We start from the raw sequence: 69,925 nt of genomic DNA on the forward strand, positions 1-69,925 counted from the left end.
AGTCCACACGCGGGAATAAATTTGTCGTAGCCTCTCACCGTGACACCAAGTGGAGTTCCTCAAAACGAATAGAAGTCTGTAGTTGTTCCCAGACTACCAAAACTCTAACAGATACACTAAAGAGGGCAATCATTCGAAACCTCGTCGTACGAGCCACGATCTCACACCCTCCACTGGACTTCCTAAACCACCAGGCTACAACCTAGAGTGGCCACGTGTTACCCCAATACAAGATACACTTGTAACTAAGCCCCCAACTAAAGCATCGACTCATGAACATCACCTAAAGTTGTGTAGAAATCCTTCCTCGCGCACCAATTCTGCACCAAAACTGCTTGGCGCGCCTCTCGCGTCGCTAGGCGGAACCTGGTTCCAGACCGCCTGGCGGGCATCTCACAAACAGAAGCCTCACTGCTCCGTCACCGCTTGACGGACTCCACCCCGCCGCTAGGCGCCTCGCGTAGGCAGTGGCCACTGCCACTATTTTAATACTCTGTCATCAGGCAGCTCGCCCCGTGCTGCCAGGCACCATAACAGTAGCACAATGCTACTAGTTTTTTGCACATTGAACAGGTTCCAAAGCACCCAAGTACTCAACATGTAAATCAGAACACAGTTACAATCATCCAAATCATAATTGCACAACTGATTCTCAATACACACATTCAATCATACCACAATAGTTATCAGAATTGCACATATGCGACAAAGCAACACAAACAGTGAATCATACATTCCTGCCGCCTCCACACACCAATCTCAATCATGCATGCATATTTATAAAAACTAATTTGTACTTTCACCCACTGCACTTAGCAAATTTTCCAATTTAATAGCATACATCTCCTTAACCATAATGGTACATTCTACTTCACATTCATCCTTTTACCAAAGCAATCCACCCATAATCATTTAATCACATCACATAGTGTCCTAATTACAAGTTCCAATTACATACAATCCTTATCTCGTTCAACATAAACCTCGTTTAGTTTAACATGATTTTCTCAATTATTACCTATTCATACATCATCAATTCTTATTCCTTACCTGAGTTTCATCCACCCCACTGCCCTGTTAATCCATATCACTTGTCATAAGTTATCCCACATAATACACGATCTCGCACCACACAGACAAAAATCCACACTCTTGTTGAACTGAGGCGTCGCCTGGCGACAACTACTAGGCCACCAGGAGGCTCACGAATTTTTGGGTTCAATCCAGATTCTTCCTTTAACGATATGAACACTAACTTCCCCAATTACCACTTCTTCTACGCGTTTTGACACATTTTCAATAGCAAACAAGTTGTTCAGTTCAATATTAATACCCATTGCATTCTTGACATACACAGAGTACCAATCAACATATATGATACGTATTACATCATCTCTCATTCCAATATGAGCTCTCATACCCCATCATACAAAGATTCATGCAATTTTCTCAACTACACAATTATAACTAATAATTCATCATGCCAATTATTCACGCACAATACAAATTCAATTCCAGCAGCATCACACCACTGAAACATCAATGACTAGAGAAAACTGGGCAACCCAGTTCATGCCGCTTGGCGGGTCGCCTTCAGCCGCCAGGCGGTTCATAGTGAAAACCCAGAATTTGGGATTCTGGAGCATGCGTCGCCTGGCAGGTCATTCAACGCCGCCAAGCGGTTTCTGCATATTTACAGAAAAGTGACAAAATTAAGATAAATTGACATACTTTGCATTTCCAAGTCTCAAGCACATTACGAAAACAGACAATCACGATTAAATCAAGGTAGGAACTCTCTTAACCTGGTTTCCTTTGCTTAAAATTTGAGTATCCCTTGGTTCTCCCTTTGCTTCAACAATAACCTTCCTTGATTTCTCTCAATTCAACCTTAATGATCCACTCACACTCTCAATTCCCATTGATTTTCGCACTTCTCTACCTATCCAACAATGACAATTGCAGAAACCTTTCTTTTCTCCCTCAATTTGCTTTTTAATAGTGTCTTAATGGTGGATTAAAGTCCCAAAACGAAAATTGTCTTATTGATGATGTTAATTATCATTCAAGCACACTTAATAGACTGTTTTCCAGCCACCCTTGGCTGCTATGTCTGCTAGGGTTTCCTTTAACCCATCAAATTCAAGCCAAAACAAAAAATAGCAAAAATAAAGTTTAATTTGGGTTCTCCAAGGCTTGAACCCACAGTCATGCCAATGCCAAATCAATGCTTAACCATTGAACCAATTCATGTTTCATGCTAACTAATATAATTAAATTATTATAATATCTCAAAACATGATCAACATATATTAAAAATAATAATAATTAACTAACACACAATTGGCATACATAGGACTTGAACCCGAGTCCTCTCACACAAAAAAAGTACTCTCAAGTTGGAATTTAATGCCATAAAGGCTCCCACCTCCCACATTTATTAACTATTTATTTATTTATTTAATTAAATTCCACAGATCTTACAATATTCCTTGAGTTGTAGCTCAGAATAGCATCTGTTGAGTTGTGGCTTGGGATGGCGAAGGAACACGAGAAACTTTTGAGTTGTGGCTCGGGTTGGCGAGTGCTGCCGGTGTGAGTGTGCACGTAGCGACGTGTACAGATGGGTCTACTTAGATTGTCCTCCTCAGTAATAACTGACGAGTTTGGTAGTCTTGGGACATACGAATGTTATTCGTATTGGGAACTTCACCTGGCGTTACGGTGTATGATCCGTAGCATGGTTTTTTGCACGTGCTCTACCAGTTGTGGCCGGTAGGTGTGGCAGCAAGACACCTTGAGGTACTCATTAGAAGATGTAGAACACGACTAACGTGGTAGAAGCCATGTGTTATGGAATCAAAGGATGGTTTTCCTTTGATGTGTTTGTGATATATGTATTTGTTGTGTGTGTGTGCGTATATATATATATATATATATATATATATATATATATATATATGTGTGTGTGTGTGTGTGTGTGTGTGTGTGTGTGTTTTATTATGTTAGTTCACCCTATTTGCTTGTGTTTGGCAATGATCGTGTACGCGGTACACGGGAGCATATGATGTTGCAGGTGAATCTGGTGAGACTTGGAGCCGGAGCGGGGCTAGAGTGGGATTCAGATTTTTGTTCATAGTTTTTATGATGTTTTGGAACAGTTGTAATAATTTATATTATTAGACTTGGATTTTTTATTATGGATTTTTATGTAGAAGTTTTGAGAATATTTATTACTATTATAAAGTTCTAAATTTCCCGCGTTTTTGGGAATTGATGTTTTAATAAATGAAGCTGGTGTAATATTTTTGTACTTTATTATTTAAATCCGTAATATTCGGTCAGGATGTTACAGTACTGGTTCTATTTCATGAACCTTGTTCCTCGCCAGAGCACAGTCGCGAATTGGGATGCAGCGTCTCTTCTATCGTGTGAGTGACGGGGTTGAGACAGAACGCGTTGAGACACTTTGTTGCCGACGAAGCTCTTGACCTCAGTCGTATTGCTCTCAATGGAGCACCAACATCGCTGCATGTGAACTCAGAGAGGGGTCGATGAGGATGCACGGGGAGGTTGGGAGGGCTCGATGAGGACGCACTGGCAGATTGGGGCCAAAGTGTTATGGTACGGCAAGATAAACTCTAACTTAAAAAAAATATTTTATGTTAATCATATTATTTTTAATAAAAAATTATATAATTTTTACATATGAAGTTTTTTAGTAGGTAATTTTTTTTAAAATAATTTTTATATATTTTTTTATAATATTTATTTTCTACACTCAATTTCGTAGATAATATTTCGTATGAAAAAAATTTGTCAAAGTGTTTCATATTTACCTACGAAATTTTTCATATATAATTTATCTTTTTGTTATCTACGAACATTAATGTTATCTATAAAAAAATTTCGTAGATAAAATAAAATTATTTATGAAAAAAGTTCCGTAGATAATTTTTCGTAGATAATGGACAGTTTCCTTGTAGTGTGTTATTGAGTTGTTACGAATGAAATTGGTTTGGCCATGGTTTCTAGAATCAGGGAATTTAGGTTCTTTGATGAGAGTCAGTTCATTTTATTATGTTATTATTTGTTTATTCTGTTACCTCACCCTATTTGCTTGTGTTTGGCGATGATAGTGTAATTCGTTACATGGGAGCAAATGATGTTCCAGGTGAGGCTGGTGAGGCAGAATGTCGGAGAGGGGAAGCATGAGAGTTTTATTTTATGGTTTATATATACTATTTTTGTAAACATGAGTTAATATCAGTTTTTGAATATGTAAATATTGCGTTCAATTATGATTTTTGGTTTTAGCGCTTTTAATAAAGTTGAAACTTTCCCATGATTTGGAAAAGAGTATTGATAATAAATGCAAGTTTGTTATTAATTATATTTTAATTTATTTAAATTAGTAATATCCGACCATGACTTACTAAAGGTTAGTTGTTTTGAATGGTAAGATCTAGCATGTTGAAATCTTGAAATTAGATTTCGTCCATATCCCAAACTTTGATACAATTTTATCCTTCAACTTTAAAAATGAATGGAAATAGTACCCCTCACCAAACGACATAAAGGATTTCTTGATGTGACAAACTGCGTTGTCACGTGTGTATCCACGTATTGACATGTATGTGTCCATGTATTGACGTGGACACACATGTAGTCATATAATTTGTCACATCAACAAATCTCTAACACTGTTCGGTCACAAAGACAACATCTATTCATTAATAAAGTTTAGGGATGAAAATTATTCAAAGTTTAGGATAAAGATGAAATTCAATTTCGAATGAGAAACAAAAGACATATTTCACGTTTTAAAAATAATATTAGATGATTTTGACTTCATTAGCAAAATTATTTTACACATTATATACATTCTACATACGAAATATAAAATTATAAAATAAAAAAAAAAAGTTGTAACCAATAATTTATTGCTTACAGAAACATAGGTTAAAGTAAAAAATGCAAGTCTTTAAAAAATTATTTTATTTTCTTGCAATTTTACATGTTTTTTAATTCATTTTCTATTTATTTTATATCGTTATACAATTTAAATGTTTTCTACTACAATATAATTACAAAGTATCATTACATTTTTTGTGAACTATTTCTATAGAAAAAAAAACTTGTCTATAAATTAAACATTTAACATCATTTACATTTTCATAGAGGATAAAAAAAAACAAAAAAGAAAAATAAATATTTTTCTATTAAAATAAAGTTCTATTAATTTTCTATTATAATTTTATTTTACGTAATTTTACTATTTCTATTTCACAAGTTTTATTATACAAAAGATAAATGTTTAAAAAAGTCTTGACAGGTTTTTAAGTCATATTATGTAGTCATGATTGTGAGAAAAACAATTATAGGTTCATTATTTTGATATATTTTATCATACACACATACATCTTTTATCATATATACTTTTATGTACATCATTCTATTTCAATTTATTGAATTAAAATTTAATTTTTGTGATGAGTTTATATTTATGTCCTCATTTAATGTTTAATTCTGAATTTTTAATTGAATTTTGTTCTTAAAAGATTGATTTAATTGGGATCTCTTATAATTAGGTTTATTAGGCATGAGATACAAAAAGATGTTAAAAATAGTTTTTTAAGCTGTATAAATATTTTTTGGATATTTTGAGGTGTTTTAGTGTAGTTACAGTTAAGTTGAGCTCGTGGATGTGTGGAAAAAAATTGATTAAAGCTTCAAGACACCTTAAATATAAATCCAAGAATACGAAATTATCAAAATCACAAAAATCCAAGCCAAGCATTGGAAGAAGAAAGAAAGAAAAACTTGAAAAAGTGAAGAAGTTTGGTTAAGACAATAAGAGGGAACATGAAACAAAAATTGCACCTTGCACTGATGGATTTGTAAATCTACAACAATGATTAATTGAGCAATAATCTTTAGATAACCGATGAAATCAATCTACTTTCTTTATCATTGTTTTTTTATATCTTTTTATCTTTATTTTTTTCTGTTATTTTTTGCAATTTTATTTGATTAACTCTTTTTTATAGTTTTTATAATAACTAATTTGCTAGAAATCAATTCCGTGTTTGTTGGGAGACGACTAAGGTTTGACTTTACGCATACTAATCTTTTGGCTACTTTCTTAACAATACTGAAGTTGTTACAGATAAGAAGTATTAATTTGATCGCTTCACGACAATATTATCAAATTTGGCATCGTTGCCAGGGAACACAGTTAAAATTTTTATCATTTTAGTTCTTTTTTTATTGTTTTGATTTTATTTTTGTTTATCACTAACATTTTATTTTTCTTATTCTTTATTTTTTTAACATTTATTTTATTTTCTTTAGTCATTTTCAAATTTTTTAAGCATAAATTTTGTTTGAGGAATTTTGTTGGGAAATTTGTGAAACTAGTTGGGAAACACTTTGGCTAAGGAAATGTAAGGTACTTAAGTTGTCCATTGAGATGCACCTCTCTTTCCTAGAAGTCTACTCAACAAGCTTTCAACTTGTTTCTTTTTAGAAAACTTCTTTCAAAAATGCAGAATCATTTTTCATACGAAAATAATCAACAATGTAATTTTCAAATGGATTACAATTACTATCCACAACAACCATGTGTTCCACATAGTTTTCGGCAATAATATTTACCACCACAGCAAGTTGAAGTAACCAATGGACCATCCTACAGTGAAGTTATGATACTAATGAATGAAGTTATATACAAATGAGAGGCCATGGATGAAAGATTGTAAGTTTATCAATAATGAAAAAAATATTGAGCAAGAGTTGTATGAAAATAAGCAAATATTATCTTATATGTTGGGGGATGCAAGTAACAACAACTTTATAGAATTACTTGTAACTGTTAATACCACCCTCCAACCCCATTAGAGATCTCCTGAAACTCCAGAATTTAAAGCACTTTGTCATGAAATAAAAGATATGTTTCTAAAGTTGGCCATTAGAGATGAACAAATGTTTAAAGATTTAAGTCAGCTAATTAATGACAAAGTTAAAAAGGTTACTTTGGAAAGTTTGATGAATATGATGACTGAAATGATGAAGATGAATCAAACATATCAGCAAGAAATCAATGAAATGAAACAGGGGATGGATACAACAGAATCACATCACATGAGATATTTGTTGATATGTATGATGATGCTCATAGTAATGTCTACTGATGGACATGTTAATTATACTAAGGATGTTGCTGAAGTTGATGAAGAAATTAAAGATTCTCACACTAACATATCTACTGATGGATATGTTGATGTCGCTTAATGTGAATATAAAGTTTTATCTGCTAATGATGACATGCATACAAATGATCTTCTTCAGGAGCAAAGTTGTGAGAATAATAGAATGGAGGAACCAAGTGCAGTAGAAGAACCAACAATATTGGAATAAACATCTGAAGCATCTAATACTACAATTGTAAAACCCAAGAAAAATAAATAAATATTTATTTAATAAATGTGAGGGTGAGAATCCTTAAGTTAATTAATGTGGAAAGAGAAATAAGGAATAATATTAGCTCAAGTGGTTGAGAGTACTTGACTATTATGAGGAGACTTGGGTTTGAGTCTTGTGGATGCCATTAGTGTGTGAATTTAATTGTTCTCTTTTTAATTAATTTTCGTTTTCTTGTCATTAATCCTAGTAAAGGCATACTTAAGACACAATTAGAGGAAGGAAAGTAGGCTTTTGAGAATACCAAAGTGTGAGGGGTGTTGAGGAAGGTTTATGTGCACATAATCTGGAGTTAAGGAGAGTTCGTGCGCGTTTGGGAATGGAGACAAGATTTGAAACCTTCGCGGATCAAAAAGCAACTCCAAGATTTTCAATTGGGGCAAGAAACACACCAGGTTAAGGGAGCCCCTTTATGTGCATACGTATTTTGTGATTTTTTTCGTAGCCTAATGTGTGACTGTGATGCCTCTGCTTGATAAAAATGTATTATGTTTTCGCATTTCTGGAATTTTTCTAGAATCTGCCTAGCGGCATTGAAATCCCGCCAGGCGATGCATGAATCATGTGTTGTTTTTCTAGGTTGGTGATGAACTGCCTGATAGTAGGGTCGAAACCGCTAGGCGACGTGAATTAAACTTTCCAAGTTCTGCTAATTTTCGGATTTTTCGTGCAGTAGGGACTGTCGGGCAGTGGTTTCCTACCGCTAGGCGCTAGGTCTCTAGTCTTGTTTCCCTGGGCGGCAATATCTAGTCGCTGGGCGACTACGATTTTTCTAGTCTGGGCAGTTTTTCGTAAAACTGTGTTTCCCGGTTCGTTAACCGTCTGATTTAGGTGAAATTTTGACAGGTGATGCATAACATATTGTTCTTTACTTTGAACGGTGGAGATTTGAATTGGAGGTCTGTAGCCATAGATTTATGTTACTCATGATTGTTGGTTAGAATTCCCTAAGAGTATGATTAGTAATGGATGCTTAACTATGTTTAAGTGTTGGTATGGCCTATATTTGTGATGGGTTCATATTTATGCCCTCGTTTAATGTTTAATTATGGATTTTTAATTGAATTTTGTTCTTAAAATATTGATTTAATTGAGATCTCTTATAATTGAGTTTATTGAGCATGAACTACAAAAATATGTTAAAAATAGCTTTTTAGTTGCATAAATATTTTTTGGACATTTTGAGGTGTGTTAGTGCAGCTGCAACTAAGTTGAGCTCATGGAGGTGTTGAAATAAATTGATTAAAACTTCATGACACATTAAAGATAAATCCAAGAATAGGAAATTATCAAAATCACAAGTTCAAGACAAACATTGCATGAAGAATGCAAGAAAAGCTTGAAAAAGTGAAAAAGTTTGGCTAAGCCAAGAAGAGGGAACAATCAACAAAATTTGGACCTTGCAGTTTTCTCAATCTTTTTCTAGAAAAAAAGGCTTTGATAATTCATAAATATTTATAATAAAAGATAATTTGAGAAAATATATTTTTAGATATTTTATTTGATATTTTTAAATAATTATCTTATTTAATTATATCATAAAATATCAAAATATAATAACTACCAAATCTTTTTAAATATGACAAAATCTTCTTAAATCTTTTTAGATATCGATAACAAACTGATATATCTTGAAGATATTGGGTTATTTTAAAGATAATTGGAGGAGATTGTAAATGGCTGATTTGGAAAATTAATGCAAATATTGGTTGGTGATAATTTATCATATATCTTTAAATAATTTATTTATTTAATTATATCAAATATTGATATTATCAACCAACTATATTTGTCAAATAATTTTAAAACTCACTATATCTCTCCAAATATTTTTATATATTCATAACAATTATAAAGATAAATTATATTTATGATTATTTCAAAGATATTTGAGAGATTTTAGCAATAGAAAAGTTCAGTCCAAGTCCTATATAAAAAGACAAAGGGGAAGCACAAAAGACAAACTCGAAACTTCGGAGTTTAAGAACCCTTAGATGGGCCCAATTCCTTCCTCTCTCCATTCTTCTTCTATTTTTCTTTTATTTTGATTTTATGGAGTTCTAAGCTTCTTGGTTGGTTCCATTGTAATTTCATTATGGATTCTGAGGTTAGAATGAAATTATTTCTTTGTTCTTTTTATTATTGTTATGATTTTCATTTATTTATGTCTTTTTCCTTTTAATCAAGTAAAAAGTAATAATTTTTACATGCTAGCTAATCAGCAAAGTGTTTAAATCTATATACATGTTAATAACATGAGTTGAAGGGTTTTTAAATCTAATTGAGACTATACTTTGATTTCATTTAGAAACTTTTATGTCATTAAATGAGTTTTACCGATAATTGAGACTATACGTTGGTTAAAAGTGAGAACGCCAATAAATTAATTGAGACTTTACATTGATTGATATGCAAATCTACAACAATAAATAATTGAGCAACAATATTCATCGACAGAAAATAGTATATCAATGTAACTCCTAATAGCTCAATAATCAGCATATCATAAGATCTATTATTAGCTAACTCGCATTTCGAAAAAATGTTAAAACTCATTATTGCTTTTTAAAAGTCCTTGATTTGGAAGGTTTAGTATGAACTTTCTTTGACCTACCCCTACCAAGTTTTCTTGTAGTTTGAATTGGCTCATCATCCTCTTCGGTATTAGAATCACCCCTCTTCGGTATTAGGAATTGTCTTAATTCAAACAAAAAGAGCTTCCTTAGATGTTAAATAATTAGGAATTATCTCAAAATTGCTTTAAGGTGAATCGAAATGTTGTAAACCCTGCAAACTATTGATAATAGAATTGACATCCTCCACAAAAGGCATATCAATCAACAAATAAGAATCCATTGGCACACCACCATCGGTAGAAACATCTACATTCTTAACAATAGAACATTCATGCACAATACAAACATTTATCATGATTTGGTTCAGGTTGTGACTAAGCAAAAGACAGTTCTAGGCTCCACCATATACTCAACCATAGGCTCCCCACAGGCTCTACTATAGACTTCACCATGGGCTCATCCACAGGCTTCGCAACAACCTCCACAGGTTTTAAAACATAACCTAAAGAACCTTTATTTTCATCCTGGGCACTAACCACCTTAGGATGATAAGTATTATCCTAACAATTGTGTTCCTCCTCATAAGTATGAAATTCGTCATCACCCCACACTAGTTTAATGTCTACTTGTTCTCTACAATTTAAACCCCAATCCCAACTCTTCACTTATTCAAACATGACATCTTTACTAACTATTTATCTTTTTGTCTTAGGGTCAAATAAACGATAAACCTTTGACTAATCATTAATACCCAATAAAATACAAGTAAAGCTCTTGTCATCCAATTTACCTCTTCAATGGATGCATTGACTTTCTTTGTCAATTTCTTTAAAGACTTAAAGCACTCCAAAGCTTTTGATTTTTCAAAAATTAAATTGACCCAATTTTTATGACTATAATCATTTACGAAGCTTAAGAAATACCTTTTTCCACTATTTAAGATGAGTTGTATGGGTTTGCAAATATCTACATGAACAACATAGGTGAATCTTATTGTCAAGGTTCAAAGGATTTTCTCCATCACTTTTGAGTCAGGCATGTCCTTTTTATTGCTTCTCATTTTGTTTGCCAGTGCCATTAATCTTGCAAAATACTTTATGACAATTTTTGTTTCGTTCATTTTGAGAACCTCAAAATCTTGTTGCAATGCATTGAGCATGGATATTTTTTCTTGAGCATTGCCTTCAAATTTTCTTTTTATGGAATCCTAAACAATATTGGATGTGCTCATATCTGAAACTTGTTAAAAAATAGACTATCAATGGACCCTAAAAAATTGTGCTTGACTTTGTGATCCTTAGTTTTGGACTGCTATAACTTCTTTAACTATACCTCATCAAGTGGCTCCTCAACACCATTTTGACCAAGTCCTTAAGACCCTTGGCACAAATAAGATTCTCCATCAACTCACTCCAATGGTCATAATGTTGAAAGTGAGAGATTTTTGTTGAAAGTTTTTTGTTTTTCATTTCGTATGTCACGTTATTCAGTGAAGTTGTGGCTTAGATATATCTATTAGGCCTATTGGGGCTCTGAGACCAGTTTACTAAGAATAGAGGTATTTTTATACTTGCAATGGAAATTGATAAATTTTATTGAATTAAAGAGGTTGCCATATAACCTGTTCCTCTCTTAACAAAATACATAAAGATAACTCGTAATCTATGTGATATTAGTTAGAATAACAAAATAAAGTTTCCTAAAAATTAGGATTTATTCTAGCAGAAACTAAAATGACTCTTATTCAAAGTTGTGTGTTCATATTCATTTATTTGCATAAAAATGGAAATGTGGATTTGTAAGGAAAGTGCTATTTGGATTACTCTCATATTTGATAGGAAAATAAAGGGAAAGGCAAGTGGTATACAAGCATTTTACCAATATGCCTTTCCTTTTTTCCCTTATGCTTGGTTGAGTCGTAGCATATTTTTCCCTTATGTGACATTTGGACTTGAAAACAAAGGCAAAGAAGGGTCAACGACAAAACATAAGTGATTCTCACTACAAAAATAATTGATTCTCATCGATGTAGAATTGATTCTCCCCAAACAAAATCGATTATATGTTTCATTTATGAGTTTATAACTTTATTTGGCGTTTTCTTGACTCAAAATTGGGTGAAGTTTTCAAGATTGAAATTATTATTATGTGAAAATGCTTTGCATGGAATGTATAATTTATCATTCTTCTTGAATGTCCAATTGAATGATCTCCAAGAAAGCAAGAACTCTGTGAATCTGGATCCCAAAAAGAAATCTCCCAGTAATTCTCTTTGTGATTCAGATATTCGTTAAAAACCTAAACTAATTTCAAAACTGTTTTTAAATCAGAGTTCTGCCGTTGAGATTAGTGGATTAAGGAATTTACCTAATCAATTATCGTGGGTGAATTTTCACTGTATCAGTGCAGTGCCCTCGAATAATTTATTAGTTAAATATCTAATCCATTAACGAGTTCTGCATTTGACATATTCAAGAGTTTTACAACTGATCTATTTCAGTTCAAGCTTGGCTTACATGTAATCCTAAATATACAACACCTATACAAATGATAAGTTCAGGACTAAGCCTAAAATAGTGATACAATGTGTTTGTATGACTTTGGACATCATCAAAATCATCTTCAATGGATTGAGTAGGCTCCCCCTCTCACCAACTTTGATACAGTTTGATCCCAAAACTTTAAGGATGAATAAATATAATCCTCCTAACCCAACTGTGTTTTTTTTTTACGTGTCAAACAACGTTTTAGGCATGCATTTGAGTCATTTACACATTTTGACACAATCCAACCCAAATGTCAGTTTGAAACACCATTTAACTCGTAAAAAAAAATTAATGTCGTTGGGTTAAAATGACTATACCAATTCATTTTTAAGTTTAAAAACAAAAATGTATCAAAATTTAGGGGATAGATGATTCAAATTCGCGTTCAAATCTAGGGACTACAAACATATTTAACCCTTATTTTTTCTTATATGTGTTGCTTTTAGTTTAAATAAATAAAATAACGATTTTTTTTATAATTTAATCAATCACATTTTAAATTTATATAATTGCATTAATTAATTTTTTTTTTATTTAAACTAATTACTCAATTTTTGTTCTAACTTAATTTCAACCAATCACATTTTATTTTAAATTAATTTCATCAATTAAAACATTTTTATTTTAAACTAATTAGATTAGATTTTAAATTAATTTTAATCATAAAAAAAATTATAATCTTACAATTTTATTAACTAAAATATTTTTTTATCTATTATACTCATCAATTTTTTTCATAAATTTTTCTCTTCATTGTTTCCCCTTTATTCTATTTCTTTCTTAATCCAAATATCCTTCCTTTTTTCACATTAGTTTCTCTCATTTCCATTCTTTTTAACTTCCGTAAATCCATTTATACTAGGTAATTCTAACAAATAAATTACACATAGCACTATTTGATTTCTTTTTGTTAGGTCGGAGGATGAATTTCTACGAATTTAACCTATCTATATCCTTATTAAATAATGTTAGGGAAAACAAATACCCTACGTATGTATTTCTTTTAAATAATAAAAAATAATAAAATTATAATAATAAAAAATGATATAAATAATTTTTACAATTTTTATTTTTTAGATAATTTTTATTTATTTAATTTAAAAAATATCAAATTAGAAGAAACAATACAAAATTAAAAAATTAAATTTAAAAAAGTATTATTTAAAAAGTAAAATTGAAAAAATTGTAAAATAAAATAATAACAAATTAGTAAAAACATATGCTTGCGTTCCATATTTTTTTCATTTTTTTATAATAAAAAAAATAAAATTATCATTATTATTATAATTATAAAATTAAATATAATTAAATTTTATAATTTTATTATAAATTAATTTGAAATATTTTGTAGATAAATTTTTAATTAAAAAATAATTAAATTTAAAAGAATAGTCAAATCAAAGTTAAATTTAAAACTTAAAGAATAAAATTAAAAATGTAATTATTTTAATTTAAAAAGGAATTTTATTTAAAAAAGTAAAATTAAAAAATAAATTTAGACACAAAATTAAAATTTTTTGTTGCCAATGGTTTTTACTAAATAAAATTAAACATTCATCTTGCAAGGTAAAACGTAATTTGGTTGAATACATATTATTATATTGAATAACTCTTTAATTGAAGTGACTATTCGAACAGGTGAAAAGAAAATTCATCCAACATTTTAACGTAGTGTTCGTTGCGATTGCACCGTTTAAATAAATTTGTGAGTATGGATTTTATATAAAGAATATGTTCCTTTTCTGCGATATGTAATAAAAGTGTGAATTTGGGGATGGAGGATTTAATCCATCCACCCAAAACTGAGGTGATTTGCGTATATTTCGTATAACATTACAAAATTGCCCCTCGTTCGTGGATGTTTTGGAGCTGGACATTCCCACCGTGGTGTGTAAATCGTTCGAAGGTGAGTGAATTGAATGCACTGGTGGAAAGAAAGTAGTGTGTGCTTTTGAGTGTAGTGAAATGGCACTATGGTGGATCGTCGGGGATGAAGATGAAGGAGGTGTTGGGGTGTGGTGGGGGAGGAAGACGAAGGAGGTGGTGGGCTGTAATGGTGGACGAAGATGAAGGAGATGGTGGAGTGTGGTGGGGGATGAAGCTCGTACATATGACAGAGGAATGGTGGTGGATTCAAGGGTATGCACACCGATTACATAACCGGTGTGGTGCATTGTATATGTGTGACACCAGTTACGTAATCGGTGACTGTGACACCAGTTACGTAATCGGTGTCATGTGTGTGTTTTTTTTTAAACTTTTTTTGTATAACATTGTTTATAATTTAATTGTATAACTTTTTTTAAAATTTAATTGTATAAATTTTTTTACATTCATAAAAATTTAAATTTTTTATTTTAAAATTTCATATAATTTTAATTCCTATTAATTATTTGTAATTATTTTTATAATATCAAATTACAAAATCATTCTCTGTTTCCATTAGAGGTATTTTTGTAACTTTCTAATTCTATCTAATTTTATAATTTATTTTATCTATCACATTAATCAGATCTTTCACTAACTTTTATAAAACTTATCTCTAAATCCATTCTTTTTACCCTGAATCCACTAAAAAAAATACATACAAATTCATATACTCCAATTCACACAAATCTATTTTCGGTTTCTCTGAAATTCATATTCCCAACGAAACACACTTAAGTGTGATCAGCCTAAATTCGACATTTGAATCCAAGTACTTGGGCCATAAAATGCTCCGATCCGACCCGAATAACTTAACCCGTACCCTAGTTCCTTCCAGCGTCTTCCCCAACACAAAACAGGCTAATAAAACATAGAATTCTCCTTTTTTTTGCAGCAGTTCAGGAACTCTCGTCACTGGTTGAAATTGAGGGTTCTTGTAATAACGCGAAAGGAAGCGTGGAATTGAGTAATGGAAGGGAATGCGAAAAGCGAGCAAATCGTGGACGTAGGATCGGTCGTGGAAGCCGTTTCAGCTGATGACGGTGACGCTCCTCTCTATAGCCTCGAAAGTCTTTGCATGCGCTGTGGTGAAAACGTAAGCTTCTCCCATTTTCCGTCACCGCTTGTTTTTCCTTTGGCTTTTCAATGAATTCATCGTGTTCGTTTCTACTTTTTCGCGCATCTCCGGCGTGGTTAACTCACGGATTCAATTCTCCATTCTTTACCTTTATTTCTTCACTCGGTGAACCTTGCGATGTTAGCTTTTCGTTTTCTTCTTCCCCTGCGTCAATGCGTTTATTTTGTATTCAATACTCGATTACTTTAACTCCTTCTTTTGGCGTCCATCGTAAATTACCCGGTGAGCATTAGAAATACATGCCCTACTCATTTGTTTTTTCTTCTTCTTCTTCTTCTTCTCGTCATTGCTTTTTATATAATATGTACAATGCTCAATCATGTTTACGCTTTTTTTTTCTCTTCCCTCGTAATTACTCGGTGAATGTTGACGAAGTTTAAATAATGCACCTTGTTTTTTTCTTCTCCTGCGTCAATGCTTTTAATTTGTATTCAGTACACCATTCTTTTTGCTCTTGTTGGTGAACCTTCTGATGTTCTAAATCATGCACCTTGTTTTTTTTTCTCCTCTTGCTTCGATGCGTTTAATTTATGAGCCGGTGGTGTGTTTAATTTATCCATCAATGCGTTTAGTTGGGGTTTGGGGTTTGTGGGGTGGTGGTGAATACCGCTTTTAACTTACAACTGCTTGAATGAGGTAATGTAGTTTTCACTTTGCCCAAGTTTGTAAAAGTGACTTGTAATAGTACTATTTGTTTAGCATAAGCTTTTGGCAGAAAATAATCAGTGTAAACTATTTTCTAGTTTATTTTAATAATCGAATTTTTGATGTGAAGTTTCATGTAATGGGAACTCAATTAAGCTCTTAATTACGGACTAGGACTGGTAGAATTGTTAGCATTTCATTTATTTACAAGCGACATTGTTACCCGAGTACTTGAGTAATGAATATTTAAATTTTTTTGTGTTTCATCTTTTATGTTGTTCTATCCATGACCATGTTAAAAATTAATGAAACAATTATTTATTACTGAAGAAATGATTCAAGTACACCTAAATTATTTATTGCATCGTCATCCAAAGTTTTTAAATTTTATCACCTGACCTGAATTTCTGTCATGTTTATCAGGGGATTACAAGATTTTTATTGACTTTAATTCCTCACTTCAGAAAGGTATGTCTTGTCTTTTACTCCCTTTGCTCTTGTGATTGGCAAGTGGTTACTGTTTTTGTTCCTTCATTGATAGGTATTGGGATATATCATATATGTAGTTAAATTTCACCTTTATTTTTGTTATCCTTATGCTTAGGCCTCATTCACTTTTTTTTTTCCTGATGTTTTTTGTTACATATTTCAATTAAATGAATTAGCATTCTTGATTCACAAATTAGATGATCGATCATATTACATACTGTTATTTTTTTCTGCTGTTTCTTTTGTTTTGTCTGTCCATTTCTTTTCTTAAATATAACTCACGCCACATTTACCTTTCCTGCAGATTTTGTTATCAGCTTTTGAATGTCCACACTGTGGTGAAAGGTAAGCCTTTTAGTCTATGCCCTCCTCTCGTGCATTGAATATTATTGGTTCCTTTGATCTTTCTCAAAAGTTATTGATTATTATCTGTTAGGAACAATGAAGTACAGTTTGCTGGTGAAATTCAACCACGTGGTTGCCGTTACAGTTTGGCAATCCCATCAGGCAAGCAGAAGGTTGGGTTTATTCAAATTTCGACTCCCCATCCCCAAATGATTATTATAAATAATATAACAAAACATATATGGCCCCTAGATGAATTCTAAAACATGTAGTAATCAGGGTACATACAATACTGATGTGGGTGGAGGTACTCCAATACTCTTTATCAGCTATCTTCCCATTCAGTTAATGTCCATGCTGAGGTTCTTGACACTAGTGACTGCCCTAGTTTGAAGGATGATTTTTCATACTTTTGCCGACGTCTTTCTCTTAAATAGCATCCATGTTTTATTTAGAAAACCATTGGTGTTAGAATCAATATTTACCTTGTAGGATCATAGGCTGTTGACAAAATAGATCATGTTGGAGATCTTGCATTGACTAGGGATATATGGCCAATGCATAGTATATAACTGGTTCAATCCTCACTTTACAAGCTGCATTTGTGAGGTTGAATTAAATTTAAGATTCACTTTCTAAAATGGTATCTATTAGATATTGTTAAATAATATAAGATATTGTTAATATCTAACGGTATCAAAGCCTATCACAGTGAGTGCAAACTCACCTTCCACTAATAGAGATTTGTTCCTGTTATAGGAGAATGTGATTGAAGCTGGTAGTCAACACCCAAATGGACAGAGACTAACAAGAGAGAACTAGTGAATCACAAAATGTTCCCCAAGGTGTGTTCTAAATATATTGTGGCCCAAAACAAATTGATTCAGGGCCAGTTTTGGCTTTCTCTAACTGTCCAACTAAGCTCAGTAAATCAACCCAAAACTCAAAGTATACATGATTTTGCACGAGCCTATAGGTTTGATTTAACTATGTTAGAGGGTGTGGGAGTGTTTATTTTGTTTTAACTCGTACTCTCAATTTTGATAAGCATGCATACAATGATATAAATGCATGGCAAAACTTAATCATGAGAAGCTTAGTAAAAACAGTAATGGTGAGTTAGAGCTCTTCAGTCTTCTTCCGTACTCAACCTGGTAAAAATTTTAGTCTAGACATTGAAACATCTTAAGCCCCGTTTTGGGTGATTGTGGGTTTTCAGTTCAACTGCAATTTTCAAAACAAAATGCATTTAGCCAAAATGGAGCTGGAATAATTTTTCACTTAATTTTGAAACACATCCACCATCATCATTATTGCTACTACTACTATCACTATTTCTGCCAAAACAATCATCATCTCTACTACTAATATTGTCTTTGTTTTGAAACTTACAACTGAAAACAGTGCTGAAAAACTAAAATCCATTCTGAATGAGGCCATAGGACATCCGTTCAAATTTTAAAAGAACTTTTAAAAGAACTTTGCCGGTGACTTTTGCCAGTCTTAGCACCCTATGATGATGTTTGCAATTAAAAACACTGCAACTGGCATGACTGGTATATTGTGACCATTTTACTGAATAAAGTTTGACAGGCACCTCAGTGGTGGAATCTGGAAAGAATGCTGCAGTCCTAGTTCAGCTCTTTCTTGCCCCTTTTCTCACCATATTTATAAAGGAAATGGTCAAACTGGGCTTACAGATCTAATTATGAAGCTAGGAGGCTTTTTGAAAATAGAATATGCATGTTTAACATACAAAATAGAAAGAAATATGAAAATTTAAATTGTCCTTGGTAGAACATTGATGCATATACTAACTAATTTTTCACTAACCAGTAGGTCTTATTGCATGGAACAGAACCTTCTCCAGGCAATAGCCGTAGAGAATAAATTATGGCCTATGTATGCTTACTTGGGATTATTGTATTTTTGTTTGTAAGCTTGTCTTTTTTGTGTACCATTATGATAATTTGTTTAAACAAGTGTCTGACAAGTTTATTGAATGTAGATGCTAAATCGTCAAGTGGTTAAATCAGAATCCGCTACCATTAAGGTATTTAAATTTGTTGTTTGTTTTCTTTATATTTATTTAAACTTGTGTACTATGTTTCCTATTTAGATTGTAATCTTGAAAATTTTTTAGTTCATTGACACAATGATTCTTGTCTCTTTGAAGTCTTAGGGCTAAACCACATAATCTTAGTTGAACTCATTTTATCTACCTACCTACCTACCTTCCTATTTATCTATCTGCTATCTATCTATCTAGATAGAAAGATAGATATTTTTGTGAAAGAAGCAATTTAAAATGTTGATTCTAAATTTTAGTGACTCATCTAGCTCTATTATTGGAAATTCATAGTCTACTTTGTAATAAATTTATTCAAAGGGCACCTTGCTTATATGTATGATTGTGCAGATACCTGAACTGGATTTTGAGATTCCACCAGAGGCTCAGCGTGGTAGTCTGTCAACGGTACTTCTGATACATATTTCAATTTACTTTGTTGTTTTCCGTTCCTGACAATGACAGGTTTTCTTGTTCAATTTTTTTTCTGGGTAGGGCGGGGAGTGACCTGTTATTTCTTTTGTCAATGGAAATCTCAATTCTCAACACTGCATTTTTATTTTAAGATGGCTAAATGTACTCCGCATGTGTATGGTCATCAAGTGAATAAAGATGTCAATGTGTTTGGTCAAAACAATTGCTGAATTAAAAGGAAGAGATTGCTATACATTTAGTCTATTGATTTTTAGTTTGTTTGATTTAGTTTAGATTTCTGAAGCTCTAGGTCCGACTCAATCATATCATAACTTTGGCAGTTTCCATATGCGCCCTGTATTTTGTAGCCAGGATGATGCCCATCGTGAATATTATTCTTAGTTTCTACAACTGGAAATGTAAATTGTGGGCATCAGAGAACTGTAACGCTCCTTTTGTGAAAATTCATGAACATTGAACTGTTGAAAATTTGTAGTCAAATTATTCAACTACATCTTTTGCTCTGTAATTATAGGTGGAAGGGATACTTTGAGAGCAGCTGATGAACTTCAGGCCCTTCAAGAGGAACGCAAAGTACTATTTGTTTCTGCACTATATTTTTATTTCGAATATTAGTTTCTCTTTAAATAACTTAATTATTGTTTTGTTTTCTACCTGCTAGAAAGTGGCTCCAGAGACAGCTGAAGCAATTGATCAGTTCTTGGTGAAACTGCAAGCCTGTGCAACAGGAGAATCAGCCATCACCTTTATTCTTGATGATCCTGCTGGAAACAGCTTCATCGAAAACCCGTAAGCAATTATACCTTGTCGATGTTTTTTAAATGAATAAAAGTATTTTAATAGAGAAGAGATTGTGAAAGTAGAGGCTAAGGTAGTGATAACATATGGGGAGCAACCTCCTGGATTTGTTGTTCAAGAGATGAGTGTGGTTTAGTTTGTAAATTGTGTTGACCTCTGTATTGGCTCAAGTTTAGTCACATTGTGCTTGTGCGTGACTTTAGATTAGATGCATGCCTTTCTGAATCATGCCATACTGTATCTTTTAACTTATTGGAATTGGTCAAGACAAACATATATTTGTTGATTAGGCAAACTTGTACCGGCATTTGGTACTTGGTAATATTAGTCCACTATCTGGTACTATTTTAAATAAATGGAGAACACATTGAATAGGTTTGCACCGTCATCTGATCCGTCATCGACGATCAAGTTTTATGAGAGAACTCCTGAGCAGCAAGCATCATTGGGATATCTTGTTGACTCCACACAGATTGAAGGAACTCATGTTGACGCTCCCGAAGAGGGAGAAGCTGTGCCTACTGATCAAGGAAGGAGAGAACCACATGGATCAGTAGGGGCGACAGCTGGCCATCGAGCCATTGCTCAGAGTAACAGTGCAGAAATGGCTGAAGCCTTGTTTCGATATACTGCACCAGAAGAGGTACAATTGCTGAACTATATAGTTATGCTTTTTGAGCTTTGGCCTTATTTGTTTGTTCACCCGGTGCCAAATTGCTGCTTTTTCTTGACAGGTGATGACTTTCCCGTCTACTTGTGGTGCCTGTGCTGCTAAGTGTGAGACTCGAATGTTTGTCACCAGTATCCTCTTAGCATTTTCAATATTTCCCTTGGGATATTGTTTGATTATGTTACATTTCTTTAGAAGGATTCTGTCATTTTAAACTTGATGCCAACTATAATTTAAAATTTGTTGGGTTAAAGAGGATTTATATTTTTGTGTATGCAAGAGTACATAGCTTTGTGGGATAAAATAAAATTAGATAAACTATTGGGACTTATTTTTCTTTGATTCCATGTTTGTGTTCGAGTTTAAATTTGGAGCTTTAGTCACTTTTTTGGTCTGTAGTAAACTGATTGTATAAAATATAGGGGATGATTTTTCTTTATTTCAACTTCTGTTTTGATTCTGTTTCATATATTTAAGTTGAAACTTGAAGCTCAGTGTCATCGATTTGGTGCTGAATATTTGTTGGTTAACCATGTGTTCAATTAAAAATCCTGAAAATGATCTACTTTCAAATTTCAGAAACTTGACTATGGATTTAATCTACTCATCATTAATTTCAAAATGAAACATTTGTGTACAATGTTGACATGTACTCTGATCAATCGGGTAAAAACTAGATAATATTTATTTGCTTTCTTGATGACAGTGTCAATGCCAAGTGCCAATTTTATATTCTATATTGTTGCATGAACAATTCTTGGTATTTCTTCCTCACTGTTGAGCTTAACAATGGACAGATATTCCTTACTTTCAAGAAGTAATTGTTATGGCATCCACATGTGATGTCTGTGGCTACCGCAACTCTGAGGTATGCTGATTCTTGAGTGTGGCTCTGTCTTTTTAGGGCTGGAATATAATTAATTTTCACATTGCAGTTGAAACCTGGTGGACGAATTCCTGAAAAGGGAAAAACAATTACTCTTTCTGTGAAGAATGTCAATGACCTTAGCCGTGATGTAATAAAGGTCTGTTATTCTTTTCGTGATCTTAACTAATCTCAACACAGTATTTTTCTTATTTATATATGTTTAGGGATGAATGATGGATCTTGTAGTTTATCCTTGCATTTAGGGAGCATGTAATTTTCTTATTTCTAGTATGCAATTACTGCAAATTGGGATCAGTAAAAGAAATCTCATTAAAAAGAAGGTACTTTGGGTTTTGGTTATTGAGGTTATAGCCTTCAAATGTAGGGAAAAATGTAAGCTTCCAAACTTGTTTTGCTGAAAGTGTTTTGCTGAAAGTGTAAAGTAACTAAGTATAGAAACTAATCATGAGAGCTCTTTCAGTGCCACTTTAAAATTTTGCTTTATTCTTCAATTTATTTTGACATCTAACTTGCATGGAACTATAGCATTTTAAGGAATTAAATTCGCATTTTGGGGTTATCAGAAGGCTGAAATGATTCATCAAAAGATAACTTAGAAACGTTAACATGAACATGTTCTGTTTTCAGTGATATGTTAAAAGTTGTAATGATACACATACAGTCTTGCTTGTAAAGATAACCTGTGAAAAATGTCATGATGGTACCCATGTAGGTGGGACCATTTAAACATTATGCAATCCGACATCTATACCTTTTATATCTATTGACTGAGTAGTTTGGTTCGATTAGTCTGATACTGCAAGTGTAAAAGTTCCGGAACTTGACTTGGAGCTGGCAAGCGGAACCCTTGGAGGAATAGTTACAACTGTTGAAGGTTTAATCACAAGAATTGGTGACAGTAAGTATCCATTCTATCAATCACATAAACTATAATCTAGACAGCATCCTAATGAGATAGGAGGATTAGGAGTCATCTTTGTGAAAGGAAAGGACATCATAGTACCAATACACTTTGTTCAGATTCAATTGTAAGAAAATGATGAAAACATTTTTCTTTTCAATAGATCTTTCAATTTTAAACCACTTTAACGTCATTATTTGTTTCTCTCATTCCAAAATCTATCTCAAATATGTTTTGAAAGTCTTCTAAATGCCAAATTTTCTGTTTTGGAAAGGTGGAGTTTAAACTGTTCTCTTTTATCATGTTTATGATGTTCTTGCTGTTAAATATGTTTTTAGTCCTTAAACTTTGACGCAAAATTGGAATTGATCATTCTTCCGAACTTGGATACAATTTGGTTCCAAACTTTAAAAATAAATAGATATAGTCCTTCTAACCGAACTGCATTAAAGTTGTGACGTGTCAAATGGCATTTCAAGCTGGTGTTTGAGTTGTTTATATTGTTTGACACTTTCCAGCTCAAATAGCAGTTTGGAATGCGTCTGACACACAATTTTTTAGGCCATTGAGTTAAAATTACTATATGCATTCATTTTCAAAATTTGGGGATCAAAATGTATCGAAGTTTGGGATATGGATGAATTCTAAGCGTCCAAGTTTAGAGACTGCAAACATATTGAACTTATAATCTATTATTTTTTCTAGAATGTATCAAAGTAGAATATAATTTGATGCGATTTGCATGTTCAGGCCTTGAGAGGGTCCATGGCTTTACTTTTGGAGATAGTCTTGATGAAAATAGTAGAAGTAAGTGGATAGACTTTAAAACAAGACTAAACAAGGTAACACGTGACTATTTATGAAAGTTGGTTTAAATTTCTCCACTTTACAATTCTATTTATCAGGTTATTATTGCAATTTTTATATTTATTCTTTGCACAATGTTTTGTGGCCGACTGGGAAAAGAGGGAAGAGGTGCAATACATAACATCTGGCATTGTAATTTCTTTTGTATTTCTAACATGGTCGTCTTGTATATCTGGTTCTCTTTTAGGAGGAGACGTTCTCCTGTTCTGTTCCTCTTTTGACACTTCAGTTTGATAAATTTTATCATAAAAAAGAAATGGACAACAAAGAGAAAAAGGGTTTAGGGAATTTTAACCAAATGCATTCTACGATATAGGTCCCTTTCTGAGCAACAAAGACCTTTGGTTCATATTCCATGCTACTTTTGAGCTACATCACTTGTTGGATGTTTCTCTAATACCAACAACTAATAGACTGCATCGGTCTCTTCCTGTCTTTGAATTTGAAGGCTTGGATTTTACTTAACCCATTTAAACCTATTGGTTCAAGGTCTTAATCCCAATTTTTCTTATGTGCATCCTTTCATTGTATGCAGCTTCTTAGCTTGGAAGAAGCTTGGACTCTAATTCTTGATGATGCATTAGCCAATTCTTTATAGCACCTGCAACTGATGACCTGAAAGAGGACAAACAATTAGCATGTAAGTTTTCCAACTCAGACATAAATAAAGCTATACTTTGTGCAGATAAAGTTGACATTTTCTGAGTTGAATATGTGAATATCTGTTTTATCCCCTTTCCATTTCTATCCTTATACTGATTTCATCCACTATCCATATCTTTGGCATCATAGACATGATAAATGTTCCTTGTCTTTTTTCTTTTTCTATACATAGTGGAAAGTTTTTTATACCATAAAATATCTGATTCGATTCAACTCTAGAAACCACGAACCCAGAATAGACCATCATGTGAACAAACAAAATAAGTTTATTTCAGACATTTCCTTTGCTTTACAGTGGGGGGCCCTGAGTAGGCTTCAAATTGGATTTCATGTGATGAATGGGTCTAATGTGCTGTATGTGAAAATATGATTCGGATTGTTTAATGTTGTGTGATGAATAGTTTTTCATGTAAATATAGTCATGTATTGTGGCTTTCTGTTTGGAAATGTCGTTAACACGGTGTTTTTCTCCAGTTGAGGAATACGAGAGGTCATGGGAACAAAACGAAGAATTAGGTCTGAATGATATGGACACCTCTTCTGCCGAAGTTGGTTCTGCACCAACCAATACTTCTAAAACTGACTGAACATCATGTCATTTCCTCTCCTCACACTCCCACAACAAAAACAAATGGAAGTATTTATGTGATAGTTTGGTATCATTGAGAGAGAAGAATGGAAAAGTATGTTGTCTTGAGTCTCATTGGCTTATTGATATATTATAATGTAACCCCATTAACTTGTATCATCCTTCTAGAATAGTTCAGCTGAAAGATGTAACTTATTCTGAGTTAGTAAGTTAATTGCTTTTTATTTTTGTTTTTCTGGTTTTGTGGCCACCTGAGATTGTTTCTTAGAGCAAATGTTTTCTTCTTTCCCTTTTTTAGCATGCGTGCGATATTATTTTTTAGACCAAATGTTGTAATATATTAGTATAAAAAATGATACACTTGGATATTTTGAAGAATGTCGATTTAGGATTGGTCGGATATTGAACATATTCATGGTTTGTAATTAATTATTAACATTATATTCTTAAAGGTGAAGTTAGTAAGTAAAGATTTTGTTATAACTATTCTCTATTAGTTTTAAATAACATGGCATAAATTATATTTCATTGAAAACAGTATTCTCATGGCAATCAGTGTTCTTAATAAAGGGACCGGTTAACAATGGAAACACCTATTCTTTGTTTGGAACCTTTATCTTCATGAAATATTCTATACAATTCATGATAGAATGTTATTTAGATAGAAAGTTTTTGAAGAAATTAAAATTTATGAAATCAATTTTATCAAAATTAGAAAACTTTAAATCATACCTAAAATCTATCTTGCAGTTTATCTATATTTTTAAGCTTATAAAAGTTAATTTTGAATTAAGAAGTTGATTTCGTTTTTCATATCTTTACTTTTGTTATTTATTTATTTATTTGTGATAAAGTTTATTACAACAATTTTATTATAAAAGGGATAAATCCAAATTTTATCTATAACTCTCGTTTGCTCATAAGTATTAGAGGAAAATTACCATAAAAGTTAACTAATAATTTACCTAAGCCATATAATTTATCTCTTATTTTTTTCTTAAATACTATTTTGGTCCAATTTGGTCTTTGTTTTTTTTTATCAATTAGGTTTATATTTTGTTACATTGTGTTCAACTTGGTCATTTTCTATGACAGTTAAAATTGATAATGGCAAAATATACAAATGACACTATTCGCATTATGTGGACTTTTTAAAATTATGTTTGTTTGTGTTTTGTTCAAATAAGTTCCTATTTTAACTAAATTTTTTTGAATTTAGTTTCACCCTTCACTTAATTACCCTCAACTTCCACCATGTCACCCTCAGTATCCACTCCTTCATCACCATTACCTTTCATTTCATGACCCTCAAACTTCACTTCATCATGTCCTTCATCATCCACTCCTTCATTAAAAAATAAGACACTGCGATGAAAACCCTAAACCCCACAATTGCAAATGGGGTTCTTGCAATTATTAGCACTGCCATCTTGTTAAACGTGTACATCAGTGTGCATCTTGTCACAATTGCATATGGGGTTAACCCCATTCCCTTTGAATCTCCACCATGTGAGGAACGATAAATTTGTTATCCCTAACTATTACAACAAATGGATGGTGAGGGACATGATGAAAAGGAGAGGGTCATAAAATGGAGGGTGAGGGTGATGAATGAGTATATGGTGAAAGACATGGTGAGAACATGATGAAGTGGAGTTTGAGGGTCATGAAATGGAGGGTGAGAGTGATGAATGAGTGGATGGTAAGGGTCATGATGAAGTAGAGGTTGAGGGTAATGAAGTGGAGGATAAGATAAATTGACAAAATTTAACTACAATAAGGACTTATTTGAACAAAACACAAACAATCATAATTAAAACAGTTTGTCTAATGGAAACAATGTCAACTTGTACACCATGGCATTATCAATTTAAACGACGTCATGGAAAATGACCAAATTAAACATAATTTAGCAAAATAGGGACCTAATTGGATGAGTAAAAAACAAAGGGACCATATTAAACCAACTGAACCAAAAATAAGGACCAAAATAGTATTTCTCAATTTTCACTCGTACCTATTCTATTTGTGAAATTATTTTGTTATAAATTATTTAATACTTTTAATGGAAAGTAATTTTCACCAATTTTTTTTTTCACAAGGGAGTAAAATATTTCCATTTCTTAAATCCATAATTATAACTTTTGTTTTGAAAAATTGTCATTCAAAATGCAATATTTCATGTCAATCTTTTACTTTTTGTTATAATTGTTGTTCTTTTTTTCTTATTAAAAGTAATAAATAAAATAATAAAAAAGACATTTGAGATGTCTTAACCCGTTTATAAAGTTAGAAATACATACAAAGGAAAAACAATTGTAATACCAAAGGTTTTATGACCTCATTTGTCTCCTTAGATTGTATACTATTATCCTTAAAAGATTTCAAAATGTTTGCCCATTTATTCAAGGGTATGTCTTTTCCATTATAATATGAACATCTTTGTCTCCCATAAATGTTGAAGTATACTATTTTTTTATGTTCTTTCTGTTTTGGAGTGACTATTACAATTTTTTACTAGTGATCAGACACTAGGTATTCAAATGTTTATATCTCTTCCATCACATAAAGGAGTACCAACATAAGTATTATACAAGAAAAAAATTAGCACCATCTAAACAAAGATGTAAAATGTGTTCACACATTATCATATCTCTTATATATCCTATCAACCCAATGCTATGCTAAAATTCTAATTAAGAATAGAAAGATTTGCCAAATCTTTGGTATATGCACCATTTAGAGTAAGATAATGTTACTTTTTGGGTTTAATTTTTTATTCATATCCAAACGTTTAGTTGTACTAACACAAAACTCTTCTATTTTTTTGACCATTCTTAAATACAATTGTGTTCATATTTTCTCAAATAGTACTCATCATTGTCACCCACATAACCTTCTAAATCATGTTATTTTTTCGTATTCAAACTTAACATGTAAAATTGATGAAAATATTGTATTGTTTTGTTGTGTCGAGAAATTACTATTCCTATCCATTTGTTGTATAAATTTCATACTTGATTAAACACCTTAAACTTGTAGAATAAATGTTAATTGATTCTTCGTTTAAAGCACTGATAGTACACAAATTACCCTGTATTGGAATCCTTTATGAAAAACACAATCTTTTGTAGTCACACAATTGAGTCATACTTTTCATACAAAATGTAGTGCACTGGAAATTGTTTTTAATTTTCATATTAGTCTCCAAAAGTCCCTATTTTTCTCACTATTGTTATGCAATAAGTTATATGTTGATATTTAACTGTGAAAACATTATTGCCTTCCCCAACCACTCCTAAGAGCCTTGCCAAAATGTTGATATTTTTTTACCATGGTTTGCCAAAATAACATCTTTATAGTGTTTAAACACCATTAACCACTAGACATTGGGAAGAAGAGTTCACATTACTCGTTAAAGATTTGATCTTGTGGGCATTATTGTATAGATAAGTGCATCATATGACTCAAGTTAGTGTTTGAAATACTTACTTTTCTTGGTGTTAAATTTTCAATCTAATAATTACTATCAAAGTCAAACTTATCAATGTGATTTTCAAGAAACAATTGTTAATGATAACTTTTGAAGTAATAATAAAAATTCAATCCAACATTCACCTGTGCAGGAAAAGGTTTCGACCACGGTTATTTTGGTCATTTCACTTTTATTTAAGAACCGAGACATATCCAGCCGAGGTAAAATGGGGTGATCTTTCTGCCTCGGTTGTCAACCGAGGCATAAAATTGAGCCTTATTATTACCTTGGTTCTAGAGGCAACTAAGGCATAATAGTCATTACAAATTAAAAGAAAATCAGAACCAGAAACCCTAGAGCTTCCACCACCTGCAATCTCACGGCCATTACGTCGCCACAATCTCTACCTCACCACGTCGACAATACACCTACAATCACCGTGCCTAAACGCGAAACCTTCAACGCTGCATTTGTTCAAAGCAAAAACTGATGGTGCACGTATATTCAACCAAAAATGAAGAAAAAGGCAAGAAAATACCGCAAAATCGTGGGGTTAAACAATGGACGACAAGGGCGACGAAGTGGCAGTCGGTTGGTGGCGCAACCGTGTCGGAATAATGGCAAATGATGCTGCTCGACAAAGCGTGACGGAGAAGGGAATGCTACTGCTGAATTCACAAAAGGAAGAAGAAAGGGGAATAGTGCAATCTAATTCAATTTGAAGATTTTTAATCTACTCGAGGCATAAAGTCCCAAAATGACCATTTTGCCTTGGTTTCCAGTCCACCCGAGGCCATATATCTCAAATAAAATAATTAAAAATGATAGTTTTATATCTCAATGTTTTCCAACCGAGGAAAAATAGGTTTTATGCCCCAATTTGGAAGGAATCGAGGCCGATCTTCTTAATTCAAAGAAAAAAAAAATTAAAAGAATGCAAATTTGAAAATTTTGGGGGACATTAGGCCTAAAACATAGGTAAAGAAATTTTTATACTTCAATTTTCATTGAAATTGAAAAATGTCACCGTAAATATACTTATGTTTTTCTTTAACCAAGACACGTTTAAAAGTCCAAATATGCACTCATAATTTAATGAATTATTCCTTTTAATCTCGAAAATGTCCTCGATCTATTCATCTAATTTTATAAAATAGTTCTTAGTCTATATTATAAGGATAAAATATCTATTTATTTTATTTTATTTATTATCATTCATAAGATTCAAAATCGAAACTTTGTTAACGAAGATCTTAGTCGAGTTTTATTTGGATTATTGACACATTAAAATATACCATTTGTTTAATCTTTTATGCTTATGGGATTTTGGTGCATTAAGTTTTTAAAGTCATTATTTTATGTGTTATATATATATATATATATATATATATATATATATATATATATATATTAAAATTAATAACCTAAATCTACCGTTCAAAATCGTAAAGTATCAAAATAAACCTTTTTAAAAGCTAAAAGTACCGAATGAAGGCTTTTAAAATTCATTATGTTAACAGACACTTCAACTAACTCTATTAATTTATTTACGATTTTAGTTAAATATTCAAAATAAATTTATTTGAAAATGCAAAAGATAAATTTCAAAATTTGAAAATTTAATCCACCGCACAAAACACCCAAAGATAAAAGAAGAATAAAATATATTTAGCCATACAAATACGGTATTTATCTTTCAAAGATATTATTCAGAAGTTTAAAATGATTTTAATCACTCAGATTTAGAGACTCAAAACATGATTTTTAAAATTTGTGAACCAAAAAGATTTTTGCAATAAGAAATCAAATTCATTATAAATTTAATGGTTTATTTGGATTCAAAGAAACCACACAAGAAAAAGAATGAGAAAGAGAAAAAACAAAAGAGAGTGCGAAGTCTGATTCAAATATTGTACTTTATTTGATTCAAAGAGAGTGCGAAGAGAAGAAAGTGAAAAAAATATTGTACTTTATTTGATTCAAATAAAAAAAATATTAATATATTTAGAAAATAATTTATAAAAATAATATGATGTAAAAAAAATTTTAATGAATAAATCTAGAGTTAAGAAATTTAAAATTTAAAGAAAAATTATAAATTCTAGTAAATAAAAAAAAATACAGTTTAAAATAATATATTAAAATAAATTATTTTACAAAAATATAAAAAATTAAGTTACTTAAATTTTATTTGTTATTTTAATTATTTATCTAGAAAACAATATATAGAGAGATAGATGATGATTATTTTACTCCTAATCGAGATTTCATTACAAATCTTGGTATTTAAATGAAAAGTTAGGCAACTCATTTGAAATGTCTATTTTTGTTTTTTTCATACATTTAGTACCTTATGGAATGTCAAATAAATTGTCTTCTTCAACAACAGAAACATGTAAAAATAAGTAAAAAATTTATGAAAAGGTCCGAATTTAATTCGATACTTTAAGTTTCCAAAACGAAATACGTGGATTTTACTTTGAATCCAATAAACTAAACAATTGTTGATGAGTTTTCTTTTAAAAATTCATAAGAAATGCAAAAAACCATATTCATATAACAAGTTAATTATGTTAGGATTTTATACAAATAGTTATTTTTTATTTTTTTTTCATTAACATGGTTTATGTAATGAGTGTCTCAAAGTTTTAGACAATGTTAAAATTATATTAACAACATTTGTCCATTTATAAGGAAAGATAAGTGTATACACTTTTGTGATTACTTCTTATAATTTTATAATTTCTAAATCTTCCAATAATATAACACACCATAAACCATTTACCTTTTTTTATTTATTATATAACTTCAATTATCATTTCTCTTTTTCACTGTTACATCATAATATATTTTATTTCTTGTTACTCTGAATAAAGTACAATAAATATTTTTGTTTAAAAATGGAAATATTTTTTACACTCAATATTAGTTTGTATACTTTTAAGATAATTATTATTATTAAAATAATAAAATTATTTTATATTATGAATAGATAACTTATTTTCTCCCGTGATCCTACTATTTGTTCACAAGGTTAAAAATTCCTCTGCGCATGTGAGGATAAATTTCTTTTTTTGTTAGTGGTTTAAAAAAAAATCAAAACTTCACAAAGAAAAGTTCTATGTTTGGATTTTAATTTATTTTTCATATTTTTTTTTATTTGTCAAGAAAGTAGAGACATCTTTCTTTAATTTTTCTCTTATTTTCATTTGTTCAAACAACATATTTTTTATGTTATTTTTTTTTTCACTTCCTATTTTACTTATTATCCAAAAAGAAAATATTAAAGCAAACAATAACTCCTTCATGATCAAAAGTCTTCTTTTCACACCGATGCAATGCACTTACCTTATATTTGGATGAAGAATTTCAACAGTTTTAAGGAATTGAACATAGAATTTTAATTACATGTAATTGAATTTTCTTCATTTATTAAATAGTTTGTTTAGATGAAATAATTAAAATATTTTATATTTCAATTTTCTTGTTTGGAGAAAGCAATTTAATTTTTATTTTAACGCAAACTCAACTCTATCATTGAGTCTAAGTTGAGCTATTTTGATCTTCGATCTGAGATGCCTAGTCTCAATTAGGGGTGATACAACATGGGTTAACTTGTCTCAACCTTCACTCTAGGCTGACTTGGCTTGATCTTCAACACAAGCCAACTCGGCTCAAACTTTGACACAAGCCCATTCGGGTCAACCTTCGCCCTGGACCGACTCGCGTCGTCCATTAGCTTAGACCAACTCAAGTCGATCTTCAACCTAGGTCGACTTTACTCGACTTTTGGCCTGGGTCGACTCGGCTCGACCTTTCATCCACGCTGACTTGGCTTAGTCTTCGGCTCGGGACGACTCAGTTCGACCAATGGCTCGGGCCAACTAGGCTTGACCTTCGACGTAGCTTGACTCAACTAAACATTCGACTTGGGCCAACTTGGCCCAATCTTTGGCCCAACCTAAGTCAGCTCGACCTTCGTGTTCGGCCCACTCAACTTGACCTTCATCCTAGGCCGACTCAGTTTGGCCTTCACCCCGAGTCGTTTTGACTCGATCTTCGATTGGACTGACTCAACTTGAACTACCGCATAGGCCAACTCGACTTGACCAATGTACCAATGGTCCATGCTAACTTGGCCTGACCTTCGGGTTTTAACAACTTCGGTTCGTAACAACTCGATTTGACCTTCGTCTTAGGACGACTTGGCTCAACTTTGTCCTGGCCCTACTACCATCAGTCCGGACTGATTCGATTTGACCTTCAACCATGGTTGACTCAAGTAAACCTTCGATCCAGGCCAGCTGAGCCGACTCTTGTGAAATTTCACAACTTATGGAATTTCAATGAAGAATTTCACAACTTGTGAAATTTTAATTTTCTTATTTTTTAAGTGAATTTCAAATTTTATAATTTTTTTATTCGAAATACCTTCTTAAAATTTCTCAATTTCAATTTTTCTTTTTAATTTCCCCTTCCAAATAAGTAATCTTACTTCCAAAAATTTTAAATTTTCCAAAATAATGAATTACTCTCTTAAATTATTTCGTTCAAATACATAATTATCATTATAACGCCACATAATTACAAAATTCACGTGAAAGCTGACAAACGTTTTTTATTTTTATTGTCAGGAAAATTCGGTTTTAAAAAAGTAAACAAAGTGATAAAGCAAAAGAAATTTCAATTTAATATTGAAATTGAAATTTTAATTTTCATATTTTTTCGATAGTCAATTAATTAAAGACATACAACTTTCTTAATAAATGCTTTTAGAAAAATAAATAAATTAGAATTAATGATTGCAATAAGTGTTAAACATATCTTTAAATAATAATTAAAAATGAATTATTTTTTAACCTTAACTTTTTCAATATAATTTTTTTAAATATAATTAATTTAGTAACTTATTGAATTCGGAGGAAATTTGTTGAAAATACAAATTTGAAATTTGTTGTTAAATGTTGTATTTTTGTATAATTGAATTTGTAATATAAAAATTTATTTTTATCATTAAAATAATAAATAATTAAATATAAATGTAAATATAAAATTTAATTTTCAATATATATATATATATATATATATATATATATATATATATACTCTGAAATCAATTTATATGATATTTATAAAAATGATTTTTTTTATTTGCTTTCTAAGTACAATTTACGTATTGAAAAATATGAAATTTAATATAATGAAACTTTTTACAAAACTAAACATTGAAACATAATGGAAAATACCTTGATTATTATCATCTACCACAACATCAATATTTTTTAAACTATTTTCTTTCTTTTTGTTGAAATGATCAATATGGCTTTGAATAGAGTCACCTTCATGCATTTGCATGATATATAATTGTTTTTCAAGTAGTGACGATTGTAAATTACTTTATCATGTACCAACATTTTTTTTTTCTTCTAAACTTAATGATGGTCTTTTTCAAGGGACTTCTCTTAGAACTTGATGACCTAGTGATATTAGTAGTATGCCATACACATTCTTCATCGTCATACCCTTGATATTTAAAATCATTGGTAACTTTGTTTCTCTTTCCAATGTCAAGATTCTTGTTATATAAGTAAAGCTAATATGTTCATCTTTTATAGGTTGAAATTACCTTTTTCTACTAAATTTCGCTATCTCAAACTTTGTAATACCACCACTTTAAACCAATTACAGTAATTTTTTCTAACATAAAATATATGTAATACAAATTGTATAATAAAAACTTTATTTATGAAAAAAATATACACAAAAGGTAAATCTATCAAATTTTACTCTATAAAAAAATATAATTCTTGTTAATTATGGGAAAAATATGTTTTTTGTCCCTCAAGTTTGACCTAATTTTGGAAATGGTCTCTCATCGAAACTTGATCATTGTTTGGTCCTTGTACTTTCAAAATTATTGTTTTTAGTCCCTATTTTAGGACGACGTTAATAATAACAAACGGCGTGCCACGTATTATTTAATTTTATATAAAAAAAAAACTAGCGTTGGCCTGGCCGACACTTTTCACAAAAACTGGAAAAATATGCTTTTGGTCACTGAAGTTTGAACTTAATTTGGAAATGGTCCCTGAGTGAAATTTGGTCATTGTTTAGTCCCTGCACATTGAATAATAATATATAATAATAATAATACTATACTAATAATAATATATAACTTTTACTAGTATTATTATTATTATATAATAATAACAACAACAATAATAATAATAATAATTATTATATAATTATTAATAATATTAAAATAAATAATAATATTATAACTAATAATAATAATTATATAATAATTATATATCTGTAATAATATAAATAATAATTAATAATATTAATATATCAATAATAATATTAATAATTAATAATATTATTATTTATTAATATTGTTTTTAATAATATATAATAATAATAATTATTATTATATATTAATAATAATAATAATATTGTTATTATTTATTATTAATTTTTTTAATATTAGTAATATTAGTAATTAATAAGATTATTAATAATATTATTAATAATATAATTATAGTACTAATATATAATTATTAATAGTATTATTAATATTATTATTGATATATTAATATTATTAATTATTATTAATATATGATAATATTATTATTAACAATTATATATTATTATTATTACATAATGTTATTATTATTAATAGTAATATTATTATATTTTAATAATGATTTTGCATGTGTAGGGACCAAACAATGACAAAGTTTCAATCATGGATAATTTCCAAGTTAAGTTCAAACTTTAGGGATCAAAAACATTTTTTTTTTAATTTTTGGTGAAAAGCATCGGCTAGGCCGACACTAGTTATTTTATATATAAAAAATGAAATAACACGTGGCACGTTGTTTATTATTTTTAAGGCCGTCCAAAAATAATGACTAAAAACATTGATTTTGAAAGTACAGGGACTAAATAATGATCAAGTTTCGACCAAGAACCATTTCCCAATTTGGGTCAAACTTGAGGGACCAAAAACATATTTTTCCCTTATTTATTTTATTGAAAACCATATTTATGTTGGAAAATTTAGTAAACCATTAATAGTAATAAAAATTTGCAGTTGTAATATCATCTATTTTATATATATATATATATATATATATATATATATATATATATATATATATATATATATATATATATATATATATATATATATATATATATATATACATATATATATATATATATATATATAAAAGAGTATCATATAAAATTTCAAATGCAATACAAATCACCTCTAACCTGAAAATTTTCTTGTCTAGAATATTAAGAAATCGCATTCTTCAAGAGATGATAACGTTGAGATTTTAAAAGAAAAATATTTTACTTTCCTTTTAAACAAGTGTTGTTGAATACTCTTTTTTTCTCACCATGAGTGTGAAAATTTATTTCCCTACTAAGTTTCCATCCTTTTGTGACATATTTTCTTCTACTTTTCCTTTTCTTTTCAAATGAACCCTTTGCTCGCATATGCTATGCGTGGTTTGAAAAGTCATTTCAGTCATTCAAATTTCCTTCGAATAAAAGTGGTACATGTTGGTTTTTCTTTCTCTTTTTGAATTCAATTCCCGTCTTCTTACAAAACGCGCCCTCTTATTTTTCTTTCTATATTAAATTTTACAGCAACTTAAATTTTTAATAAAATAAATCATATATATAAATTACGTGATGCCAGAGCAGATCGTCATTTAAAATCAAAATAGATTTAAATAAAATTATATAATCTTTAAAAGTTAGTTACAATTATACCTGAGGGACTGAAAATGAAGTGTTCATTAAGATTACAAGTACATTTAACCTAAAAATTAATCAATATTAATCGGATTACTATTTTAGTGAATGTCAGAAAATTGAAATGTCATTGTTGTAGTTGGATTAGCTGGTGCAGTCAGGAGGGTGAGTTGGATGTTTCAAATCGAAAGGACCAATGTAAATAAATAAAATAAATTATTATCTCTTTTATTTTTCACTTTTTCTTTCTGTGCCCCCACGGTTCTACCACTCTTCCATGTCATCGTAACGCCAACGCCACCACGAGATTACTGAAAATTGGAATAATTAATTAAATTAATTAAAATATAATTATAATTAAAAAACATGTTTAGTCTTCACGGATTAAACGCCACATCGGAGTTAACACCTGCTTTATAAGGTAAAACCCTTTTCGTTGTTCTCACTCATCATTTCTCTTCCTTCCTACATTCTCTCTCTAAAAAGAAAGGAAAAGAAAAGAAAAGAAAGGGAAAGAAAAAGAAGAGAGTGTAGGTGGAGAGAGTGCGCACTGCAGACAGATCTGGGAGAAGACGATGGGACACAACCAGAACCAGAGATCTCTGATCTACGCGTTCGTCTCTCGCGGCACCGTGATTCTTGCGGAGTACACCGAATTCAGCGGCAACTTCAACACCATCGCTTTTCAGTGCCTCCAGAAGCTCCCTGCCTCCAACAATAAATTCACCTACAACTGCGACGGCCACACCTTCAATTACCTCGTCGACAACGGATTCAGTGAGTACTTCTCCTGCAGATCCATATAGCACAAATTCAATTCGAGCAAACGCGCTTTGGTCAAATGAATTGAAAATAGAAATAAAATTTAAATGAAACTAAATGAAATGAAATTCGTGTTGCTGTGAATTGTTTTCGGCGCTGAATTCAAAGTATCTGTCACTTGCACTCGCTTTGTGTAGCGTATTGTGTTGTTGCGGATGAGTCGATTGGGAGACAGGTGCCTGTGGCTTTTCTGGAGCGCGTGAAGGATGATTTTATTGCTAAGTACGGCGGTGGGAAGGCGGCGACGGCAGCCGCCAACAGCCTCAACAAGGAATTCGGGTATTGAGTTTCTGCTGTGTGAGCTTGAGATGCTAGATTTGTTGTGATTGTGATTTCTGTTGCTTGGGGGAAGGTTGTACGTGGTCTGATTTGTGCTTGCTGCAGGTCCAAGTTGAAGGAGCATATGCAGTACTGTGTCGAGCACCCTGAAGAGATAAGCAAGCTTGCTAAGGTGAAAGCTCAGGTTTCTGAAGTTAAAGGTGTCATGATGGAGAACATTGAAAAGGTAAAGATGCTTATTCAGAAGAGTGTACTGCGTAAATTAAATAGATCTAGCATTAATCTTTGTAGATCAAGTTTAGTTGTACTGAGAAATTTCAAGAGTTGTGTGTTAGAGGGAAGTATAATAATTGTGGTTTTGTTTGGATTTTTTAATAATAAAGACAATGGGATCTTTGAGAAAACTTAAACGTTACTTAAACCTCATGTATGGCACTGTTAAAATAGTCTGGCCAGCATTCTCTTGAATATACGGCATTGTGGTCGTGCTGTATTGAAGATGGAGTGTTTAGAGTGACACGCTACTTTTAACTGCCGTGATATGTGCATGAACCAGGGCGACTCCCTCATATCGGCACATTGTTATATTTATTTCTTGCCATTTTTCGTAAAAAAAAAGTAAGTAAATTCGAATTTATAAAAGCTTAAAATCTTAAATGAAAATAAGTTAAATGAATACTACTGACTGCAACTTCATAAATTATTAGAGTCCATTGCTAGGTTTTCCTTCTTAAGAGTAGGATCTTCACATACGGGGTTGTTCCAGGAATAATATAAGATCTAATGGGAAAAACTATTGGATGCAATCTCAGAAGTTTTTTTTTTTGGTTTACCATCCAATCAATTTTTTTCTAAATTGAAATATGATAGGATCTAATCTAAAATGTTTTGAATTATATTTTTGTTGGTTAGGACAAAATGAGTCATTTTTTATCTGTTTTACTCTTTTTTTTTTTTACAATAACATTTACATAAAGTACATAATTTATTTGGTAAAAGAAAAGAAGCATAAAACAATTTTAAGCTAATAAATTTATATATCCTAAAATAATAAAATGTAATTTAGATGATACGATCATAGAGTAAACAAACCAGTAATTTCGTAAATGCATATATTGTATAAATATAGTTGATAAACTAATTTCATAAATAAAATCATGTGTTTATATATTAATGTGGTTTGGATTGGATTATAGTAGTCATTAAAATTGGAGCCAAAATCCAATCCATTAAAAAATTGCTACATTTTGGCTTTTGTATTTTTGGTTTTTTGTTGCTGTTTACACTGAATTGGATCAGTTTGTGAGCATTCCTTCTCCAACGTCCAGCTGCCACTTATTCACAGTTACACAGCCACTTACTCACTTTATGCATGTCTTATTTTGGTATATCTTTGTTCTAATTCTTCTGAAAGCAAGGCTTCATTCATTCCCAATTATGTGGTTCCAAAGACAAAGAAGAAACAAAGGGATATTTATTAGGATCACTCAAAGAATTATGATTTGATGCATGAAGTGAATGCTTCCTTCTGTATGCTTACCTGACGAAATAATACCTTTAAATAGGCAAAAATTACACAACAAATGTAATTAATGTTCAATTTCCACATTGAAATGTGGTGGTTTGCTAGGATGAACTACCAATTAGTAGGAACGCAAGGAGTTATGACTTGTGAATTGTGGTGGTTGTTTATGTTTTATGTTAACTTTTCTAGGTATTATCTTCTCTATAGATTCATAGTGAGACTCAATTATGACTGATGATTTTTGTTGAGATGGTTAGGTGAACTTTGTTAAGTTGTAGTTTAAAATTTTAACATTGAGAACTTTTCACCATAAAATACAACAAATGGACTAGGATTCATATTTGTAATCTTGAAATTTTATTGAATACAAGTTGAAAGATAAATGGGGTTTTTGTTTATATACAAGTAGTTGGTTACCTAAGGGAAAAAGGAAGGTTCATCCAAACTGGAGTCAGAGAGGAGCTAAGAAAATTTTAACTTAGTAGGTTCACCATCCCTTTTTCACATTGAACCTCATTTCTCACATTGGTTTTTTTCATGAGGTTTTGTGAATGGTAAGTACTCCAATTCTAGATTGAGAAAGTAAATGTAGATGTCTCTAGCGATCTTTCTTGTGAGCCGTGGTCTTTCTTTTGTGGACATCTTGAAGTTGGGCAAAGGGGTTCTCTATTTGTATGGACGATGGTAATGGTCTCCTACCTCTGGTTTACTGATGATTCTAGAATCCTTTCTGAAGCAGGATTTTGACTTGTGTATTCATTTTTCTATTCTAAGTTCCTGGAGACTATTAGCCTATTACTTTCTTAATGTGAATCTAGCTAAAATTAGTCCTGACTGAAAGCTAGATTCTTTGATAGGCCTCCAACTTTAGTTCATTGTACCAGAGGGGAGGCAGGAAATGAAGGGAATCATGTTTGAGAAATCCATTTTGGGGTAAGGGAAGGTCTGAACAGAATGGATAAGTGGGAGCTGGACATTGGAGAAGTGTGTAAGAAGCAAGGAAGAGAGGGGAATATCAAGGGCAGAGCGGGAGGAGGTGGGTTTGTTAAATCTGTGAAGGGTATTATTGGAAAGCTTCGGTCTATGGGCTTGGGTGGCATTCCATTCCTTTTCTTGTTTCTCTTTTTTTCCATCAGCCTCTTCCAGTTTTTCTTTGTTTTATCACTGTAATTAGATCACTGCTCTATCATTGATCTTGTAATACCTACGATGACGCCAGTTCCAAACACCTAGTGTGATTTCTTCTTGAAGAAAATGTATATGTAATTTATACTTTAGGAGAGTTTTGAAGACACAAAAATTGAAATTTGGAGAGAAACGGGATGTGATCATGTTGGAAAGGAAAGACCCATTTTTTATCCAATAAGAATCTACCATGTTAGTTATAGGACTCAAATTATATTTGGTAATACGTGTCTCCTTTCCAACACAATCATATCATGTTCAAAATAACAAGAAAGGATCCGAGTGCCTTTAAGTAGTACACTTTTTTTTATGTCAAATAAACAAGCTAAGATTTTTTTTTGGATTTGTAGTAGTTAATCCCCTCTACAACTACCAATTACTTATTCCTCTGCATTCTTAAATTGTGCATTTCAATAATGGAGTGTGTTTCTGTGCTTTTTCTAATTTCTATGCCACATAATGATATACGTTATAACATGTGTATGGAATAGAAAATCAGAGATTAAACCATACATACTAGAAGAAAATAAGTAAAGGAAAACATAAAGTAGTCAGTATTTTGCTATGCAATACCTTTGATCGGATTATGTAATGCAGAAGGACATCTATTCAGGTTATGTTGACATGCTCGTACTTTAATGTAGGTTCTGGACAGAGGGGAAAAGATAGAGCTTCTGGTAGACAAGACTGAAAATCTTCATCACCAGGTTAGTATGTCATACCTGTGCATCTGCCTTTTATTTGTATTGTATTTCAAATGTCATGAACTCAGAACTTTTCTTCCATGCTTCAAGATCATAAATGAATGTTTTCTTATCTTATGGGCTCTTATTTGTATTTTGGTGAACTACTCTTTTGCTTTGATCCTGTAGTATCTCTCCTGGTAAGATCTACCTCCTTCTACACCTCAAAGAAAAAGGGTGGAGATTGAAACGGAATGAAACATATTATTGATATTTTAAAAATGAACTGTTTTTGCTTCCTGTTTACTTTTGGCCATTTTTTGTTCAGGCACAAGACTTCAGGAATTCTGGGACCAAAATCCGTAGAAAAATGTGGCTGCAAAACATGAAGATAAAGCTGATTGTGTTGGCAATTTTGATAGCCCTGATCCTCATAATAGTGCTCTCTGTTTGCCGTGGGTTCAATTGTGGAAAATAAGCACGGAGTCATTTGACGTTGTTGTGATTATATGTGAGGAAAAGATGTGGAATGAATGGATGACATGATTTTGTATGTAGTAAAAATATGGGATCTCTTATATTTTTCATTTTAAGGATTTTACAGTACCATATAAGAATGCTTTTGGAAATATTAATTTGTTTGTCAATTGTAGTTCCATTTTCATTCACTCCACCCATCTTCTCATCATCATTCTTGTAATTTTACTTATTTAGAGTTCACACCAGTTCAGTGCAAGTTCAACTATTTTCCAATCGCACTTCGAATTCAATAAAATGCTATATATTTTCTTTCTGCAAATGTTTAGGCTTTTGGAAAAATACAATTTAGTATATGTTAGAGCATTTAAAATAGGAATGAAAGTTTTTAATATCATTTAAAGTACATAATTTGGAATTTATTTTTCATATTTCAGCTAGTTTAATTATTATGGAACATCTTATAATGTTTAATCATAGAATAATATTTTCAGAATAAATTTAAGATATGCTAATATTATCGGAATGATTTAAAATATATTTTAAAATGTTGGTTTTGAAAACAAAATTTTGAATCTTCCAAAACCGGTTAGTTTTTAGAATCTTTTCAAAGTTTCATCCAGCTAAACATTATTAAACTGACGACTTGGCAAGTGACATGATTACTTTATAACTTGGGAAAGTAGAAAGTGGTTCGAATTTCAATTTAGTTGACATAGAGATGGTAGCCATAAATGTTAAGACAATAGTATGGTGAAGACACCACAATAGTATCGTTGACATGATTACTTAATTTTATATATATATATATATATATATATATATATATATATATATATATATATATATATATATATAAATTTTTTATTTTTATTTCTTTTGCCTCCCTTTAACTTTTGAAAACCACTTTCATTGAGATGTCCAATTGTAAGTAATGCTCATACTCATCTTGCAAGTTATTAATAGGATAAGGTACACCGCATTTCAAAAATAGGTGAAGGTACAAAGGATAATAAAATAAGGTAATTAAAATCACCAATGGGAGTGATAATTTTAATGAGGAGGTAGATTAAATTTCAATTGCATTTTTGTAGTGGGCGAGATTTATTTTGTACTATATATGACTAACCTATCCTCGGAACTAACATGAACTCTTATGAATCAAGTATGTGTCACTTTATTAAGTCAACATGTGTTTAGTCTCTATTCATTTGATTAGGATGACACTATATTAACTATGGTGGCCACAATGATACACTATCAGCCATAGGAATTGGGACTTATGGCCTAGATCCACCCAAGTAAGGGTCTATTTGCATCTATTATATATCTAAGACAATCTTAGTATAGGTAAATTATTGAAATAGATATTTTAATTTATTGACACGTGTTTAAAATTGAGGGTATTTTTGTCTTTTTGATGTTGTTGTGTTTGTACCGTTCGAAAGTCTTTTTTAAATACTGATTGACGTTGTCTGACAGCAACATCCTTCTTCTCCAAGACAATCAGCTTTCTCGAGATTAGTTTTTATTTTCTTCTTCTTCTTCTTCAATCCTTCTTCTTTCTTCTTCTTCATACCAAGTTAGTTTTTTTTTTTTTTTTTTTTTTTTTTTTTTTTAATTTCTGGCTTGTTGTTGTTGAATGTTGATTGGATTTTTGCTTGATCAAAGTTATTTTTTGTTGTTGTTTCTTTTTTCTTATATTTGTCGTTGTTCTTTCTTTTTTCTTCTATTTTTTATTTTATTTCTTCTTCTTCGTAGATCTTTATTCTTTCTTTTTCTTTGTACTCTGTTAAACTTTTTTTACTTCGTGTTGATTGTTTGTCATGAAATGTTTAATTTTTGCAATATTTTTCGTCCTGGACATGTTTTAGTGTTGTTGATGGTGTTATTGTATTTATATTTTTGTACTTGGTAGACCTATTACTGTGTGTTGACGAAAAGGTTCAAGTTTTTGTTTTTAGAAGGTATTTTTGAACAAAATCTTGAACATGTTTTGTTGTTGTTGATGGTATTGTTATAATTTTTGTATACTTTGAGAGTGTTCTTGAGTCTGCCATTGTTCTGCAACGATTTAAGAGTGAATTTAGAGTGGAATTGTGTGGGAGATTGACGTATAGGAGCTGAATTGAGAGAAAGCCAAATGGAAGGTCAATGGTGATCATTAGAAGCTCTCAAGTAATCCACTTTTAAGCAAGGAAACCAGGTTAAGGCAGCCCAAATTCACCACGCCGCTGCCGCTGCTCACTGACGTCGCCATTGCGCTGCCATTACCTCGCCGGTGCTGTCGCCTCGCTGCTGTCGTCGCCTCTCCGCTGCCACCGTGGGTCGGAGTTCCACCGTCACCTCTCTCCCCCAAATTCACCACGCCAATTGCGCTGCCGCTGCTCACCGACGTCGCCATTACGCTGCTGTCACCTCGCCGCTGTCGTTGCCTCGCCGCTGCTGTCGCCTCTCCGCTGCCATCATGGGTCTGAGTTCCACGTTCGAAGATCGTATGGGTTCCACGTCGAAGCGGCTCTGTCTTCTCACCGGCCACCGTGTTCGTCGACCCTGACCTTGGTTTTGGTGAGTTTAATTCATTCTTCTTCTTGCCATTGTTATCGCTGCTAGGTTTTCTCATTGGTTTTTTATTTGTAAGGAATTGTATTATGGATTGCCGGTGCCGTCACCCTCGCTGGCCAACCACTGCACTGTTCGACCCTCACCCTCATTTTGGTGAGTTTAATTCATTGTGGTTTACCGAATGTTGATCGCTTGTAGTTGTTCTCACATGGTTTTTTGTTTTGTAAGGGGTTGTGTTCGGTCTTCCCACGTTCGTTGGTCCACAAAGCGCTGATTTTGGTCCCAGAGTACTGATCTTGTGGTGTGTTTGCGAGATAGGAGCCATTATAAGGTGTGTTTGCCGATTAATTCTATTTTTGGTTTAATTATTGTTGATTGATGCTTAGTCCAAATTGAGATTGGTTGAATTGTTATATGCATTTGGATTGGTTCTGTTTTTGGTTTGATTGCTAATTGATGCTTAGTCTAAATTGAAATTGTCTGAATTGTTATTGGTTCTGTTATTGGTTTCATTTCAACAATCTATACCACCTCATTTATTTTGATAATAACAGTGTAATTCTAAATGAAAAGCTTGTACCTGTAATGGGATTTGATTGCTAATTCTATTAAACTCTTATACTGCATTGTGATGCCTCCATGAATAGATATCATGAATCTGATGATGGTATTTTGGTGTAGACACATTAACTTTTCACAATTTTGGTTAGGAATAGATATCATGAATAAATAACCCAAACTTTTGCATTGTTTCATTAACCCATATCCTTTTTACATTACTGTCATGTAACCCAAAATTTTGCTTAAAATTTCCCATATATTGATCTTGAGACTTCTTTTTTCTTTGGGTCAATTGAATATGAAAAAGTCAACTCATGGTCAACTTACCAAATTTTCAGCCAATTTAGTGCATCTTTTGCCATTCTTTTTGTAAGTTTTTTTGCCCTTCGTTCACTATTTATGCATCAAAAAATGCCACACAAGTTAATCACTCTAATTGAATGAAAAAAAAAACATAAACGAAGTTTTTTAAGTAGACTAGTTATGCACAAACTAAGTCACACAAGTTTGGGTCTCCACACATCAATTTTCGTGCAGCATGTTATTCCAGTCTTTTACATCACTTTTCATCATTCATTTACCAATTAGAAGGTGTTTGTTCCATTGCTTCATATTTCCTTTGCTGATTTGGGATGTCTTAGCTCATTTTCACCATTTTTCTAGTTCATTTTTTGGGTTTTTACTAGGAAAATTCGAATTAACTTGTTAATTCTGAGTTCTCATCTGTTCTCAGCCTTTCTTTTGGTAATTAGAAGTTGTCCAAGTAGTTCTATAAGAGTTATGTGCACTAGTTTACTTAATTTCTAAATTTTTGGAGTTTTAGGGTTTAGTGGTAGTTTTAGGTCTTAGGTAGCTAGATTTTGAGTTGTAGTCAGTTTTAGCAGTTTGAGCTGTTTTCTATTCATATTTTGCCATTAGAAACATGTTAGGATAGTTAGATTAGACTTCCATAGGTTAGCTTAGTACATGCATACACAAAAGGGTCAATTTTGTAGACTAGTCTTGGTTTTAGGTAGTGATTTTTGGTAAATCATTTAGGAGATAGTTTGTGACTTAGGATTAAGTTTTCTGACGTCATTTTAACCTTGTCTAGGTACTTTAGTGGTAGTTCTACACATGCTTTAGCATAAACTTAGTATTAGCCTACTTTTAGGGTGTCTTTAGAGGTTTTAGGTAGTGAAATTTTGAGTTTTAGGTAGTATTTCAGTTTTGAGTTGTTCCTTAGGATCCTTTAGTCATTTTAACTTTTTTGAGTAGGTGCTTGGTCCTGTTTATACCAATTTCGCATCATAGATTTTAGATTAGAGGAAAAAGGCAAAAAGTCAACTTTTGGTCAACTTTTCAGCTTTTCAGCCAAGTTACAACATTCTTTCTTTGTTTTTGTTATTTTTTCTGTCCTTGGTTTACTTTTTCTGCATAAAAATCGGCCACACAATTTAGTCACACTAATTCAATGAAAAAAATAATGAAGTTAGGTATTTAACTAGAGTAGAGATTCGTAAACTAGCCATACAAGTTATCTCTACCTCAATTTTCGTTTTCCTTGATAATACAATGATGTTTATTTGCATTTTAGATTGTAAACTGAAATAAACTGAAGTTTATTTGCAAATTGTATAACAGATTCAACCAACCATTGCTTATGCTTGTTTATTTGGGTAGATGTTATGTTTGTTTTGATATATTCATTTGCATGAAGACTAATATTTATTTATGCACTATGATAGGGGAGGAAAGGGTGAGGGTGGATCTGGAGGTAAATCACAGTAGCAAGGAAGGATTTCCCTAAAAGGTTGCCTAGTACCTTTTGTGAAGTATAATTTATTTCCACCTGATGTGATTCTTGCCAAGTATTATCATGCTGCTGATTTAAGTAGTTAATGAACTATATTAATGTAGTCAATGAAAATGTAAAGTAAGTGTCTAACAAAGTTTTAAATGATAAAATGTTCCTTAAAATAAAGTCAATTACTAAAAAAAAAGGAAATCAAAATTTGACTATAATACTTAAAAAGAGACTACTAAAGACAAGAACAAAGAGAATTTTAACTAAATTGGTCTGCATAGTCATGGGACTTGCATTCCAATTAGGACATTGTATCATGGTTAGTATTTGGAAATCTTACTTAATCAGTGAGATATATCCCAACAATGTCATGATCTTAAGAAATACATGGGGACATATATGTCTCTACTTTATTTCAATTCTCCCCATTAGAATCTAATTTAAACCATTTATTATGGTATAGAACATGGGCGAACCTCCTTTGAATCGTGCATGGATGTATGATCGTTGTTATAGTGGTAGAAAGGGATTGAAGGAGTCTTTTGTCTTAGGCGTTGAAGAGTTTGTTCGAGTAGCAAGGCAGTCTAGATATTTTGAACTTGAAGGTGGGATTAAATGCCCTTGCATTAAGTGTGACTGTACAAGGATTTTGGCAGATGAGATTGTAAAAGTTCACCTTTATAAAAAAGGGTTCATACCAAATTACTGGATTTGGACATTACATGGTGAAGATATGCCAATTGTTGATTTAAATGAAGGTGATAATTTTCTCCCTAGAGAGGGTGTACATACTGCTGAAATGGAGCAATTGCGTGACATGGAAGAGATGGTCAATAACGCTTTATGTCAATTTCAATCAAACCAACAACCCAACGGCACTAACTTAGAAGAGTGTCCTAATGAATCCACACAAAGGTTTTATAATTTGTTGGCGGGGGCAAATCAACTTTTATTTGAAGGGGCAAGAGACTCTAAATTGTCAATATGTGTTAGACTTCTATCTTATAATTCTAATTGGAATATTCCCAACCAATGCTTAGAGGCTTTCACCAAACTTTTGTTAGATCTCACACCACCAAATATGAGCTTGCCAAAGAGTTTTTATGACGCTAAGATGTTAGTATCAAAGTTGGGATTGGAGGCTAAGAAGATTGATTGTTGTGTAAGTGGTTGTATGCTCTTTTATGACAATGATAGTGGAAAAAGAGATGCAGCATTGCTTGAATGTAAATTTTGTCACAAACCAAGATATCATCCACTTCATCAGGGATCAAGGCGCAAAAAACCAATCGTAGTTAAGTCAATGTTCTATTTGCCTATAATCCCAAGATTACAAAGAATGTTTGCTTCTATGCAAACCGTGCCACATATGACTTGGCATCATGGAAACCAAAGCCAAGGCATGTTACGCCACCCATCTGATGGTGAAGCCTGGAAACACTTTGATCGTAAACATCCTACCTTTGCATCTGATCCACGCAATGTGCGACTTGGTCTATGTTCAGATGGATTTAACCCTTGCATTTAGGCTTCATCTTCACCATATTCTTGTTGGCCCGTGATTGTTACTCCATAAAATCTTCCTCTTGAAATGTGCATGTCAAAGCCTTATATGTTTTTGAGTTGTCTTATACCAGGGCCATCCAATCCAAAGGCCTCTATTGATGTTTACTTGAAGCCTTTAATTGATGATTTGAAGAAGTTGTGGGTTGGTATCTTGACCTATGCTGTTTCAAGGAAACAAGATTTTATGATGAGGGCATGTTTGATGTGGACTATTAATGACTTCCCTGCTTATGGGATGTTATCTGGTTGGGGCACACATGGTAGATTAGCTTGTCCGCATTGCATGGAGCACAATAAGTCATTCACGTTAAATTATGGTCGCAAAAGTTGTTGGTTTGACTCACATCGTAGGTTCTTACCTAATGACCATCCCTTTAGGAGAAATATTAAAGCCTTTCGAAAAGGGCAAGTTGAAATAGATGAGCCACCTCCTAGGTTGACACCATTACAAGTTTGGAGAAGAGTGAAACATTTTCCAAAAGTCACTGAAAATGGTGTAACACGGATAGATGGATATTGAGAGTGGCATAATTGGACAAAAAGAAGCATGTTTTGGGATCTTCCATATTGGAAAGATAATTTGTTAAGACATAATCTTGATGTAATGCACATAGAAAAAAATTTCTTTGAGAACATATTCAATACTGTTATGAATGTGATGGGAAAGACAAAAGACAATGAGAAGGCAAGAAGGGATTTAGGATTGTATTGAAAGCGAAAAGACTTGGAGTTGAAGGTTCAAGATAATGGGAAAATATTAAAGCCTAAAGCGAATTACACTTTAACTCCAGATGAAGCTAAATCAGTTTGTCGGTGGATAAAGGAACTTAAGATGCCAGATGGTTATAGTTCCAACTTGGCTAGATGTGCTGATGTTGAAAAGGGAAGAATCCATGGAATGAAAAGTCATGATTGCCATGTATTCATGGAGTCATTACTTCCTATTGCATTTAGTGCTTTGCCCATTCATGTTTTAAATCCTCTTACTGAAATTAGCCACTTTTTCAAAGATTTGTGCTCTGCAACATTAAAAGAGGAATCCCTAAGAAGAATGAAGGAAAATATTCCAATTATTCTCTGCAAATTAGAGAGAATATTCCCTCCTGGATTATTTGATTCCATGGAACATCTCCCTATTCATCTCCCCCATGAAGCATTGTTGGGTGGACTAGTGCAATACAGATGGATGTATCCTTTTGAAAGGTACTAAAGGACCTCCCTATTCATATTTATAATTAATTTTGTCACCAATTTTTTTCTTCATGATGTATTTTTTTATTTGTATAGATTCATGGGTGATTCAAAACGATCAATAAAAAATAAAGCAAGAGTTGAAGGTTCTATTTGTGCATCTTATTTACACCGTGAGACAACATACTTTTGTTCTCATTACTTCAACAACTTCATGTTGTCACCACGCAATTGGAGGAATGAAGTTGAATGTCAAAGAGATGTGTCAACGTTGTCTATTTTTCAGCAACAAGGTCGACATGTAGGGAGAGAATCGATTCATTGGCTAACTGATGCCGAGTTCAAATATGCTCATGTTCATGTGTTAATCAATTGCACTGAAGTCAAACCATATCTTGAGTAAGTTATATCCTCCTTTGTTAACAAATTTGTGGTCAATTATATGTAAGCCTATAATTAATTTACCATTGCAATCTATTTTCACCATCTCATTCCTTACAGGCTTGCAAATACCTGAGAGCAGTGCTTCTGCTCGTATTCATTCAGAGTTTCCTGAATAGTTCCAATATCAAGTATGTATTGTACCATTAATTATGCAACAAATGGATTTTAATGTATCGTAATTTTACATCTATCTTTCTATACTTGTAGGTTTATAACGAGCCATTAAGTGTTAGAAACCAAGACCTAAGGGATTTGTCAAATTGGCCAATGAAATGTGTCAAAGAATGGCACACATACTTCATGAATGGGTACAAGTTCCATACTAACGCATGGAGCAAAGGGAAAAAGACTATAAATAGTGGTGTTCATGTGAAGGGCCTTACCGAAGGAGGTGAAGATGATTTTTATGGGATCATTCATAGAATATATGAACTATAGTACAATACTTCTAATAAACCGAAGAAAGTTGTACTTTTTTTGTGAATGGTTTGATCTCTCAAGAAAAGGTACAAGAGTAGATCCTAAATATAACATTGTGGACATTCACATGACTTCAAGGTACCAACCATTTGATCCATTTATTTTAGCATACAATGTTAGACAAGTATATTATGTACAATATCCACGATATCGAAAAGACAACCGTGGTTGGTGTGTTGCAATTAAAACAAAGCCGAGAGGTCGCATTGAATCAAATGAGGTGGAAGATGATGTCCCTTACCAAGTTGATGAAATGTCCCATGTGAACGAAGTAATTGAAGTAGAACATGTATCAGGATTTCATCACATATAAGGTCATGATGAAGAGTTGGAATAGCAGTAGGAGGAAGAAGAAGAAGAAGATGAAGAAGAAGAAGAAAAAGAAGAAGAAGAAGAAGAGGAGGAGGAGGAATATCTAGATGAAGAAGAAGATGAAACTGAAGAAGAAGAAGTGGAGGAAGAGGAGGACGACGATGAGGGTGAAAGTGATGATAATAACTAACTTTGTCTTTTTTGTTTTAGTACTTAACTTTTTAATATGTTTTTTTTTCATTTCATTAGAACTTTTTGTTGTTGTACTTCAAGTTGTGTAATATGTCTAATGAGTAGTTATTAAATTGGTATATTTGTTTATTATTATACACCATCTTAATTTGTTTGACACTTAGATCCTATACTCCATACACCATGTCATCGGAAGATCCACCTCAACCACCCCCAGTTGACAAGGGGAAAGGTATTGCAAAAACAAGAAAGAGACGTAATAATTATGTGCTTTGGATTTCAGTCAGACCCATCACCCCTACCCCGGGCTTACATATGCCATCCTTATCTTCCCCACCTCCACCCACAGGGTTACATAACCCAACATCTATCCCGACGATTCATATGTCGTCCTCCTCTTCTCAACCTCCACCCACAGGGTTGCATACCCCTGTTGTTGCTCCCAGGCCCCCTTCTGTACCACCCTCCCATATATCATCCTCATCTTCCTCAGCTGCACACACTGGGTTACATACCCCTTCTACAGACATTGGAGCATCCCCATCACCTCATACTGTACCATCCCCAGCCTCCATTAGTGGCCCATCTTCTACCGTTGGTCAGCAGTTTGCACCATCCCCAGTTGCAGGTGATATAGTTGCCCCACAACCTATGGTTGATGCTGATTTAGATGCAGAACCTGACCCTCCTCTGCAGGACCGCCCAATGATTGAACCTGTCGATCGAGGGTAATATTTAAATTCAATTATTCTCATTGTTTATATTATGTAATTCTTTCATTTTCTGACAATTTTCCATGAATTGTAGGTTTGTTCCATCTATAGTTGCTTCACAGGCTATCACAAAGACAATCAAGCAACAATTTCTTAATCCTTGGCCATCATGGGGATCAATACCTGAAAAAGACAAGGAAATTTTCTGCCAACGTTTCAAGGTAACGTGTTCTAACTTATTATATAGGTAAATTAAGTTGTTAACTACTATTCCATGTTTAATATACTTATAATGTTTTATATGTTTAAATTGTGTTATAGAGGAGAGTTCAGTGGGCACCAGAGCATGAAATTGCCATTAAGAGAAATTTCAACAGCAGAGCTTCCCATCGTCTATCTGAGCTGTTTAGAGATGCTAGAACGGCTAGAGAAAGGCTAGAATGGATTCCTAATGATGTGTGGACAAGGCTGCTAGAACATTGGAATTCTCCAAGTTATTGGAGCAAATGTATTGCAGCAAAAAAGAATAGGGCTTCTGAAACAGGTGGGACCCTACACACAGGTGGATCCATTACCACTTACGAGCATGCCCTTCGTATGGTAAACACATTAACTGTTTGTATTTGTCACATTTGAACTACATTTTTAAAGTTTGAAATCAAATCAAATCTAACTCTATAACATTTTGTTGCAGGCACGTGAGTTGGGACGCCATGTGTTTCTCGATGAAGTCTTTCAGCAGACACATATCTAGAAGGGTACTGGTGAGTATGTGGATGAGAGGTCTAGGAAGACAAATGTAAGTCTCTTTTACTGTTCAATATTATTTACTCTTAAATGTATCCACCCCAGAATAATAATTGTTAATTTTTTACTTACAGGAAGAATTTCAGACTAGGCTTTCTCAAGTTAGATCTGAGGTTTCCTTATGTGCTGATGGAACACAAGAGCAGTCCTCTATTGATCCTACATAGGACGAGAATATCAGGACTAGGTGTTGGATTGAGACAGTAGGAGGGAAAAAGAAAGGAAGACTTTATGGGGCTCGTTAACTTGTTTCAAAATATACAGGTCCAAATGAAAACATGAACCAAGTACCAGCTTCTTCCTCTTCTAATACTAAGGACCTCACTAATATTAGGCAGCAACTTTCACGCAGCCTAGAGGAAAATGAGCAATTGAGGTCTGAGTTTCGATCCTTTTAGTCACTAGTCCTGCAATATCTCCCTCCTGATGCTCAGGCTTGTCTTCAGCAGCCACAGCCATAGCCATAACCACAACAGCCAAACCCTACTCAACCAAACTCTGAAATCCCTCCACCCCATTCTCAACAACAAAATAATGAAGAGGACGATAACCTAAATGAAGAATCTTCTCCTGATTATGAAGATTATTAGCTTTTCATCTTCTTAAGAAAAACTTTGTTCTAAAAAACAAACCAACCCAGACCAAATTTTTTAGCTTACCGATGAAATTACCGAGGTCACATATCCGTCGGTTATTTACCGACGGAAAGGACGACGGATATTTCTGTTGGTAATTACCGGCGAATTTCAACAATCCGTCGGTAAATGATTACCGATGAGTAGTTTACCGACGAATATTTTGCCGTCGAAAGTTCGTCGGTAAAACATCATTACTGACAGATTATAGCTATTACCGACAGATTCTGACCGTCGGTAATTAACATTTTTCTGATAGTGTCTGTAGGAGATGTTATTTGTAGAGGTCACATCAAAGACCACATTTTACATGATCATCGCTAAACACACGCAGATAGGGTGAACTTAACAGATAAAACATATACATAAAGCTTACAGATATATAAGCATATAACCACATGTATACACAACTTTAACATCTCACATTGTTCCATTTTTTAATTCCTACCATCTAAGCCCCAATCAGATTATTCGTGTTCTACATCGTCTAATGAATTACTTCAAGGTGACTTACTGCCATACCTATCGGCCACAACCGATAGAGCACGTGCGGGAAAACATGCTACGGATCATACACCGTAACGGCAGGTAGAGTTCCCATATACGAACATAGTCCGTATCATCCCAAGACTACCAAACTCATCAGCCAACAACTGAGGAGGGCAATCTAACTGGACCCATCCGTACTGGCCACAACCAGCACACTCACACCGGTAACACTCGCCAACCCGAGCCACAACTCAAGGGTTCCTCGTGTTCATCCGCCATCTCGAGCCACAACTCAAGAGATGCTATTCCGAGCCACAACTCAAGGAATACCACGTGCTTAACCCCTATCCCGAGCCACAACTCAAGGGATACGTTCTGAGCCACAACTCAAGGAACACCAGCAATCCCACCTTTAAAGCACCACTAGTCGCGTTGTAGATCACAAGTACAAAACCACAATTCCAAGCTGCAGCAGTACAAATCGCCTGGCAGATGAACTTCTTCTCAAGCAGATCCTCAATCTGTTTCTTTAATTCAGCTAACTCAGGAGGGGCCATCATGTACGACGCCATAGAAACTGGCCCAGCGCCAGGGATGAGATCAATAGAGAAATCCACATCCCTGCTAGGCGGCAACTCTGGAATCTCATCCGAAAATACATTTGCATATTCCTCCACTACCGGAATCCTGCTGATTTTCTCGGCCGTACTCATCTTCTTCGCATGAGCCACTATCATATAGCATGTAGCTCCAGCCTCAATCTCCCTCACTGCCTGGTTAGACGAGATAAGTTCCAACCCTGTTATATCTGGGAACACTACCCTGCGCCATCCACAATCGATGACAACATGGTTACTCGTCAGCCAGTCCATGCCCAAAATCACGTCCAAACCCTCCATCGGCAGGAAAATAAGATTCAGCTTGAACCTACGGTCTGCCACCTCCATGGGGCACCCCACACATACAGAAGTGGTGGATACCTCTCCAGATGTTGGAGTCGCGACTATCAATTCGCACTCCAACTCTCGCATCGCAAGTCCGAGCCTCCTCACGCATTCATTAGACACGAATGAATGAGTGGCTCCCGAGTCAAACAACACCATCACCTCGTGGTCACACAACAAACACAAAAACTGTAAGAGGTTACCTGACTGTTTTGCCTCTGTGGTCATCAAGGCGAACACACGCCCCGGTGCTCTGGGTCGGTCTCCCGCAGGTCTCTTGGCTGGTGCACCCCCAACTGGTTTTCTGTTAGGACACTAACGTGCAAAGTGTCCCGTCTGCTCACATATGTAGCACTTACCAATGCTACTGCCTCCTCCTGTACTGCTGGCAGGTCTAGTACAGTCTCTCCTCAGATGCTCCCCGCCACAGTTATAGCACTGTAGCCTCCTGGAAGTAGTTGGTGGCCTGCTATATGGTTTCTTCTTCTGACGTGTGTCTGTCATAGCCTTCTGTGATCGTGCTGCTCGGCTGGGCCCATCTCCAACAGCTCAACTGTTTTGGCCTGCTCGACCAAAACTGGGAACTCTCTGATCCTGAGAGGTACCAAGAATCTGCGCAACTCATGTTTTAGTCCACCCTCGAACTTCCTGCACTTCCACTCCTTAGTGACCACTAGAGTGTATAAACGTGCAAGGTACTCGAACCTCTCGATGTAAGCCTCCACAGTCATAGTTCCCTGCTGCAATGTGAGGAACTCTGCTTCCCGCTCGTGCCTCGCACTGTTCGGAAAATATTTCTCCAGGAATCTCGTCCTGAAGGTGATAAAGGATTGATCCCTACCAAGGATGATGGCCCATGGCACATGCTTAGAAGAAAGGGAATTCCTTGATCCCTTCCTTTGCTTTTATTTGCTTTAGTTTAAAAGTCCATTAAGTTGGGTTGGTTGACTATTTTTAAGTTGACTTGTTGACCTTGACTTTGGGTTGACTTGTTGACTCAAAAGATTAGCTTAACCTTAAACCAACATGCTAATAAATTCCTTAATTTGCTTTTTGTAGGAATAAGAAAGGAGGAGGACTACATGGGAGACACTTGGCATCCTAAGGAAGAGAGAGAAGGAACAAGACTTTCTAGAAGCATCTAGAAAGGGGAGGCCCACATGTCATGGACACCAAGTCTTCTAGAATGTTCTAGAGCCCTCCTTTGGGAGCCTTGACCATGAAGACTTACCACCTAGGAGGCTTGGACGAAATTTCTCCCATGTGCACCCTATGTTGACCTACTTTCTAGAACATGGTAGGTTTCTTTTGTAACCTTCTACTTTGTTGTTTTGCTAAGGGGCCCCTAGACTTGTCTATTTAAGGGGACCTCTAACACTTGTAGAGGGGTTGAACATTTTAGAGAATTTATATACTTTGCATTTCAACCTTTTGTGAGAGTATTCCTCCTTAGGGAGTGGAGTTCTTTCAAGCCTTATCTTGCCTTGGCAAGTGGCGGCATACACCACTCATCTTCAAGGTTGCCATGGCTTCTTCTAGCCTAGCCTTGCAGTGGCGTGAATCCTCCATTCCTCCCCTTTCCCTTGCTTTTCATTTTATGTTTCTTTACTCTTCTTGGTTTATATTTTTTCTATTATATGTTTTTCCTTTTGGTTTCTTACTCTCTATCAATCCATCCTCCTCCTCTCTAGAACCTTGGAAAGGAACCTTCACATCTAGATAGCTTGCTATCTTAATGTCCAGTGGGGATTTTCTTGGTTTTCTTAATCAATCATCACCATATTCATTAATCTTCTAAAAGGAACAAGATAATCCTACATCAGAAGGTATCCCAGGTCACCTCCTCCCCACGGGTCTGCATCAGCCGTTGCATCCCCTGCCACCAATACTCTGCATCTGCCACTAGAAGAAAGGTGATAAACAGTAACCTTTGAGCATCTGTGCATTCCAACACCTCGCAGATCTTCTCGCACTCCCTCATCTAGGCATCTGCCTCATCAGGAGATGCCTTGCTAGAGAACTTGGTCGGCCTATGCTTCATGAAATCCTCCATAGTTACCGGCCTGGTAGGTGCCACTATAGCTCTGGGTGGCGCTGATATGGGCTGCATCGCGTCCACCATGAGATGTATCGCCTGAGCTATGTCATCAGCTCCAACGGTGTTCCTTCTCCTTCTGTTACCCATAGCTTGCGCGCGCCACATATTACAGCTGTTCACACACACAACTTAAATTAGGATTTCATATCCAAAATAAAATAACAACACAAGCAATTAGTCACGCAAGCGTAACACGGTAAGCTCACTCCCTATACACCCCAAAAATCATTTTTGGAAACCATTGCTCTGATACCAAATGTAACATCCCGTCAGGATATTATGAGTTTATAATAAAATAAAGAAAATAAATAAATAACAAAGCATTTAATAATACCTCCCTTTTCCAAACGCGGGAAAAGTGAAACTTTCATATAGATATATAATAGAAACTGAACTTTAACATGTGCCAAATGTCATAATCCATAATAAAAATCTCAAATGAGTTTACATTTCGTTTACAAAAATAGAAAATACAAGTATATAAAATGCCCCGGATATCTCCTCTCCGTAGCTAAGCTTCACCTGAGCCACCTGCATCCACAACATCTGCTCCCGTGTACCGCGTACACGATCATCGCCAAACACACGCAAATAGGGTGAGCTTAACAGATAAAACATATACATAAAGCTTACAGATATATAAGCATATAACCACATGTAACTATACATAACTTTAACATCTCACATTGTTCCATTTTTTAATTCCTACCATCTGTCCCCCAATCAGATTATTCGTGTTCTATATCGTCTAATGAATTACTTCAAGGTGACTTGCTGCCATACCTATCGGCCACAACCGATAGAGCACGTGCGGAAAACATGCTACGGATCATACACCGTAACGGCAGATAGAGTGCCCATATACGAACATAGTCCGTATCGTCCCAAGACTACCAAACTTGCCAGTCAACAACTGAGGAGGGCAATCTAACTGGACCCATCCGTACTGGCCACAACCAGCACACTCACACCAGCAACACTCGCCAACCCGAGCCACAACTCAAGGGTTCCTCGTGTTCATCCGCCATCCCGAGCCACAACTCAAGAGATGCTATTCCGAGCCACAACTCAAGGAATACCACGTGCTTAACCCCTATCCCGAGGCACAACTCAAGGGATACGTTCCGAGCCACAACTCAAGGAACACCAGCAATCCCACCTTTAAAGCACCACTAGTCACGTTGTAGATCACAAGTACAAAACTGCAATTCCAAGCTGTAGCAGTACAAATCGCCTAGCGTGGAACACGTGCCGCTGGGTGCTGCCAGCTCCCAGACCGCTAGGCACACAACGCCTCAAAAATTCTCCTCACTGCAGGTACCGCCTGGCGGTATTACTCTCATCGCCAGGCGCCTACGTAGTAGTGGCTCACTATTGCACCTATATCGCCTGGCGCCACAGACCGACCGCCAGGCGCTGCGCTATCAAGTTCTCTCTGGTTTCCCCCTCTATCGCCTGGCGGAGTCGTTCTCTCTCGCCAGGCGCTATACCAAAACAGCTTGTTTCTGGTTTAACATATTTTTAGTACCTCTAATGATCCTTCATTCCCTTTCACGGACCTCTCCATCCCTTACTCCACCCCTAAGTTTAATACTAAGGTAAATATTACCTATCATCATCATAGTTAACCCACTCCTACCCACACAAAACAGAAAATTTATACCTAATAAATATACCATTGGTCCTATTGACATGTGATTAACCATCTCAATCAATTATCCTATACTCGGACTGGCTCAGGTTCATACCCATCCAACTTTAGTTGTGCCTTATACTTCATTACTATTTAAAGCCTATTTTCCAACCTCACGACCCACTCAGGATTCTCCATTCTTTATCCTTCATGACTTGTTATCCCACTCAAAATATATCCAAGAGAAACATTTTTATTGAATTACCCTTTATTATTTCATGACCAGATTATCATCGCATCTAACCCGAATCAAACGCACTCCAAACTTTCCTACAAGCCTTTGATTTCCTCGCTGTTGCCTGGCGGTATCCTTTAGTCCGCCAGACGGTACACCAGACCTGGAAAAATCCAGGTTCTGTCACGGCCTATCACATTCCCCATTCTCTTGCTGCGTTTCCTGTTAAATCTTCTCTTAATTCACACTCCCACTCACTCGCATATAAACCCATGTGTAATCCTCCCCTCAATTTATACCACTTTCTCCCTTACGATTTCAACATCAACTGGTTTAATAGCAAGGTCTCCTTTACCTCCAACCCTAACACTGTTCCATTACTTATACAGATCATTCAAGCCAAAAATCAAACAAAACACCACCTCAATTATCTTATAACTACCAATCCCCACATTTGTCCCCGATTAGAATTCTCCCAGAAAGCACAGAACTAGAAAAATTGAGTCGACAGACTCGCGTCGCCTGGCGGAAATTCATCACCGCTAGGCAGATCATAAAAATAAGCCCAGAATCTAATCATCCAATTATGCCGCCTGGCGATACAGGGTTCCACCGCCAGGCGCTACCCCCAGAAACACCCCAAACACACACAATTGGCATGAACTACCTGGCGGCTATGAATAGCCCGCCAGGCGGTTTCTGGAAAATTTCCAGAAATCAGAATTTCAGAATCAGAACAAGAATCATGCATTCATATCATCATATAGTTCATGGAATTTAATAAAACAATAAAGTAAACGGAGTCCAACTCCCCCAACCTGATCTCCTTTGCTACACTTGAAATCCTCAAGCTCTTTTCTTTGGTCACCAATGGCCACTCTTGAATTTCCTCAACCTAGCCTCAAAATTCACTCACGCCAGTCCCCTCACAGTCACTTTTCGTCTCTGTTTTCTAGGTCTATGTTCAGCCTTGCAAAACCTTGCCTAAACCCTCACTCTTGCCTTTTAAACTAGTGCTTTAGGCTAACCTAAGAATCAAAAACGAAAATGCACCTTATTATCTTTTAATGACCATTCATTTCTCATTATGAATGGTGATTACAACCACCCTTGTTCCAGTAGGTTTCTTTTACCCCTTCCAATTCCTTCCAAAGTTAACATTAGCAAAAGAAAAATAAAGTTTAATTTGAGTTTCCTAAGACTTGAACCCATACCCATGCAATTGCCAAACCAATATCAAACCATCATGCCAATTCATATTTCATGCTAACACTCATAATTCAATTATCATATCATTCCATAGCATGACTTCACAGATTTAAATAATAAAACAATAACAAAAGTTAACATACATAGGACTTGATCCCAAGTCCTCCAACACAATTAAAGTACTCTCAACCATATGAGCTAGCACTCTTCCACGTCATACCAACCATAATTTAATGTCATAATTATTTCCCCACCCGTAATTTATTAATTAATTATTTTTTTAATTAATTAAATCCTACGGGTCTTACAGAGCACAGGTTGATGGCTAAAAGAACGTAATGTGAAGAAAGAGGAACCAATTGCTCCTTTTTGAAAACACAAACTATTTTGTATTATCAACAATAATTTGACATATATAGTTAGAAGGAGTAGTATGAATAGTATAATCAAATGAATTTGTCTAACCTGTGTAATTGTATAATCAAAAAATTAGTCTTTTCACCCACTTGATTCAAGACTAAGGATTTGTTCGACATAAGATCAATCCAACCTATATAGTTGGGTATATTTCAATATGTCTCAAACTAACTTAGTATGATATGAAATTGAAAACGATCTTCCTATAGTAATGTTCATAATATGCAAAATTCTTTTTATTTAATTAGTATGTGAAATTCACTTATTTCTTCTTTGAATATTTTTTTACATAATTGATTTTCTTATTGTAGTGTTATGGCTCAACTCCAATCCTATTCACCTAATTAGTCTTTATTAATTAATGTTAATCTGATCAGTCTATACCTGATCAATACTTTATTCATGTGACACTGATATACATTTAATGACCATATTATGATATCGACATTAAATCATTTAAATTACTCTTAATGATACTAAAATAATATTTTTAATAATAAATACAATGAATATAGATAATTAAGAGAAAATATTCATTAAATAAGGGTGACAAAAAAAAAAGAAAATGGAGAACACACTTAATGTTTAGAGGTTTCTATATTTCTTGGCTAGAACATTTTGATACACACCATGGGGCACATAAAATTATTCTTGTGCCACACTTATTTTTTATATTTTTATGTATTTTTTTTATTGGAAGGTATTATCTTAAGGAATGAAAGCAACTAGAAGGGCAATCACAAGAAGAAGGAGATGAAGCAAATTTGATGATTCAACAAGTTATCAAAAAGATGGACAAGTTCTTATTTAGTACTTAGAGTTTTGGGAATCAAGACTTATCGATTATAGTTGCTTGATGAAAGATCCATCCCAAGAACCTTTAATATGGAATATTATTAATTTTCATTTTTAGTATAGTTTATTAAATTGTGTTTTTATCCATGTGTGTATTCTTTTCCTTACAAAATTTTGGAGAAAGGTTTTTAGTGAGGAATTTAAGTTACATATTTGATGTATTCCCAAAGTTTTCTAAGAGGCGATCCTAATCTTTCGATCACAATCTTCATTGTTGATCAAAGTAGAAGAAATCCACAAGAGGCGATTAATATCGTCCAATCACGATCTCAATCATTGATTGAAATCGACATTGGTGATTAATATCGTCAAATCTCGATGTTTATCATTGGTCAAAATAGACACGTGGCAATTAATATCATTCAATCATGGTCTCTATTGTTGATCAAACTTGAAACAAGAATATCAATATTGTCTGATCACGATGTTTATTGTTGATCAAAATCGACCCAAAACGATCAATATCATCCAGTCATGATCTATTTCAACACAAGTCAATCAATATTGTCCGGTCATGATCTTTATCATTGATCGAAATCGATATGAGATGATCATACTAATCCAACTAGTCCAATCAATCTTAACACACTTGAAGCAGAAGCAATTGACAAGAAATAATCATAACAAGTAAGCACCTATTACTGTTTGATTTTGGCTAATATACTTATTTTTCCAAGGGATCATTGAAAGTCCATCTTAAACCTTAAACTTATATTACCATAGAGTAAAAAGGTTGGAAACAAATTTTATGTCTAGCCTTTGGACTCAAGAGTTTGAGGTTGGGGGGCTACGTTATATTAGGGCTCAAATCGTATCCTATCACTTTATCAATTTACATCTAATCAATTTTCATTTGGTTGGTCTATACCTAATTTTTAATTTATTCATGTGATAATAATATGCAAGTTTGAATGCTATTTTGGTCTCTATTTTGGTTCAGTTTGTTCAATTTGGTCCTTTTTTTACATGTTCAATTTGGTCCTTATTTTGCTAAATTATTTCAATTTAGTCATTTTCCTTGACATCGTTTAAATTGATAAGGGACACTGTACAAGGTGGCATTGTTTGTGTTACATGGATCATTTTTATTATGTGGCCATGTAATGCGTTGCAATGTTTATTGTATTTTGAAATGAAATTGGGGATAAAAGAGGAAATAGGGTATAGGAGATAAAATGGTATGGGTTTTGTAATGGCATTATTTAAATGAAGTAGTTGGCTACTGTCATGGACCTTTAGAGGTGGAGATAATAGTCATGTTGGTTGTGTTCTAGAAGTTGACAAAAAGGGTGATAAGGGCGACAAAGTAGAGGTTCAAGGGGTGACGAAGTGGAGGTTCAAGGGGTGACAAAGTGGATCAGGGGTGATGAGGAATAAATTGAACATTACTTAAATAAAATGGGAACTAAATTGAATAAAACATAAAAACTCATATTTTCATTTAGTCATTCCTTGGTACACATTATAAACTATACTTCAACCAACCACCCTACATAACGCAACCTTAACACATCAACGTAGACACATACAAATCATTACAATGTTCATTGCACCAACAATTTAAACCACTCCTACTAACAATTGGATCCTTTTTTTTGTAAACTCTCAGTGATTTCTCCACATCATAAATCTTTCTCCTTTGCTTAGCAATGATGGCATCCTTCTCATCATCATTTTCTTCACACAACCATTTGAAATAGTTACAGCAACACATCAGACGAACCAATCTATTATTCAAGACCATAATAACATAGACAATGTCTATTACCTATAAATCTTTCTATTACAATAAAATACATGTGCTATATTAATCTAACATTGTATTCAGAACAACTCCAAAATTGCCTACCAACATTCTTTTAGCACTGGCATCTCCAACAATTGCAAACGGGGATTAATCTCATTCCCTTTGAACCACCACCATGTGAGGAACGACAAATTCTTTGCCCCAACTATAACAACATTAGGAAGAAGATTGACAACCAGACATACCAGACGAACATTCAAGCAACAAACATAATCACTTTTCATGCCATGACAAAACCCATACTAGTTTATCTCCCAAATCCTATTTCCCCTTTTATCCCTGATTTCATTTAAACATATAATAAACATGGCAATGATTACATTCATTACATGGCCACATAATGAAAAATGATTCACGTAACACAAATAATGTCATCATGTACAATGTCCCATTATCAATTTAAACGACGTCAAGGAAAAAGACCAAATTGAACACAATTTAGCAAAATAGAGACCAAATTAAACATGAAAAAAAAAGACCGAATTGCACAAAGCGGACGAAAACAAAGACCAAAATAGTATTTAAACCTAATATATTTTTAAACTCAAAGATGAGGAAGGAAAATATGGATCAAGATGATTATAAATACTTTATTTTGTACAAATAAATCTTTAAAAAATCAACTTTTACTCTCTTTAACTATCCTTTGCATGTTTTAGACTTCTTTTAACTTATTTTTCAGCATTCCAATAATTAACAAATAAAAATTATAATAATTAGATGATACTAAATTACGTTTTTCTCTGTCATAAATAAATATTAAAAGAGAATAGAAAATAAACACTAGGCTTGAAGTATTCTACCCACTTTATTCTTCAATTTATTTCTTAGTATCACAGTAATCAAGGAACAAAGAATAGTATGCAAAATTCATGGTAATGTAACTAATGTGTGTGCAACTAAAACCTAAACAAAGAAAAGATACACACATTAATAACATGGACATAGACAATAACATTAGAAAAAAGTGAAACAAATTAGAATTGAAATACTAATAAAGAAGAGACTATTGTGAAAGGCTCGTGTTAGTGAGCCAGCTGTGTCGGGTTTTGTGGCCTTCAACCAAGTAGCGGCATCTGGATACGTACAATCCTGGGAACCTGCCACCCACAGACAATATTTTTTCTCATTCCAACAAAACAAAGGAATATAGTAAAACACACACATAACAATTGAACACAACACTATGAATGTCCAAGTCCAATGTTGAATAACAAAACTTACTAGGGTCGGTGTAAGTGATGCGTCCAGTGTTGCCAAAATCGCAGTCCAAATCATTACCACCAGATGCTTGGTAATATGCGTTCATGGCGTATGTCGCGTGAGACCTAATTGTGTTGGGTTCGAAGCATTGCCCACCATCATTAATGGGCCCACACTCTATTCCACTACTTTTACAAACAAAGTCAATGTTAGCCTGCAAATCTGTTTCACTCGCATCCTCTTTTGGCACGCACCATTTCTTTTTCAAAGACGATGAAGAAGAAGAGGGTGCCTCTAATGGTGTTAATGTTGTGGGACCATATGCGAGTCGAGATGTCGGTCCAAATGTGGGTGCAAATGTGGGACTAGATCTAGATGCACGTTCAGATATGGGACTGGGTCCAGATACGAGTGCATATGTGGGACTAGGTCCAAATTTACGTCCATATATGACACTAGGTCCAGAGGCAGGTGCATATGTGGGACTGGGTCTAGATATAGGTTCAAATATAGGACTAGGTCCTGATGTACGTCCAGATGTAGGTGCAGATATGGGATTAGATCCAGATGTAGGTCGAGATGTGGGTCCGGATGTAGGATTATATGTGGGACTAGATCCGGATGTGGGCACAAATTCCTGCATTAGATCAATCATAAGTTTCTTCAATATGCATTTTCCCTAACTATTAGTATCTCTTCCATCAATTCATTATTTCCATCATTAACAAGAAAAATGAACTAAAAAATGTTTACTTTTATACTACAAACATGTTAAAAATGCATTAAAATTGTACTACAAAATGTCATTTTTGTACATAATAGAAAAGTTGTATGCATTGAATGAAAAGTTGACACTTTTTTGTAAAAGTGAAAAAAATGTACCTCGTTGGCAATGAAAACGCCGACGTCATAAACGGGGGTAAGATCAGGATAAAACAAGCCATAATTACGCTCAGAAACTGTGGGCTTCAGATTCTCATTGAACAGAGAGAAGATGAAAGTCTCAAAAGTCCGACCAGGCATAAGAGGGGTCCCTTTGCCAGAGTTAACGTGCTTGATGAGATTCCCGTTATACGATGCCGCATTGTCAAAACTCACACCCCCTTCGTTCAACTCACCAACAGAGGGCCAACCCGTTTCGGCCACCACTAATTCCACATCATCATAGCCTAGTTTCTTCATTGCCGTGAAAACCGCATCCATTTGCGCGTCGAACATGTTCGTATAGTTCACCGATGTGCCCTCATCCCAAACTCCGCTGTTTGGTCTAAAGAGCGCGTAGTTCACAGTCTCGGGTACAGTTGGGGCAATACCAAAGAAAGGATAGGGGTTCACCATGAAGGGGGACTTGGTTCGTCGAAGGAAGTCCAACATTGGTGCAAAGATGGCTTTGTCGTGGCTAGGAAGGAACGAGGCAGCGCTGGGAGGCTCCGACGATGCTAGAATCCCAAGCGAGTGAGGAGTGGAGACTTGGACAGTGGTGTGGTTGGCAAGTGAGAGAGCCTCGTGGAGGGATTTCATAGCTGGAAGAATGTTGATGATTAATGTTTTGTCGTTGCTTTCCACGACCTCGTTCCCGACAGAGATACGCGTCACGGCAGTGTCCGGAAGGAATGGTAAGATGTTTTGGGAGAGCCAAGCTTGCGCACCAGGAAGCGTTGAGAGAGAGGGGATGGCGGCATTCGCTACCGTGACGGTTACGGAGATTCCGGTGCCTGCAAAGGCGCGGAGGATGTCAGTGTTGGCATCAAAGATTTTGACGTGATCGATGGTGGTTTTAGATTTGAGGAAGGTGGCCACCGTTGAGGGCGGTGGGAGGTTGTCTGCCACCGTGCCATAGTTGATTCCGATTTTAGTGTTGGATGCGTAAAGTTGTTGGAAAAGGGTGCATGCTAAGAGAAGCAGAAAGGAGTGACGTGAAGATGGTTGAGTTTCAGCCATGAAAGGGAGAGTTCGTGGGAACGATGTGTGTGTATGCGTTGTTTCAGTCGATTAATTGTGGAATTGTAACATTGGGTGGGTCCCATTTCTAGGTTCCAACAAAACATCGTTCTAAGATTTGACTTTCACAACATTCAACACGTGCCTTCTATTGGTTGAATTTTGTAGATTAAATGTTTTTTTATTAATCTTAATCATAATTAGACCTTGTCCTTTTAATGACATTTTATATAACAGATTTTGTGTTTTTCTTACTATGTTGAAGAACTTTTATATTTTAATTAAGCACCGTGTTTGGATTTGACATTTGTAGTAGATATATTTTGAATTGAGAAATTCAATTATTTTTTAAAAATAACAATAAATTTTAAATAAATTTTGAAATAACTTTTAGTAATATGAATTTTAAACAAACTTTAAACTTTATGAATTGTGAAAATATTCTCCTTATCTAAACTTTCATAATTTTAAACTTCACTTAAAGTATAAAGTTTGAAATATTATATATATATATATATATATATATATATATATATATATATATTTATCTCACATTTATATTTTTTTTCTGTATTTTTTTCTTTATTTGATTACTGTGGATAAAGTTTCGGTCTATCTTAACTTATTGGCCGACTTTATTGGACATCGTTGAAGTATTGTCCACTTATTTATTTTTTTAGTATTGTTGACAAATTCTTTTGGATTAAATTAATTGTAATTATTTTCTATCAAATTATTTGTGTTATTTTAATAACCATTATTTCATATCGATTAAATATATTGCTACAAATATTTTTGTTTTTGTTAATTTATTTTAACCATTATAAGTGTTTTATATTAACTATAATCTTTTTATAATATCACAGTTGTTTAGTTCACTCCATCTTTTTCACTTTCTAGTTCTCACTCTTCTCTTATTTCTAGTTCTCACTATAAATGTGATTTTTACTCTCACTTTCAGTATCATTCTTATTCTTAATCTCATTGTCATTCACATTATTACTATCTCACTCAAAGGAAGGCTTTCTTCTGGATTTTATCTAGGTTCCAAATCGTTGAAGGTAAATCGTTTAAGGTAGTGGTGATGAACCTGGATCTTGGTCAATCTCTTATCTCAATCTTCAGCAATGAGATGTCCAAGTGGAAATCACTATAGCATTGATTTCTTTCAACAACGACCACCGCCTTCTAGTCGAGGAATTCATTGTTATGGTGTTAGGTTAGACAAATTTGGTGGAGTTGCAAAATTTTAATTAAGGATGCACTGATGCAAAAAGGGTTTATAATGTCACTAGTTTCACGTCGCATATATAACAAAATTCATCGTTAAAAATACGTGGTGACATTTTTGTAAACATTTTGTCAAAATTTATGTTGGACACCCCATACTAGACGTCAAAATTTGTCAAAAAGTCTTTTTTGTGTTGGTGATGAGTCACCATAAGAGGGTTGTTGGTGGTGACACAATTGGTAGGGATTAACATCTTATTTATGATAAACAAACATTCTAGTGTAGCACTGCAATATGGAATTGATAAAGACTTCTTGAACGAGTATTCAGGTGCATTCTAGATCTTACATAAATTGTTTATCATACTTCACTTTTATGGTGATCGTCAATTTTACTTGTGGAAATGAACTCTCTATTTATGGCATAGGTTGCATACATTTTAACCTTCTCCACACTCCTTAATGGTGGAGTCTTTGTGCACATACCTTCTTTTATATATTCAATTGCTACTTTATTTTTTAATTTAGTTTTAGAATTGGCATGACATTTGTGCTTACCTATATATGTTTTATCTAGTAATTCTAAAGTGATTTAATTGCTTTATTCAGTCCTCTGGCAATATATTTTATCTAGTAATTCTAAAGTGATTTAGTTCCTTATTCAGCCATCTGGCAATGCAAGTTTAAAGTATTGGATTTATTTTTTTAATCAATAGGCTAGTAGGATATCTCTTATATACCCTTCCCTATCCTTTGATTTTTATGTATTTCTCTTAAATAGATAAGAAAAAAAAATGATTGGCTTATGGACTTGGTAAGATACTTGTACCAGTTATTTAGGAAGCACAAAGATATAGATGGATGTGAGGTTATGTCCTAGTTTTGTGTCATACTTGATGGAGAAAACAAAGGTCTTAATAAAGGGAATATGTTGAAACTGATGGATATAAGAATTTGTTTGGTTTAATGAAATAGAGGTTTACGCGTTTTCAAGAAACAGAATGTAAGCGTTAGATTGTACATTTTTTCATGTTCACAAAAAAATGTCTATTGTTGGTAAAGTATCTTATAAGCTACATTTCTTGTAGACAGTAAAGAGTTGGAGCATTTTCAAGCTCTTGCTGAAGCTCAATATCGAAAGGTGATAACAAATGTCTGAATTGTTCATTTTAGCTTAATTTATTAGGTATGTTGGTCTTAACTAATACATCCAAATACAGTTTATGGTAATTGTTTGTGCAAACACTAGAATATGCCCCTCGAGGTAATTATGGTAATTCCATCCTTGAGATGCCTTTATGATACGTAACATTGCCAATCTTGTACCTTTCGTAAAGGTAATAACATAATTGCTACCTTTTTTTTCTTTCCTAATTAACTAATGGGAGCTTTAAACACATGTTACTTCCTATTTTTCTCTCATCATTTTTCTTTTATGTTTTCTTATGTTGCACAAAATGGACTATCAAAATGTATCAAAATTAGAGATGGCAAATAACTCGTTCCCGTGGGTATTGTCCAAACTCATCCTCAGTTTGACAGGGAATCCCCGCATTGACTGGGTATGGGTTTGGGTATGGGGAATCCTCGACTTTTTTAATTGGGTATGGGGATGGGTGTGGGGATGTATATATCCCCGCCATAATACTTGTCCCCGCCATATCTCCATCCCCATTTAAATTATTAAAATCTTCGTAATTAATTAAGTAACTATATATATATATATATATACTTTATATTTTTTATTTCTTCTAATTATTTGGTTTGTATGAAACTCATTTGTATCCAATACACTTTTCATCTTATCATAAATCTTTATGTAATTATGTTAAAATGATGTATGTAATTAAAATTTTTGGTTTAGTTATGCCTTTGGCCCCCATTTTGGAGTCAAAATCTCAAAATGGTACCCAAATTTTTAAAAGTCTCAAGTTGGTCCCTTTTTTTGTTAAAACATCTCACGTTTTCCCTTTCCGTTAAGTCAAGGTTGACGCCGTTAGAGGGAGTGCCACGTGTCAGTTCCTCGATTTTTTAAATTTTTTATTATTTCTTTTGAATTTCTTTTTTAAAAATCAAAAAATTACCACTTGTCAAGTTGTCATCATGCCACGTGGCAGTGACAGAGTGATGTGGCAGTGACAATGACATGTGTCAGTATTACGCCAGGTGTCATTTCCTTAGTCTCAATTTGGTCCCTTTATTTTAATTTGTCTCAATTTAGTCCCAATTTTTGTAAAAATTAGCAATTTTGTCGCTCTCCAACTTGAAATCAAATTTAATTTTTATATAAATGTACACAAATATTTCCATCAATTGATGGTTTTGTTTTTAGAGAAATTTATTAAATAAAGATTATGTAAGTGTGACCTAAGTTTAATTTGTATAAGAAATTTATACTACTTTTAACCAAATTTTTAAAGCATGGATTTACATTGAACTTTATTTAAAATGGTTTAAAAGTTGTTAATAGGAAATAATGTTAATAGAAAAAAAAATCATAAATTAACTAGTTCATGTAACAATAAAACACATAAATTTGAAATTTGAAAACAATTTGAAGTAAAGTTGAATGTGAAACATAATTTTAAATAAACTTAGCTATGTTAAAAATATATAATAAAAATATTAATTTGAATAAAAATATCAAATTTAATAAAAATATTTGTATAACATTTATATAAAATTAATTTTTGTTTCAATTTGAAGAGGGACAAAATTGCTAATTTTTGAGAAAATTGGGACTAAATTGAGACAAATTAAAATAAAGGGACCAAATTGAGACTAAGTAAATGACACCTGGCATAATACTGACATGTGTCACTGTCACTGCCACGTCACTCTGTCACTACCATGTGGCACAATGACAGCTTGACACGTGGCAATTTTTTTTATTATTTTAAAAAAATTCAAAAAAAAAAAATAAAAAATAAAAAAAAATTCAAAAAAATAATAATAAAAAATTCAAAAAATCGAGGAACTGACACGTGACACTCCCTCTAACGGCGTCAACCTTGACTTAACGGAAAGGGCAAACGTGAGACGTTTTAACAAAAAATGGGACCAACTTGAGACTTTTAAAAATTTGGGTACCATTTTGAGATTTTGACTCCAAAATGGGGACCAAAGGCATAATTAAACCAAAATTTTTTATGTCTCACATTTGAATATTTATATTATTTTTTAATATTTTTATTTATTGTATATTTTCCTTTCACATGAGAATGTTTAATACTCTCAATTTAAGTGTTTAATAGCATAAACCTTTCATTTACAAGGTAATATAAAAAAAATCTTTACTTATTATTAATAATTTTTGTTTCATTTAAACAATTTTTTTTGTTTCGCTAAAACAATTTTTTTTATTTATTG

The 69,925-nt window shown here is 33.5% G+C and overlaps 2 protein-coding genes and 2 pseudogenes across 3 annotated transcripts; 3 read left to right on the plus strand and 1 right to left on the minus strand.

Annotated features, from left to right (window-relative positions):
* The first annotated feature begins 15,380 nt into the window (after positions 1-15,380).
* On the plus strand, positions 15,381-25,259 carry LOC114176893 (uncharacterized; annotated as a pseudogene). The gene is made up of 16 exons (XR_014993360.1): positions 15,381-15,626; positions 16,737-16,781; positions 17,107-17,147; positions 17,239-17,320; positions 19,156-19,200; positions 19,567-19,623; positions 20,165-20,223; positions 20,312-20,439; positions 20,824-21,091; positions 21,183-21,249; positions 21,916-21,986; positions 22,054-22,143; positions 22,797-22,905; positions 23,659-23,750; positions 24,311-24,415; positions 24,913-25,259. The product of XR_014993360.1 is annotated as an uncharacterized LOC114176893 (transcript).
* An 11,454-nt stretch (positions 25,260-36,713) lies between these two features.
* LOC114177861 (vesicle-associated membrane protein 722-like) lies at positions 36,714-41,413 on the plus strand. Its single transcript, XM_028063445.2, has 5 exons — positions 36,714-37,049; positions 37,232-37,373; positions 37,479-37,599; positions 40,728-40,790; positions 41,095-41,413. Exons 1-5 carry the CDS (start codon positions 36,848-36,850, stop codon positions 41,242-41,244), a joined length of 678 nt encoding a protein of 225 aa, XP_027919246.1. The 5' UTR covers positions 36,714-36,847; the 3' UTR covers positions 41,245-41,413.
* A 5,208-nt stretch (positions 41,414-46,621) lies between these two features.
* Positions 46,622-49,315, plus strand: LOC146887670 (uncharacterized; annotated as a pseudogene).
* A 13,659-nt stretch (positions 49,316-62,974) lies between these two features.
* Positions 62,975-65,393, minus strand: LOC114175263 (glucan endo-1,3-beta-glucosidase-like). Its single transcript, XM_085670233.1, has 3 exons — positions 64,268-65,393; positions 63,407-64,022; positions 62,975-63,282 (listed from the first exon to the last, which is right to left on the minus strand). The coding sequence occupies exons 1-3, from the start codon at positions 65,324-65,326 to the stop codon at positions 63,140-63,142; spliced, it is 1,818 nt and encodes a 605-aa protein (XP_085526359.1). The 5' UTR covers positions 65,327-65,393; the 3' UTR covers positions 62,975-63,139.
* Between the last annotated feature and the right edge of the window lie 4,532 nt (positions 65,394-69,925).

The sequence above is a fragment of the Vigna unguiculata genome, chromosome 3, assembly GCF_037176805.1.
Source record: "Vigna unguiculata cultivar grain cowpea cultivar isolate G323 ecotype 2 chromosome 3, ASM3717680v1, whole genome shotgun sequence".
Taxonomy (NCBI): Eukaryota; Viridiplantae; Streptophyta; class Magnoliopsida; order Fabales; family Fabaceae; genus Vigna; species Vigna unguiculata.

What these genes read in the sequence shown, in the direction of transcription:
- LOC114177861 (XM_028063445.2), top strand. Translation starts at nt 36,848, where the DNA reads ATGGGACACAACCAGAACCAGAGATCTCTGATCTACGCGTTCGTCTCT. An exon ending in CCTCGTCGACAACGGATTCA is followed by an intron (nt 37,050 to 37,231) that starts GTGAGTACTTCT and finishes CGCTTTGTGTAG; the next exon opens with CGTATTGTGTTGTTGCGGAT. An exon ending in TGATGGAGAACATTGAAAAG is followed by an intron (nt 37,600 to 40,727) that starts GTAAAGATGCTT and finishes ACTTTAATGTAG; the next exon opens with GTTCTGGACAGAGGGGAAAA.
- LOC114175263 (XM_085670233.1), bottom strand. Translation starts at nt 65,326, where the DNA reads ATGGCTGAAACTCAACCATCTTCACGTCACTCCTTTCTGCTTCTCTTA. An exon ending in GCGTTTTCATTGCCAACGAG is followed by an intron (nt 64,023 to 64,267) that starts GTACATTTTTTT and finishes GATCTAATGCAG; the next exon opens with GAATTTGTGCCCACATCCGG. An exon ending in CATCACTTACACCGACCCTA is followed by an intron (nt 63,283 to 63,406) that starts GTAAGTTTTGTT and finishes TGTGGGTGGCAG; the next exon opens with GTTCCCAGGATTGTACGTAT.